The sequence below is a fragment of the Mustela lutreola genome, chromosome 3, assembly GCF_030435805.1.
Source record: "Mustela lutreola isolate mMusLut2 chromosome 3, mMusLut2.pri, whole genome shotgun sequence".
Classification (NCBI taxonomy): domain Eukaryota; kingdom Metazoa; phylum Chordata; class Mammalia; order Carnivora; family Mustelidae; genus Mustela; species Mustela lutreola.
In genome coordinates this window covers 153,365,312-153,437,400 of record NC_081292.1, presented here as the reverse complement: position 1 = coordinate 153,437,400, position 72,089 = coordinate 153,365,312, and the positions used below count along the sequence as shown (strand labels likewise).

General features: G+C 39.6%; 1 long non-coding RNA gene across 2 annotated transcripts; it reads right to left on the bottom strand.

Moving 5' to 3' along the window:
* Positions 1-25,273: 25,273 nt before the first annotated feature.
* LOC131828135 (uncharacterized) lies at positions 25,274-48,805 on the bottom strand. 2 transcript variants are annotated; one of them, XR_009352249.1, is made up of 4 exons: positions 48,736-48,805; positions 28,956-29,088; positions 28,110-28,262; positions 25,274-25,382 (listed from the first exon to the last, which is right to left on the bottom strand). It is a non-coding gene; the product is annotated as an uncharacterized LOC131828135 (long non-coding RNA). The 2 variants fall into 2 exon arrangements; XR_009352250.1 differs by having other exon boundaries at positions 28,992-29,088.
* Positions 48,806-72,089: the final 23,284 nt, after the last annotated feature.

Below are 72,089 nucleotides of genomic sequence, written 5' to 3'. Positions count from 1 at the left end.
GGGGGGGTGGGCGGGAGAGCGGGGGCTCCTGCCAGCAAGGCCACCAGTAGAAAAGACTGCTGTGGAGTGGAAGGGGAGGGCTTTGTCGGGGTGTTAGCCTGGAATTGTTGCTTTCACTTTCCACTATTTCAAAGTCTCTCCTTGACTCCAAAATTGGTTGTGTTCTCTCTCTGTTTCTAGAACAAAATAGCATAGTGGTAAAAACAGTGTATTCCTGAGAACTCGTGAAAAGGTATTAGCACATTTGACAAGCTTAATTAGGATGGTAGTGTGAGAGAACACACTGTTACTATTACGGCTTTAAAAAGAATTTTTAGAGCAGGTCAAGTTTTTTTAAAAACATTCTATTTTCCTGGGGCACCTGTCTGGCTCAGTTGTTAAAGCATGCAACACTGCATCTCAGGCTTGTGGGTTCAAGCCCTATGTTGGGTGTAGAGAGCACTTAAAAATAAATTTAAAAAAAATTCTATCTTCTTGTATTTGTTCTATTTTTTTTTAACATTCCCCATTTCTTTGTGGCAGTCTGAGGTCTTAGCCTATATAATATTCCATGGACCTGAGGAAACTTCTGGACCTGAGGAAACTTTTTTGTGATGTAAGTCCTCTGGCCATAAATTCTCTTGTTTTGTTTGCCCAAGAAAGAAATGTTTTTTAATTGTTTCAAAATGGTAATATGAGTAAATGAAGAATGAAGCAATTCAAATAAATGAATAGGAAATAATTAGGTGAAGAAAAAATATTCTTCAGCATTTGCTAAGAAATCAGACACAGAAGTTTTAGGCTGTACCGCTGACTTTATGCAATGGAGCACATTCCTATCGAGTGGCATGCCTCGATCTTTTCAAAGGGAAATGCTTGAAATTTACCAAGAGGTTTCACTATTTAGGAAAATTCTATGGTTAATGTATGTGTACAAGGAAAAAAAAAAACACCTTTTCGCTGTAAATAATCCTACCTAGTGAAGATTCCACTGCAGGCACTTCTCTTCCTGTCACATAGCGGAGTTACTGGTTCAGGGAAGCCAGCAGACCTGGGTTCAGACCAACCTCCACTTCTTTCTGCCTGTGTGATCTGGCTGAGTTGTTTTACCTGAACTTCGATGTCCTTAGCAGTAAAATGTGGACGATAAAACGTATCCGTGGAATGCTGTAGAACTGACGATAATGAGGCAGCCTAGGTAAAATACCTAGGAATGCCAGGATCCTGGTCAGGGTTTAATAATCGCTGGCTGCTCATTCGGGAAGGGGTCAGGGTGTGCGTTCTCCCGCGAGGCGTCTGACTCCACACAGGCTCGACACAGCTAAGAGCTGACTTGACCCCGATTTAGACACAGAAACCAAGAAATGTTGGCTCTAGGGGATTCCTTCTCCCAGGGAAACACACCTGTCCTGGTGACTCTATAAGGCTTTCAGGATCAATCAAAGAAGAGCCCCGGAGTGGGGGCAGGGAGGAAAAAAAGGACAGCAGTTACTGCAGGCTCCAGATAAAGCTCTAAATCCCAGCAATTCCCTTCCAAGACTGTTAGGACCCTTGCGCCCTCCAACCTGTGTCAACCCTGACCTATGTCCCATAAAGGACTCCATCTTCCGTCCCAGCCTCCAGCATGAGGCAACTGGTGTGTGCCTTGAATTCTCAACTGGTTGGGTAAGCTTATCACTCACATCTAGAACAGGGAGCACTACCCAGTCCATCAGATTTTAGATTTCTATTTTTCAGTGTTATCCTTCCTAACATTGAACAATGTGCGTTGGTAATCTAGCAAAAGAAATAGAAACATGTTTTAGGCAAGCAAACTGCTAGCCTTGCCTGACTCAGGCAATGGAGTGAGTTGGAGAGTAACCAAGGCCGGCTGTGAGTAGCACAGGGGTTTAGGGTAGGTCAGAAAAAGTGGGACACAGTGTGAGACAAGCAGTTGCCCTAGAGTTAGTCAGGCCAAGCAGATGTGGATGAAGCGGTCTGACGGCAGAACAGACAGAGGTCAGAGGTTAGCAGCTGGCCAAGCTAGGCAGGCCAAGCTCCAGGCGGACACCGTCCTGTTCGTGTTCTAGGTTTCTGTTAGAGAAAGTGACCTGGAAACTTCATTAGCTCAGATTCCTCCTGGAACTCTCTAGAGGGTTCTAGAGTCTTTGTATTCAAGGTCTAGTCCCGATGACACTGGAAAACTTCTTCATGCCCCCACGAGTCTCTAGTACCCCCTTGGTAGGGAGAACAATCTTTGAGCTTTACTAAATCCTCCTAAGAAGAACCATATCTTCATGGAAATAGACTCTTACCATCCTTAGAAACTTTATGAGTAATCATATCTTCTGGCCTCGCCTCTTCCTGGGGGAGGAACTTAACATCAGGATAGAATAGCAAAGTCTTTAAAAAAAAAAAATTGGAAGAAAGGACTCTAAAAAACTGGCTTACTGAAGCAAAGCAATTGGCAGGATAAATATGGGGAATGTTTGGAAAAGATACAGAAAGTAGAGTCCCCTTGAATATACGAGAGGGCCCTCTACAGCAGCCATCAACACACGTGTGTACCAGGATGAAGGAACACGATGGCATGTCCCATTTTAGGATCTGGCCCTGTGGCGCACATCCATGGGGGGAGGGCCCCTGGCCTGACTCTTGGGGAGGAAGTCTAGTGTTTATAAAAGTTCCAATAAGGACAGCTCTATTGTAGAACATGACTCACTTTTAGGCCTTGGAATTCGCTTAGAGATTTAAAAAAAAAAAAGCATTTAAAATTGAGGGCCTGTATGCCATTTCTATCCAATGCCTCTGTATTCTTCATAAGCATCCAAGGGAATCACCACCTCCCCCACAAAACACACAAACAAGATGCCAAACAGTCTAAGCTGCCTCCACTCCCCACCTCCCTTCTAGAAATTTAATAAGATTTTGAGCTTCAGGGTGATCCGACAATGCGTTACATGATCAGGAAAAATACGCCCATCACCGCCTTTGTCCCAGGCCTCTTGGAAAATGCCTATCATATCACACATGGCTTATCCTCACCAAGAAGGTCTAGAATTTCTAAAACTCTTGGGTTCCTTGTTAGAAAGCCCACATTCCTGTGAAATACAAGTGACTGCAGAGAAATGCCCTGAACTCAAATTTGCTTCCATTTCAAGGGAACTGGAACAAAGGGTCACTTTGAAATGGAAGAGCAAGATAAGGAAAACAAAGAGCCACCCAGATGTTCTCTGTCCCCTCTGAATGCTCGCAGAGGGCGGGTCAGGGTGCCTCACAATGACGGAAAGCACCTGTTGAGGCCAACCACCTGGGCTCTACTTCACAGGCACTCTGGCCCCAGGTGGGCCTTTATCATCGAAGCACGGGTCCTTCCCCTTAGCTAACAGAAAAGCATTATGAGCAGATGTGGTCAGAGCGGTCTCCAAAAACAGGATTAAAATCAAAGCCTCTGGACCATTCCAGTGGTGTCTGTCTCCCCACCACCTCTGTGCCCTGCTAATCCCCCCTTCCACTTCTTCCAAACCTTATCCTTTCCACACCCTGCTTTGCTCTAGAAACTGAAGCAGGCTTGCGGCGAGAGGGGGCCATGGCCCATATTTCAAGGGCTCTGAGCCGGAAGAACACACCAGCTGCTTTCCACCCACTTCTCCCCAGCAGAGCCCATCTCTTTCCATCTACATCTCAATCCTTATTGACTGAATGTATTATCAGGGATGTACTTCCTATGTTATCTGCAGCAGAATTCCCTAAGAACTACTCCTTTTAATTCATTTTTGTACAAAACACGTCTAGAGCTTTTATTATGCCAAATCAATACATTACAATGTTTCCCTCCACATATGGTTTTGGAGAACGCACACACAAATATGCGAGACCCACTCTCTAAATATGCCTCACTTCTGGGCTATAAGAACTCAGAACAGCCCCAGGGGCAATCACCAAGTCCTTGTGCACAAGCTTACCTGCAGAGTCTTTTTGTTTTAGAAATGAAACAGGGCAATTGAACCAGCCATTATCTCTGAAGTGAATTATGTGCCTTTTACCAAAGCTTGGCCCGATATCCCCGTTCTTACATTTCTTGGCTTTGTGTTGCCTTTTTTTTTCCTGTTTTCTTTTCTTCTTGAAAATTATAGACATGGTAATTCACTTGCGACGCACTGAGAATCTTAATCTGGCGTTGCTGGTAAATTGCTTCCTTTTAGCATGAGCTGGGATAGCTCGCACTTGCCACAGTGGATCAAACAGCCATTTTCATGCCTATCCACAATCACAAGCAGAAGCGCAGGATTTTAAATATAACAACCATGTTTCGTTCTCGGAATAACAAATGAAGAGCACAATGGCTTGTTTTTGAGCTGAAGGAGAGAGAATCCCCACAAACCACCAAAGAAAAGCGCCTGAGTGAGCGGGGATATTTGTACAGATCTGGGGAGAGGGAAGCACAGAAAAGAAATCACTTCCTGTTTATTATCTCCCTATCAAATTATGCCAGTCCCCCAGCTGAAGGCAAGAACCCTGCATTGTAACTGACCTCAGACACGAGGCGGTCAAATCTGGCCAGCACCACCATCCACCCGGGGGTCAGAAGAATGTGCCATAATTTCTTGTACAGATTTGCTCTCTTTTTCCCGTTTCGTAGTTTTCTAATAAAAATGCCTCTAGTTGGGATGCCCCGGTGGCTCCATAGGTTAAGCATCTGCCTTCAGCTCAGGTCATGATCTCAAGGTTCTGGGCTCGAATCCTGCAGAGGGCTCCCTGCTCAGTGGAGAGCCCACTTCTCCCTCTGCCTGCCACTCCCCGTGCTTTCTCTTGCTCTCTCAAATAAATAAAATCCTTTTTAAAAAAGGATTATAAAGGATTTTTTTTTAAATCTATTTTTTTTTTAAAAAAACTATTATAAAGGATTTTTTTTTTTAAAGGGCGCCTGGGTGGCTCAGTGGGTTGAGCCTCTGCCTTCGGCTCAGATCATGATCTCGGGGTCCTGGGACCCAGCCCCGCATCGGGCTCTCTGCTCGGTGGGGAGCCTGCTTCCTTCTCTCTCTCTGCCTCACTCTCTGCCTACTTGTGATCTCTGTCAAATAAATAAATAAAATCTTTAAAAAAAAAAGAAAAAAGAGTGCCTCTAGTTGAGCAACTTGGGTCACTTCATGTTCTCATGAAGGAGGCTTGGCTATTGTTGTGTTTCCTCCACGATTGGAAATTGGATTAGAGAAGCTGGCCCTGGAAGGGAGGACTCCCCTTGTACTGCACGCATGTGCCGCGTGGCCTCAAGCAGACTTCCTGAGACAAAGGAAGGACAAGACTCCTGGTAATCCGCGCCCCGGTGATTGAGTTGGAGAGGCTAACAGTTGTGCAAATACAAAAGAGAATGTTTTTTGCATCACAGGCCTAACGTGAGGGCTTCTCCACACTGCTGCAAAGAAGCCCACTGCCAGTAGGTACTGCGTTTTTCAAAAGGCACTGAGACGTTCAGACAGGAATGTGCCATGCAACTGTCAAAGGGAGGGTATCTCTCAAGACACCCTGAGCTTTTTCCAAGCAGCTGGTGTTTTCTATTGTGTGAAAGATAGACCTTCCGCCCTTTCTGCTTGTCATTTTTGATGTTTTGATTCCAGCTATCAGATCAGCAATTAGGCCACTGAAGACGACCCGCTCTTTGCAGTGGCCCCCTCCATTCTGGCTTGCCTGTTCTCAACATTACTCACACCAGGTTCCCAGGGATTAAACTGCTGGGGTCTCTGCTAAGCTAGACAATGACCTAACGCGCAATCATCGCCCTCCTCTCACATACAATGTTGATTGCTGCCCTGCTGTCTCACCCCAATCCGCCTCTGCCAGGACTTCTCGGAAAACCATTCGAAATCTTCACATTTCCAAGAGAAATGCCCCCTCTTGTGGTCACTGCTGAATACTGCAGTCCTCGCTTCCAGCAGGAGTGCTCTAAAATGCCCTAGAACTCCAGTCCGCTGGGAGTGTGGAAAGCTTTAAGCTTTTGCTGTGAGAGCTCAAGCCTCTCTAACCGCAACAGGCTTTCAGATATAGACTGAGTCATATGAATTGTTGACATTCAACTGTTTTTGACCTATGAAAACAACAATCTCATATAGTCCAAAGTGATATTTAAAGGTAAGGCAGGCAGGGAAACTTCTACCAGCCCCTGTGGTTCTCCCAGAGCCCTGTGAATACCAGCCAAGAATGGAAATTTTTCCAATTCTAGTACAGCCAGCTTTAACCACAATGAATAAATAGGGATACCTGGGTGTCTCAGTCGGTTAGGCGTCTGCCTTTGGCTCAGGTATGATCCCAGGGTTCTGGGATCCAGCCCTGCAACGTGGTCCCTACTCAGTGGGGAGTCTTCTGCTCCCTCTCCCCCACCCCGCCACACCTTTCTCTTTCTCACTCTGTCAGAAAGAAAAAGGGAGAGGGGGAGAGAGAGAGAGAGAGAGAGAAAGAAAATAAATAGTTTTCATTCCCCTAAATGCTAGGTACTATGCCAAGCCCCAAACATAATCTTCTTGTGTTTCTTGTCATTTGGAAGCTGGTTATAAAGAGCAGGCTTAGAAAGTTGGACTTTTCTAGATCTGTCATTTATTCATTCCAGAGCAGTTGCCAAATGAGGGACAAAGCTACCTCTCCCCTGCACAAGTAGCTGGTCCCTGAACAGGCAAAGAAAATAGAGTAATGCTAAGTAGGGCGTCAGAGTTCTCTCACAGGTGTAATTATTTTTCTAAGAGCTGCAGTTCTTTGTTTCCTCATATGAGAAAGTAAATAGTGTGTGATAACTTATGTTAAGCAATCTTTTCCAAAAAAGTTAACTCATCATGCTAACAAAATTTTTAAACAAAATTGTATGTCTAATTATTCAATATAAAAATCATTGATGTTAAATGGGAATAAGCATCTATATCTTTGTATGAGAGACTTTTTATATTGAATGAAGAACTCCTAGAAAATCAATAAGGAAAAAAAATCGGTAACACAGTACTGCAAAGAATGTAATCAGACAATTTATACATTTTTAAAAAATCGTTAAACAGGTGTAAAGAAGCTCAACTTTGCTCAAACTTAAAGCAATGAAAATTAAACCTATGTTGAGATTCATTGTCACCTCTCAGATTGGCAAAAATTAAAAACTTGATTAATACACTCTTGACGAAAATGTGAAGAAACAGACAATCTTAGAATATTTCAGGTGTAAATATAAATTGCGGCACTCCTTCTAGTAAGGGAAATTTTTTTCCATTTTATTACATTTTAATCATATGTAACATATAAAATGCCTGTTTACGGGTGTACGTATTGATTCTACAATACCACGGAAAACGTATTTTTAAAATTTCCCACCACACACTTCAAATTCAAACCTAAGACCAAAAATGATTAACAATATCATGTTAAATCAAAACACATTTATGTTTACAAATACATGTGGACCTTTTTTTAAGTTGTATTATGTTAGTTACCATACAGTACATCATTAGTTTTTGAAGTAGTGTTCCATGATTCATTATTTGTGTATAATACCCAGTGCTCCATGTAATCCGTGCCCTCCTTAAAACCCATCACTGGGCTCACGCATCTCCCACTCCCCTCCGTTCTAAAACCTTCGGTTTGTTTCCCAGAGTCCATAGTGTCTTATGGTTCATCTCCCCCTCCCATTTATCCCCCTTCACTTTCCCCTTCTCTTAATGTCCTCCATGCTATTCCTTATGTTCCACAAATAAGTGAAACCATATGATAATTGACTTTCTCTGTTTGACTTATTTCACTCAGCATAATCTCCTCCAGTCCCATTCATGTTGATGTAAAAGTTGGGTATTCATCCTTTCTGATGGCGGAGTGATATTCCATTGTATATATGGGCCCCATCTTCTTTATCCATTTGTCTGTTGAAGGGCATCTCAGCTCTTTCCACATTTTGGCTCTTGTGAACATTGCTGCCATGAACATTGGGGTGCACATGACTCTTCTTTTTACTACAACCGTATCATTGGTGTAAATACCCAGTAATGCAATTGCAGGCTCATAGGGTAGCTCTATTTTTAATTTTTTGAGGAACCTCTACACTGTTTTCCAAAGTGCCTGCACCAACTTGCATTCCCACCAACAGTGTAAGAGGGTTCCCCTTTCTCCACAACTTCTCCAACGTTTGTTGTTTCCTGCCTTGTCGATTTTTGCCATTCTAACTAGTGTAAGGGGATATCTCAATGTGGTTTTGATTAGAATTTCCTTGATGGCTAATGACGATGACCATTTTTTCATGTGTCTATTAGCCATTTTTATGTCTTCTTTAGAGAAGTGTCTGTTCATATCTTTTGCCCATTTTTTTACTTGATTGTCTGTTTTTTGGATGTTGAGTTTAGTACAGCCAGCATGGAATACTGTATGGAAACTCTTCAAAAAATTAAAAATACAACTTATCATATGATCTAGCAATTCCACTTCTGGGTATTTATTTGAAGAAAACAAAAATACTAGTTTGAGAATATATCTGCACCCCTATGTTCACTGCAGTGTTACAATAGCCAAGATAAGGAAACCATCTAAGACCTATTGGTGGTGAATGGATAAAGAAGGTATGACTATATGGGGTGCCTGACTGGCTCAGTTGGTGGAACGTTCAACTCTTGATCTTGGAGTTGTGAGTTTGAGCTGCATGTTGGGCCTAGAGATTACTTAAAAATAAAATCTTTAAAATAAAAATTGTCCCAGAAGATAAGTGCTGGACTCTTGGTTTCTGCTCAGGTTATGATCTCAGGATCGTGAGATCAAACTCCTTGATGGGCTCTATGTTCAGCATGGATTCTACTTGTCCCTTTCCCTCTGCTCCTTCCCCTGCACTCTCATCTTTCTCAAATAAATAAATAAATATTTTCTGAAAAATAAAAAGTAAAAAAAAGAAGCATCTGTGTATATACATGTGTATATATATATAATGTATATATGTGTATATATATAAACTAAAAAAATGCAGCTAAATAAGCCAAATACATCTATATAATGGAATAGAATATTATGCAGCTACTAAGAAAAAAGTAGGACTATCTCTACATAGTAATATAAAACAATCTCTGAGATAAATTATTAGTGGAAGAAAAGGTCCAGAAGTGCTTAATATGCCTTTACAGTTACAGAAAAAATATTTTTTTATTTTTATTTTATGAATATAAAGAAATTCTAGAGAATAGATTAGAAAAGTAATAGCATTGGGTAATGGAAAAGGCAGATTGTGAGAAGAATTTCATTGTATCCATATGGGTGGGCGTGGTATAAGTGAAAGTATCACATACACAAAAATTATGAGTAATAGAATCATTATGTCAACAGGTTAGGGAAAAAAATCCCTTCTTTATCTTCGACAAAGTTAATAAACTGTGCTGATGTGTGGGAAGAGTATAAGTAAACCTGTTTAAGGGCCACATAATCCTTCCTGCCTCATACATCAATCCTCCTGGTTCTCAGAACTTCAAAATCAGATTAATTACATCAATAACTTTCCTGTTTCTTCAGCTTATAGACAGTAGGTTGTAGCACTTCTTGACCTTCATAACTGTATGAGCTAATTCTTGTAATAAATCTCTTTTTATGATACCAGTTTATACATCCATCCATCCGTCCATCCGTCCATCCATCCATCCTTCCATCCACCCATCCTCTTGGTTCTAGAGAATCTTGACTAATACAACCCCCCAAAAGCCAATTTTTACCTCCACTGGGAATAAGTGAATTATATCCCCAAGAACGATCTACAAGTTTCCTTCTAGTTTAAAACTGATGGAGTGGTGCATGCTGAGGAGAAAATGCAAACACGTAGGCACTAGATGGGTTTGAGTCAAATCCTGGCAAACACTTGCTTATCACATGGCCTTGAATAAGTTATTTAACTTAGACTCATGTGTAAAACAGGTGTAATGATACCTCTCATGGGTTTGTCAGCCAAGGCTACTAACATCGACTAAGGCAAAGTGGGTAAAGCCTCTGGCACTGGGCCTGGCACACCATAAGCAATAAATAATCGGTACCTTTTCATTTGCTTAATTTAAAACAAATCTAAACCTTACCTCTGTATGTCTGAAAAAACAAAACACTGATCACAGTAAAATATGCAATCATCGTAAATGATGACTCAGTGACCTTTCACGTGTGCCTGGAATGTAGTCTACCTTATCATGTTAGCTCTTATCATGATTTCAAAATTCTACCCAACTGCGACACCAAGATCATTTGATGATCACCACCTGCTTCAAAGAAATTTTCTCCCAGTTTCACCAAATGTAAAATCTTCCCATTCTTTAAACTCCCATAGTATGTTTGTTAATTACACCATTGGGGTGTCAACCACATTCTTCTTTATAATATATATAAAGTAACTTAATGATGGGAACTCTTTTATTCTTCTATGCCACACATACACATACACACACACAAACTCAGCATAATAGATTTTCAGTAAATATTTGTTTGACAAAGGAACTAATGTCACAAACTTGGATCCCAAAGATTAAATGTAACGTTAGCACTTAAAAGCAAAAAGAAATAGATAGCCTCAAATTAATATCTATATTAGCATAATAACTAGAACATGAATTAAATTCTAGGTAGAATTGAGTTTGTTTTTGTCATTGGTTATTCCTAAAATCCTAAACATGAATTCCAAGTAAAAGCCCTTCTTTTTCTATTATAGAGATCAGTAAAAAGTCCTTCTAGAAATAGTCCATTTGTGAGGCGTATGAATTTTTTAAAAGAGGCTCTTCCAGGGAGGGTTAGGCTGCTTTCTAATATGTGTCAAACTTGAGTTCTATTAAAAGTGTACCGAGTATCTGTGTAACAGTCAGAACAGTTTTCTGGATCTCTTATTCCATCACTGTTATTGATGATCGTTCTTGGTGGCCTCCTGCTTTAACTGGGGGGATTTCTGTGATAAAAGAAACACATACGTCAAATGTAATAGCAGAAAGCTAAGAGGAGCCAGAAAGGGAGAGTGACTATGTGAAGCATTTGTTTTTAAGACCCTATGATGTTTTAAGCATATACCTAATGCTTTTTACACATGCTGAATAACTAGGCTAATTAAAAAGCCCATACAGCTCTTGTTAAAATCTGTTCAAATTTTTTGGAGCACCTGTTATAACAGAATGCCCACAGACTTGATAGTTTAGAGCCAAGACACCTGCTACCTTATGTCTCACAGTATGTTCAGTTTTATACTGTTAGCAAAAAAATAAACACTTTTTGACATTTAGCAATCTTATACAAGTGATATGAAATAATCAGGAAAGAGTGATAGTTTAACCCTTCCTGTGCTGCTATGGAAACCACACCCTTCTTCTCTAGGAAATGGATTTTGACTATTTTCATGGCAAGTTACTTATGGTTTCTTTAATCAGCACTAAGCAAGGTTTTCTAAAAAGTCCAGGTACCTTGACTAGAAAATAGGGAATTTTCTAGTTAAAAGTTCTCAGTGAGACCCTTAAAGAAATGTATCATGGTTTGACTTTATCAACTGTTTACGAAAATTTTAACAGCTTTGATATTATTCTTCCTGGTGGAATTTTTACAAGAGCATTTATTTAAAAATGCATTTACTTTTAAAGGAAAAACATTATAAGAATTTTCCACAGTTAAGGAATTTTCATAGTCCAGACATGTACATAGGAACATTTAAATATTTCTTAGATTCAATTTTACGATTGGTAAGCAAATTTCATAGGGATCATTTGAGAATGGTTTTCAAGATACAAAATTTCTAAATAGCTGCCACTTTATCTATAGTAGTTAAGCCCCTTGAGATCTGGAACCATGTCTTATTTGACTGTTAGCCTAAGGTTGGTTTAAAAAAAAAAACAAACTTTTTCAGATTGATGTTGTCACATGGTTTAAAACTTAATTTATGTTAATGACATTTCTATGAAGAAAATTTGCCTTTGATCTAGCAATTCCATTTCTAGAATTATGTCCTACAGTAAAGTCACACCTACATAGAAAAACTTAAGTAGAAGAATGTCTTTCCAGGAGGATTGTCCATATAGCAGATTTGAAACAACATAAAAAAGCATTTATAGAGAACCAGGTAAATAAATTATGATACATCAATACAATAGAATACTATGTAGCTGTTAAGTGAATAAGGCAGCTAGTATATATTGTATGAAACAATCTCTAAGATATTGTGTTAAGTAAAAAAGTGTAAAAGGAAATTAAGAACCCTCCACACGTGCCAACTGAAAATCTATAGCAATACAGAATATCTGGAAGGAAAGACAGTAAACTGACAACAGTGGTTATCCCTCAGGGAGGGAAGAACTCAAGGATTAGAAGGCAGGGGTGGGAGGAACACTTACTTTTCACTAAAAAATACTTTTGTAACTTTAGCTATTTGTATTACATATACATCTTACCTATTCAAAATATTTTAAGAGGCAAATTAAAATAATCCATTAAATTTGGGAGAAAAAAAAGAAAGTGTGATACACTATGGGCATACTTTCATATAGCACAATATCCTAAAGTACTTGTAAATTTCCAGACTGTTACTTAGTTAATCCAAATCAGTATTTAACAATATAAATCACAATTTAATGTCTAATTATCATGTCGAAAACAGCTTTTGAATGTTGTATGTGTATAGCTGTATTCAAATACAAGCTGTTTTGACTTTTAACCAACATACCAGAACTAGGAATGATTTTGTTGCATAATTAGAAAGCAACCTAGAATATATTTTTCTAAGATGTTTTTAAAGATAATGAGAAGCATTTTTAAATGTTTAAGAGAAAAGATATTTTAGTTCCTGGACTTCCATCAGAAGAGAAAAGTCGGATTCTATTTGTATTAAGCATCGTCGTTCAGCATGCACCTTGTCATTTTGGGCTGGAAACATCCCCAAACTGGGATTCCTGAGACCTATTTGCTCAAAGGGCAACCATGAGTCCCATGACTGTCCTGGGCTTGCAGTTCCAAAGCCTTATAAATCCCGGCACAGTGGTCAGGATCCACTCTGGGCACTTACAGTGAAAGAGATGACTTACCTTCCCACGTTCTTTTCCCATCATGGAGAGAAGTGTTAGTCTTTCAAAAAACAATGTTTCCACCCTCAAGAACCCCGAAGCAACCAGCTCTCTAAAACCACCAGATGAACACACTAAAATTACAGTATACTTACTGTTTATTTGCATTTTAAAAGAGAGTACGAAATTATTTGGAGCTGGCTCAAGCAGTAGTAAGTTCTGATGAAGGAATGGGAGGCTTTAGCAAGGGAGGTTGAGGAGGATGAACGAAGGCAGATAGCCTGAGAGCAGCCATCACACCCAGTCAGACACCTAGCCTTCTGGATCAGTGCCTGATTGCCTTTAAAGGTTCACATCAGCACCTCATGGAAGTCACTGTGTCACACTAGTCATCGGCACTGCTCCCCCAAATATTTCTGATTCACCCCTTTCCGGTCCCAGATGGAATTGTATTTGCCAGCTCCTGGAGTGGGTGGGGCTACGTAACCATCGTTAGCCGTTGTGATAGGAGAAGAGCTGCTATGTGACCCTCCAGGCCAGAGCGTTCACTTACTTACTCTAGGCCAATGTGAGACCCTGCAGAGAACTCTTTTTCCCTTGGCCATGGAGGTCAGCAACCTTTCCAAATAACAGAAGCTCTGTCACCTGGGTACTGGAGAAGGAAATAAACGAGATGAGAGAGAAATAAACCTTTGTTAATTTAAACCACTCACGGGGGTTATTTGTTCTCACAATACACTCCAGCCTCTCCTTACTGATAAACAATGGGAGATAACAGCCGCCTAAGTGATTCAGAGCAGTAGCCGTCATTGGGTTTGCAAGGTAGTGATCAGGTTGAGTTATCAAATGGCAAATTTGATTTTTTTTCTTCTGTTTTCTTTGATAAAACATTTTTTACTTGCTCATGAAGGCCCTTTTCTAAATGCAAATTTTGACTACACCCCTGGAAGGTGTTAGAATTATCCCATTAGGAAACCGAGGAAATGAAACTCAGTGTTCCTTTTTTTCTCTCTTTTGCCTTCCCTCCCATAGTTTGATAGGGAATTCTCCATGAAAGAAGAAAACAGTGGGTATCTGGACAATTAACCCAACAATATATCTTATTAAAGTGCTATGTCAAAAATTACCTATTCATGGGAAAAGCTGGTGTAACGTCATGGCATATTCTAAATTCTTTAGTTTGCTGCATTGACCCAGGGGAGGAGAAGATGTCACACGGTCCTGGAGTAAGTCGTTAATAAACAAAGGAAGGCTTGGAAAAAACAGAACTCAACTCTAAGAAGATCACCATCCCACATTTGTAGAGCACTTTAATGACCTGAAGAGTATTTTCTTCTATATGACCTTTCTCAGACTCTCTTTAGCTAGCACATGTCTTCCCTTTGTGTGTATATATCCATGCGACACTACCGCATTTCCCAGGACAAGGTCTCTTCCTTCCACATTATTGACATGGGAATTGAAGCTCAGAGAGTCTAAGGGATTAACTTGTCCAAGATTCTATAGGCAACAAGTGACAGGGTCAAGATTCAAAACTAGATTTTCTGACCAACTCCAAGGAAGTCTCTCACTGTCCTATTCTGCTTGGGGAAATAGGGACAATGCAAAGAAAAAGCCCAGACAAAATCTCAGCCTCTGGTCAGGGAAAGCTTCCTGGAAGAAGTGGTACCTGTGCACATCCCTTTCACTGCACTGCCAGGTGTCAGTTTTCCCACATATTAATGATTACCTTTATCTTTGCCATGGAGTTTAATGTTTGTTAAATGAATAAGCAAATGTATTGAATAAGTAAAGATGTTTTGTTTTGATATACAATGAGCTTTCATTCTTATGAAAATGCACATTGAATTCCTGGAACTCATAATTTCAAACCATGACCCCAGAATTACCCCCCACCCCAACAACTGTAGGACCCATGGCAACAGTACAAATGGGAGCCCACATACTATACATCAAATTATTTTAGAAGTAGAAAGCAAGCTAATAAGCAGTTAGCTAAAATAGTCTATTCTCCTACTTAACAAATACACCTCCATAATGACCAAAAATGTTTAAAGTATATGATAAACTATGACTTTTTATAACTTAGATCTGGCATAATATCAAAAACAACTGAATTTAATTTTTTTAAGATTTATTTATTTATTTTAGAAAGAAAGAGAGGGTACATGGGGTGGAGGGAGAGAGAAACTTAAGCAGACTCTTTGTTGAATGCAAACCCGACACAGGGCTTGATCTCATGACCCTGAGATCACCAACTGACCAAAACCAAGAGTCTGATGCTTAATGACTGCATCACCCAAGCACCCCAGAATTTAGTTTTTATCATGAATGCTGTTGATACGTCAGTGATGTTTGAGTGAGAAATAAAATAAAAACATACAATTCACAAATTATCATATATGTGTTTTAAAAATTTTTCTTGCTTTAATTTCAATATAATCACTAAATATTGTTATTTTAATCAAGATTTTCACATTATTTATGCTTTATTGACAGTAATGTCAAATTAGATCATCTGTCCCGAGTCACTGTTGTTTTTAAGGAGATTCCTCTTGGTTCCAGTTTGAAAAACCTTTACTCTGCTGAGATAATCACAACAGAAATTTTTGAATTACTAATGCAATAGATTTAGAAATGAACAAGATATACACCTTTGCTCGAACATTGTGATAGAGTCATATAAGGTAAACTATTATTATAAAAATATTACAAAATGTTTTTATTTTCACTGTATGCGTAGCTATCATGTACATCACAAATTTTCTCTTCTCTCAAATCAGTAAGTAGATCCATTCAGTAATGTAAAGAATCAGTATTCTTTACATGCTTCATGCATTTTTTTAAAGATTTTATTTATTTATTTGACAGACAGACATCACAAGTAGGCAGAGAGGCAGGCAGAAAGAGAGGGAAGAAAGCAGGCTCCCTGCCGAGCAGAGAGCCCAATGCAGCACTTGACCCAGGACCCTGGGATCATGACCTGAGCTGCAGGCAGAGGCTTTAACCCACTGAGCCACTCAGGTGCCCCATGCTTCATACACTTTAAGTTAATACTTACATACATGCAAATCTGAGTAATATAAATTATTTAATATTGCAGATTTTCTGCAGCCCTCGTGCAGCTCTTTCAAATATCATGCTAATTCAGGAGTACTTGCAGAACTATACTCTGCAACAAGAAGTGAAGCAAGGATATAGACACTTGGTACCATTGGGATATTTCATCGTCTGAGAAACTATTTCGTTTATGCTAATTAAAAGGAAGAATTTGACCAGTCAATCCAGTTATGTTTTTCTCTTATCTGAGAGTTTTCATTCCCTAAGTTACTTCCTGGGCTCTAACTGGTGCAGAATCTCCAATATGAATAGTGAGTCAATCCACACCCCTTCATGACATTTGAACAGTTGACGTGTTTTGAGGACATCAAGCAGATTTTAGAGAAACGCGTCTCTGAAATTGAATGGTGTCAGTCATAAGAATGAACCACCAAGTGATAGAAGGAGCCATGTGTTCTTTGATGACTTTATTTTATGTGTAAGACAAGGGACCTCTAAGTGTGGGACCTGGTCAGAGGCTCCTTTTGCCTGGGCTAAGAGATGTGTTGCTGAAGATCCTTCGCAGTCCAAAATGGTTTAAGCCACTTCTGTAAATTCTTTGGGAGCTATCTGTCAGACCTCCTTTTCACTTTACCTGTTCCTCATTAATTATTCATGCTTGAGGATACATAAGAAAAATAAAATAGTACTACTACAATTTAGCACATACACTCCCAAACATTGCTATAAGCGTTTTACATACATGATCATATTTAATCCTGACAACAAACAATGAGGTAAATAATCTCACTATTCTCCCTCTTATAAATGAGAAAATTGAGACACGCAATGGTTAAGTAATCAGCTTCCCATCACAAAGCTGGTAAGGGGGAGCTGGTACTTAGAATAAGGAAACCTACCTCCAGAACCTTCACTCACAGAAGTTAGTCATAATCCTTTTATTTCATGACTTCCTCTCTCCTCAGATCTTAATTTTTATTTGCTTTTGATCACTTAAAATAATGTTCACAAAAGTACGTGTAGAGGAGCATGTAGAGAGTGTTGAAAGTGCTTGGGATCAAATCCTACCTCCACGTAGCAACCGCATGGCCGTGGACGCCACACTTGCAAGGCAAAGGTGGTCACAGCACAGATCTCACAGATTTAGTATAAAGAATAAGTGAGGGGCACCTGGGTGGCTCAGTCGGTTAATCGTCTGCCTTTGGCTCAGATCATAATCCCAAGATCCTGAGATCCAGTCCCAAATTGTGAGGCTCCCTGCTCAGCGCAGGGCTCTGCTTCTCCCCCTCTCTCTGCCCCTCCCTCCTGCTCAAGCTTGGGCACTCTCGCATCTCTCTGTACCGTGCTCTCTCTCAAATAAATAAAATAAAAGCCTAGGGGGAAAAAAAGGAATAAATAAGTTTTCAGTGTAAAGAACTCATAATAGTAAGTGCCATGCAAATAATTGGTTTTGGTGGTCGTGGTGTTAGATATGGTTAATTTTCTGAGCTTTCCAATAGACATAAAAATAGTACCTTCTTCCGAAGTTTATTGAGTATTAGATGAGTTAAAATAAGAGGCACTTAAAACAACGTCCTATACAAAGTAAATGCTGTTTGCTAAAAAGATATCGTCACCATTATTTGTTATTATTATTCTTACGTGCAGTGTATTTTCTGAGCCTCCCAACCCCGGAGAAAAATCTTTTCATTTCTTTCACTCATGAGTGAAACGTCAGATCAATAGAAGTAGTTGGGTCACTGGAAATTTGTGCCCGGATATTTTCCCTCTCCGTGGTACTCGGCCCAACCCTCCCCACCCCCCAACAAGCCCCCTGAGGCATGAGGCACACCCCCAGCCGTGCCTGGGGCTATGGAGATATCTTGAGACTGCTTAGTGACCAGCAGAAAGAACACCTCAGCGGAGTGAGGGGAGCCAGAAAGGTTACACGAAAAAAGAAATAAAGAAGTGAAAAGAGCAAGACTTCGGAGAACGCGATCTCCAAGCGGCTGTTAAAGGATTAGCTTGAAGAAGGCCGATGAGTCCATCAGCATCTGCAATACGGCGGATTTGGGAACAGCAGCAAGAATGCAGAGAAGTTTGCAAGGTTGTTGCCGGACTGTGGGGAAATTTCTCTCTGGTGACCTCAATTTTCCCCACAAAATAGGAAGTAGAGTCATTTGCCCACAATGAGGGGGGAGAAGTCAGGTCTGGGTTTTGAAAAAGAGAATAGAGGAAGTTGGAGTCACTGGTTGTGGAGAAGGGAGAGGTGATGGGCAATGCTGAGGGCCTAGATGACTCTGCTGGGGCTCCGCAGACGTGATGTGGTTGTGCGGTTTCCTTCCGCCGCGCTCAGAAACGCTGCTCCGGCCCAGGGAAGACAGCCCTGGAGGTGGGGGGGAGGGGGTGCAGACCGAAGCCCTGGAAAGAAACACAGAAGTTTGAGGACACGGACAAGACGGGACGAACTGATGGATCAGAACTGGATTAAGCCCCGGGGAAGAAGACAAAGGAGCTGGAAGGGAGGACGTGGGGTTGATTTCGGGATAAATGAGATTAAAAAGCAGCAGGGGTGGCAGCAGACTCCCGTGCCAGGTTGCCGGCCCGAGAGGAGTAAACAGTACAGATTTGACTCCACCTCCGTCTGAGCAGTTCTGCACTGTGACAACATCGGGTGCCCCCAGAGGAGTGAGAGGGAGCGTTGAAGAGCAATGAAAGTGAAGGTCCCTGGAGAGGAGGAATTCAACTGAGAATGCGGGCTCTCAGTTGGCGTCCAAGTTTTCTAGGGCTGCTGCCGCAACAAAACACTACAGATGGGGTAGCTTAAACAACAGAAATTCACTTCTTTGTAGATCTGGAGGCTACCAATCTGAGATCACGGTGTCGTCAGGGTTGATTTCTTCTGAGGCCTCTTTCCTTAACATAAACGTGGCTGGCTTCCTCCGGAGCTTTCCTATGGTCTTTCTTCTAGGCTCTACGTCCTCTTCTCTTCTTGAAAGGATACCAGTCATATTGGACTAGGGCGCAGCTCAATGATTTCATTTTACCTGAAATACTACTTAAAAACAGTGGTATTGGGGTGCCTAGGTGACTCAGTGGGTTAAAGCCTCTGCCTTCAGCTCAGGTCATGGTCCCATGGTCCTGGGATCCAGCCCCACGTTGGGAATCTGCTCAGCAGGGAGCCTGCTTCCTCCTCTCTCTATCTGCCTACCTGTGATCTCTATCTGTCAAATAAATAAATAAAATCTTAAAAAAAAAAAAAAAGTGGTATTCTGAGATTCCAGGGGTTTGGACTTCAACCTAAGAATTTGGGGAGGAGGGCTTCTGGATGGCTCAGTCGTTGAGCGTCTTCCTTTGGCTCAGGTCGTGATCCCAGGGTCCTGGGATGAAGCCCCATATCAGGCTCTCAGCTTGACGGGAGACCTGCTTCTCCCTCTCCCACTCTCCCTGCTTTTGTTCCTGCTCTCACTGTACCTCTCTCTGTCAAATAAATAAATAAAATCTTTGGGGAAAAAAAATGGGAGGAGGACACAATTCAACCCAGGACTGGGACTGAGAATGATGGCAGAGAGTAACACAGAGACAAAGAGCATGAATGCCGTACTGATATCTTTAGCGACTGAGGGACTGACTAATTATTAGCTTTCCGCTCTTCCACGGAGGCCACATCTTCTTGCATGCTACTTAGGATTCCAAACCATGTTGTTCTTGCAGTATTTTTTTCATAGACGCATAGCCCATATTAGTTTTTGTTTCTACCAAAAGACAGAGTGTGTGGCTTGCAAAATCCTATCTTAGCCGTCAGCGTGATCCCTTATTGCCTAGGTAGCTCTGGCTGATGGCAGAGCCCAGGCCATGGCCCATATCTGACAGATCCTACCCTGTGTAAGATGGAAGGTGAACCCACTCTCATCCCATGGCTAGATTCTCTGATACACTGAATGACATACAGATAAATCTACAACACACACACCACTAGAACTGTTAGAACTTTCTTATCTTCTGCTCTTCTTTGTCAAAATAAAAATAGCTACCTTTTATTGAAAACAGCATCGTACCAGGCCCTGTGGATTGAGCTTTCTATTTATTATCCCATTTAACATTTACAGCAATCCCAGATGAGGAAATTGAGAAAGGAGACATTAAATAACATACCCAGAGGCACCCAACTGGTAAGGGGCAAGTCTGTCTGGCTCTTAAGTACTATACTCAACAACAATGCTTTATTTGTGGGGACCAAATGTTCCCAGATGCAATGACATACCACAATCTCATTTCCTATGAGATGTTTATGAATAGCGAGAATGAAGGAAAACAGAATGTCTCAAAATGTATGTATTTCCTATGCCATCCTTGCCCCCCGGGGGTCAATTTTTCCAGGGTCAATGGATAAATACAGGGCTTTTTACCTCCTTTCAGCTTAACTGACCTATTCTATTTCAGAAGGCAAAAATTGGTTAGGTCACAAATTGTCTTGCTCAATCTACTTTTATTTGGCTTGTGGTAATGGGTAAATTGTTCACAGGTTTTAGCAATAGATTATCTGTCAGTTTTAGTTTTTAACATCAGGTAATGTGAGATTTTTGTCCTTTGTCAATGTTTCATGGACATTGTAGTGTGAGATCTGGAGAAACTGAATCAGGGACTAGTATTTGAGTGCTGTTTTATCGTAGAATTTTTATTGCCTGTTGTGGGGGGAGGGGTTGCTGTGTAGCCTCTTTGTTTCTTAACTTCTACCATCTTGGAAAATCACTGGAATCATTGATAATTTGGTGTTTGAGATGCTGAGCTAATGCTGGGAGAGACATATATGTTAAATCATAATGAGAATTTGCCTTCTCATTAATTAAGTAGGTTTTCATCTTTGTAGATACCTTGGGATTTAGAGATTGGGAATAGAAAGATCTAAGCAGAATACAGAGAGTAACTTCTCCATACCAAAATTTGCCTTTGCAACACTCACTCTGTTGGACTTGGGTTCAGACTAATAATCAAACCCATGAGACACAAAGGACTTCATCCATGTCCAAATTTACTTTGTTTTAAGAAAGAGTCAAAACAAGTTAGAACACAGTATACGAATAACAAGTAAACAAATACAAGAAACATTTCATACAATAGAGGGCTCATAATTCCCAGCCACAGCCCCCAATGTCCCAGTGCATGACAACAAATGATGTTGAATGGACACAGCTCCTTTCAATTCAAGGAAGCCATCAGCTCTGGGGTTCCTTTAGCTTTTATACCCACTCCTGTAGTCCCCTCAGGGCTTCAGGATTCACGTCCATTCTCTCAACCATGAAGTGCACATACTTGGTTTGGGCATGTTATGGGATTCTCGTTTATTTTGGATCTGGCATAGGGAAACTCCTATCCCCTGAGTTGTATTGCAGGAAAGATAAGACCAAGGTCAAATGCTCAGGCACCCTGAGGCTAATGAGCCAGAACCCTATATGAACCTTTCCTTGAGCCTGCAAAGCCAGTTCCAAAAACAAACTTCCATTACTTAAAAGTTCACTTACTTTATAGGAAACAGTTTTCATTTTTCAAGAGACAGATGCACCTTTTAAAAAATAGGGGAAGAAAAGAATTTCAATTCCTGAAATTCCTTTTTCTTTAAAAAAAAAAAAAGAGTATATATATATATATATATATATATATATATATATATGCTCACTAATCCAAAACAAGTTTCACTCTGGTGTTCTAACAAGCAAACATCCAGAAACGTAGTAATTGAAATAAAGTTTGGGGGAATCTAATTGATCAAAAAACCCTCTCAAGAAGCTCCTCAAAAAATTAAAAAGACATTTATCACATGATCTAGCAATTCCACTTCTGGGTATTTATCCAAAGAAAACAAAACAATTCAAAAGGATATATGCACCCCTCTTGTCCATTGCAGCATTATTTACAATAGCCCAGATATGGAAGCAACCAAAGTGTCCATTGATAGATAAGTGGATAAAGATGTGGTATGTATGTGTGTGTATTATATGTGTGTGTGTATACACATATATGTATATGTTGTGTACATATATATGTATAACGAAATATTATTCAGCCATTAAAAAATGAAGTCTTGCAATTTGTGGCAACAAGGATGGACTTAGAGGATATTATGCCGGATGAAATAAGTCAGACAGAGAGACAAATGCCATATGATATCACTTATATGTGAAATGTAAAAAACAAAATAAATTAACAAACAAAACAAAACAGACTCCTAGATACAAGAAACAAACTATTGGTTACAAGAGGGAGGCCAGATATTGGGGAATGGGACAAAATAGGTGAAGGGGATTAGGAGGTACAAACTTCCAGTTAAAAAATAAATAAGTCATGGGGATGTAACGTACAGCATAGGAAATACAGTTAATAATATTGTAATAATTTTTGGATATGACAGATGGTAACTAGATGTATATGGGATTGTGGGGATCATGTCATCCTGTATAAAAATATCAAATCACTCAGATGTACACCTGAAACTAACAGGATATTGTATGTCAATTATACTTCAATTAAAGATTTGATTGATTGATTGATTGATTTGAGGTCGGGAAGGGGCAGAGGGGGAGGGAGACAGAGTCTCCAGCAGACTCTACATTGAGTACACAGCCTACTGCAGGGCTTGATCCCAGGACCCTGACATCTGCATGACTTGAGCAGAAACCAAGAATTGGAATCTCAACTGACTGGGGCCCCACCCAGGCACCCCAATTACAGTTCAATTAAAAAAAAAAAACTCTATCAAAAATCAGACACATAGCCTTATTGACAACTCCTTTCTGCTGTTGTGCTGATCTTATACAAAGGAAAATATTGCCCATGATGTTCATGATAGTTACTTTTATTTCCATATGCATGAACTGTATGTAGCCATGTGAGAAGAACTTATATTTTTTAATCTATAAAGCATAAAATAACTTTCTTTTACATCCTTTTGTCCTCAACCATCTGTTACCGTTATGTATCCTAAAAAACATAATATTTAAAAATTTTACATAATATAAGTAAAATAAATAAATAAATATACGTAGTGTATGTATATGTGCGTATTTACTAAATTTTTCAAAAATTCCTGGGGAAAACTTTATTATGCCTTTAAAATCCTTATTATTTTCACACATTTCATGGCTAAATAAAACTGTTTTAATTTAAGCTAAGAAAACTAATTGGTATCAGATACTAAAAGTTCTTGTAAATTGTTGGAAGTGTTAGTTCTGGGAATAACATTTTTATATTTTTCGTATTGATTTGCCTTTGAGACAAACTGCAACAAGAAAGCAGGTGATAAGCCTTTGTTAATGCCTCTGGGAGAAAATGCTGTAGCTACAGACTACTGTTGATAAACAGATTTTGAATTAATTAGTTCTACATAATTATGTGAGCCATCAAGTCTCTAAAATCAAATACAATTTGTCTTGTATTGCTTTATATATAAAGAAGAAAAAAATTTTGTTTCATACCTTACCTCTTTTAGAGTATAGCTTTAATTTTTTAAAAGCAATGATCAAAATTTTTAAATGGCATATGTTCAAGGCATACTAAATATGTATCAGATTCACAAAATGGGATAAGAAGAGATTCATTTTGTATAAATTGTTACAGTAGTGACAGAATTGAGGATCAGCGCATGCTACTATCCCTGCCTCATACCTAGTGGAAATTATATTTTGTTAACAGAAAATGCTGAAGCGAACATCCCAAGAGAAGTAGCCTGGCAATAAAAAAACTAAGCTTTCAGTAACATATTTTTAAGAAATTTTTCCACACAGCTCAATAGCAACAAAAAAAATGTTTTTAAAAAAAAGCAGAGGAAAATGCTTTAAAAAGTAATAAGCAGGAAAAAAACCCTCAAATATTTCTGACAGATATAAAAGAAGCCTCAATAAATGGAGAGGAAATGACATAAGAATATTTAAGGAGATTTAATATTGTACAGATGCTAATTATTAGTCAATACATAAGCATAAAACAATGTCATCGAAGTTTAATTAGATTTTTGGAAATTAAGCCAATTTTTATTTAATTGTTTATTTATAAATATTTTATACATTCATTTGACAGAGATACAGAGCGCAGGCCAGAGGAGCAAGAGAGGGAGAAGCAGGCTCCCTCCCATTTGAGCCGGGAGCTGACTCAGAGCTCAATTTCAGGACTTGGGATCATGACCTGAGCCGAAGATAGACGCTTAGCCCACTGAGCCACCCAGGTTTGGCCAGTTTTTAAAGAAATGATCTAGAGGAAAAACACGAGGATAAGAGATATATTTAAAGGAAGATTTGTCTTAGGTAATTCACTCTACTAGAAACGGACATATATTATAAACCATAACAATTTTTTAAATGTGATATGGACTAATGTAAGAATAGGTAGAGAAGGGGCACCTGGGTGGCTCAGTCAGTTGATCATCTGCCTTCAGCTTGGGTCATGACCCTAGGGTCCTGAGACCAAACCCCACATTAAACTCCCTGCTCAGTGTGGAGCCTGCTTCTCCCTCTCCCCCTGCCCCTCTCCCTGTTTGTACTCTCTCCTGCTCTCTCTCTCCCTCTCAAGCAAATAAGCAAAATCTTTTTTTTTTTTTAAGATTTTATTTATTTATTTGATAGAGAGAGATTACAAGTAGGCAGAGAGAGAGAGGAGGAAGCAGGCTCCCTGCTGAGCAGCAAGCCCGATGCGGGACTCGATCCCAGGACCCTGAGATCATGACCTGAGCCGAAGGCAGCGGCTTAACCCACTGACCCACCCAGGCACCCAACAAAATCTTTTTTAAAAAAAGGAGAAATCAGAGAAACAGAAGAGATGGCCCAAAGACAGACCAGTATAAGTTAAATTTTACCCTAAGGACATAATCCAAGCTTTGATCCCAGGTTTGACAAATAAATAACTGCATGGAGAAATGTTCATGAAAAAATATAAAGTGAGAAACACATGATTCAAGGTTATGTACATACATTTATACATGTTTTATATGTGTGTGTAAATAAGATAATAGATTCATTTATATTATGTATATTCATTTTTTAAAAGATTTAAAGGAAATAAATCAAAGTATTAAAATTAGTTATCTGTGTATACTAGATTTATATGTGACTTTTTATTTTCTTTTTTACATTTGTTTATACTTCCTAATTTTCCTGTAATTGTTGGCATCTAAGAGACTTTATATCTACCTCTATCTCAGTAAAAGAATTGGATACATAAAATATTTTAAAAGCTGGTTTATTTTATTTCAATAGGTAAATTATGGGTTATTCAACTCTGTTGATACTGACTTCAGCCACTTAAAATGCAAAGTCTGATTTCTCTGTTGTTTCCGATTCCAGAAAATCAAGTGTCATATTTTCCTTTGGTCACTGCATGAACCACCTAACAACCCAATAAAGACATATAAATAATAAATATGTCAATGTAAGGAGATATTAATTTGCTGTTCCAAATCTGTTACACAATTATAGTAAGTCCAGTTTTACACTTCTCAGGAGAAAAAAGCCCATTTTTTTATACCAGGATAATAATTCTCAGTAGAACAAGGCCTACTTACAATTTGTCTTTGAATCACTTTTATATATATTTGTCTGTAAATAAGAGAGATCACTAACTCAAAATTAATTGAACAATGAGGAGATTTATGACCCCATGGAAGTGTGGACCTTGGGCGGGCTCGAAGTGGTCTGATTAGTGGCTCAGTTATGTCAAAAGTGTTCATGCCCATTCCACTTCCCCACTCAGCCATTGTCACCACCTCAGTTTCCAGGCTGGTTCATGGCTGTTCATGGGAACCAGAGGGCTGCAGTGGCTTTAGTCATAAAAACGTCAAGAGGAGTAACATGGGCCACCTCTTCCTATGCCTCTTTATTAGACACCTTTCACAGAAGCCCTTGTCAGACCTTGTCAGACCACTCAAACCTTGTTGGCCAGAATGGAATCATGTGGCCAGTATGAACCCAATGCAAGAGGAAGGAGATTAACATAGTTATCATAGACAGTATGGCCGGGGTAAGCTTCCCCCTGACATCCTTGGAAGACAGATATGTAAATACAATCTAGGTTCTTCTGTGGAAAAGGAAGATTGGCGGGGGCCCGGGGGGATGAGGGTGGGGTGTGTAGCATGAATGTTGGTTAGGCAATCCTTCATTGCTGAAAATGGCATGAGAAGAGGGAGGATTCCTTTTTAACTAAAGATAGTTACTAAAGACACTGTGATAGATGCTGAAGTTATAACAGTGGACAGGACCTTCCCTCTCTCCTCTAGGAACTTGCAGTTTTAACAGAGAAGACACAGAAGTGAAGAGACAACTACATCATGGAGCCCAGGAAGCTACTTGGGTGGGACACTTAATCAGCCTTGAGTACCAAAGAAGGCAACATCCAAGCTAGGTCCTGAAATTTGAGAAGGAGGCAGTCCGTGGCAATCAAGAGGTTGGCATATCTGGGGAGCCAAGAAGTGTAAAGGCTAAAGATGTAAACAGAATAGAGATCATGTAGGGCCTTGAAGGCCATGCTAAGAAGCTTACATTTGATCCTGAAGAAATTAGGAATCCAGTAAAGAGTTATAATCAAGAAATAATATAATCCAGTTTCCTTTTTAGAGCAATTAGTCCATCTGCAGAGTAGAGAATGGATTGGGAAGGGTCAAGCCTAGATTTAGAGATCATTTAGATGTTTTTGCAGTTATCCAGCCCAGAAATCTGGAAATTAGAGGGTGATTTGAGTTTATGGTCTAGGCAACTAAATGAATGCTGGTACTATTGACAGAAATAGGGAACCCAAGGGGGTAAAACAAGTGTGGGGAGAGATTATGAGTTTATTTTCAGTCATTATGAGTTTGAACTGCTTATGGGATATCTAAGTAGAAATGTACAGTAGATAGTCCTATTTGGTTAGACGTCCTTTGACTGTAAACAACATTATTGAATTGCTATTAAATATCCCCAATGAAAAAATCTCATCAAATACTGCTAGTAATTGCCAAATTATCCAGGCATTTTCTTTTATTTCTAGCTCTGACATGATTTGAGTGATATGATGAGAAAAGTCATAGCAAATGTTTTGCATGCTGACAATTTAAACTAATAGATATTTTTAGATGTTGTGTAAGAAAAGAGCTCTGGGCTAAAAATGATGCTGACATTTAAAGGCTCTCTGTAAACTTCAGAAATGTGTAGCCTTAGACACCAGGGCTAGTAGCTTAGAAATAATGCTTAGCATCTAAACTTAATGCTTTTTCAACTTTGCTTTCTGTCTTAGGTTCAGATGTTCCTACCCCTACGCACTTTTAAAATGTTCACTCTTCCACACTGGGCCCAGACAGCCTCACTTATTTTGGGCTTAGAGTATTCCTGTCAGGCCTGTCTTTTATAACAAGGCCTCTTGTCCCTCTTCCCAAGTGTCTCTGGAGGGCAGGAAGTCTAGGTCTTATTCCCCAGAAACAAATGGTCTTCTGTCTAAAAAACATGGATATAAATCCTTTTTAAGATTCATCCAAATTCTATTTTCAGTAATATATTTGTTTTGTATAATCTTGCATAATGCATGTTATATAGGTTCCTGGTAGAAATTTGGAAAATACGGAAATGTATTAAAAAAAAAGTAAAACTGAATCATAATGATATCACCCAGAGATAACAATGGTTAACATTTTGCTCTTTATCATCTTTTTTGTGTCTGTGTAAGATATAGATGTCTTGTTTTCTTAAAAATCAGGATTATATACTGCAAAATATTTTGGAAGCCTGATTTTTATTTACCATTTATCATGATCATCTTGCCATATCTTTAAGAATACTTCAAGAGCATGATTTTTTTAATGGCTGACTTTTATTGCATCATATTATATAATGAAAAATTGTATTTTACCAAGCAATCCTGTTTCTGTGGACAGGTAATTTCCTTTTTTTTTTTTTTCTATAATATAAATAAATGTTGGGTGAATATCCATGACTATAAGTCTTTGTGACTTTGATTACAAAATCCTCAAAAGTTGAATTACTGGGTCAAAGGAGGTGACCCTTTTAAAAGTTTTGGTGCGTATTGCCAAATGCTTATTATCATGAAGTCTATACAAATCTATACTCTCACCACTAATTTACATACCATCTAGTTCAGAGTAAATGACTTGTGGTTTACTTCTCTAATAAATACCATTAGAACACGACTTCTTTAATGTTTTCATACTTCCTAATCCACTTTCTTGTACTCTGAGGTTGACAAATGAGGTTCTTCATTTCATTCTGAAGGTACAACCACCTGGGAAGAAGAAAGAGCCATAAATTTGGGGCTGAAGAGACAGGCTCTAGTCTAAGCTCTTTTACCAACTAAACTCAGTGTCGAGTCTGGCAATCTAACTTCCTCCAGCCTTGGTTTTCTCTGTCCTAATGACAAGACTGTACTAAAGACTAAAGTTTTAGTCTTCTCCATAGTTCCTTTCACTAAGGAGAATAATAACAACATATTTTTTATAGGTAAAACAAGACTTTTGCAAACAGTCTAATGGTGTCAGTAAATATTGTTATAGAATCTGTTCTAAGAACATGACATGATAGTCTTCTTTAAGTAAATTTTTCTTTCTTTGACAAACTAGTACCCTTCCTCTGCAAACAGATTCTGAAGCTTAGACAGGGCCAAACTTAGAAGTAATGGTCTGGTCAGCCACCTTGGGGATATGGATAGACCCCAAAATCTCCACCCCAACCTCATTTATTCCACCTAATATTAGCCTTACTCCTTACATCTGCCACTAATGTAAATAATCCTAGGAGGGAATTCATAATCACAGCCTTGAGGAGGCTGGGCCTCTACTGGCAGTAAGAGTCCTAAGGCCATTTAAACTAGCCTGGAATGAGGGAAAATGATATAAAACCATAACAAAATCCCTTAAAAATTATCACACAACAATGTCTATAAACATTAAAGAGGATTTGATAGTACAACCAAAAGTACCTTAACTTTACTTCTTCCCCTTTGTGTCACCATTACCTAGGGGCAACCAGAAGTGTTTTCCGGCCATTTCTCTTCTTTCCAGATTTTCCAAGCTTTTAGTTCATCCATATCTAAATCCTAAGAGGCATTGTATCTGTTGAACAAAATAGCTCAGCTATGCTTGGTTGACAGATTTTTAGCAAGATATTATTTATCTAGAAAAGGAGAAGCAAAGTATTAACAACCCCCCCCCCAAAAAAAACCCCAAATGATTCAGAAGTACCAAATTATAGATAATAGGGTACTATGGCTATCTTCGGCCTCAAAAAACCTCTGATTTGCCCACAACTTATTCATAATAAGCAAACAGATATGCAATCACCAAGTGTCTTATAATGGCTAAGAGCGAACATAGGATTACAGCAAGAGTTTGGGGTAAAGGGCAGCAAAGTTCATCATGCTGAGGCTGCCCAGAATGGATCTTAAAGGGAACCTGACCCCAGTTGTTAAATATGTCTCAGATGTGCATTGCTCAATCTTAAACCTTGATAGCCATCGAACCCTGAAATACTAGTGCAAAATTAAATGTGATTTTTTTTTTTTTACCTTCTCAGAGAAGATGAATTTCAATATTTTTACCTAAACAGACTCAATGAAGGTTATAGGCAGTGGTTCTCACTTAAATATAAAATACACACATTATACATATATTCATGCATATATTTAATTAATACAAACTTTATCTAATACTTCATGAGGCTGACCAGCCCCTTTTAGAGAGGTAAAAGATAGAGCAGAAGGCAGGAAGTATTTTTTAGGATAAAGAATAATAAACAGGAAGAGGAAAATGTAAAACTCTCAGATTGGCTGGGGGCAGTCAACCTCGTTTGGAATGAGAAGGTCCAGGATTGGCTTGGCATTGGGGAACTAGCTGACTGGATATTCTGTTTCTGGCCAAGCAACTCATTTACAGGGACTTGAAAGTTATCTATCTTTTATTTTCCTCACAAAGCACCCTGGGCAAAAGCTGCTCCATCTCGGGCCTAGAAAAGTATTTCCAAAACCCCTAACCAATTAAATCAGCATTTTTGAAAGTATGACGGAAATATCGGTATTTTTGTTGGGCTCCCCAGCTGAATCCAGTATGTACCCAAGGCTAAGACCTCCAATACAAGATTTGTCTCAGGGAATTATTATATACATTTGGGATTACTGTGCTTATTTGAGTAATAGAGAGCCAGAAATTATGGGTACAATCAATGAAATAAATTTCCCACAGCCTGCCCACACCGGAGACCCAACTATTTTAGACTTTTCTTTGTGGGATACCAGCTGCGGTGTTTGTCATATCCCAACCTGAATCCTCACTTCCCTACTTGGGGGGTCTGATGTTACCCCCAGGAATTCTAACACACCTCATAATGTCTCTTGTTTTTTGTTTGTTTGTTTGTTTGTTTGTTTTTCTCAGCCTACTCTAAAACCACTTAGCGCAGAAGTCCTGAAAGGGCCTAGAATTACCTCTCCCCCTAAGATGCTAAATCAGTTAAGATGTATGGCTGTAAATTAATGTGAATCCTCTGGGCTCTGTTATTTCTGTGAAGGGTTTTGAAAAGCCTAGCACATGGCAGCTTCAAGGGCTGGTTGGCCAAGAGAGGAGGGTAAGGGAGGATCTCTGGACCCTCCTGAACATCACATCCTGTCCTCCCTCTATTCTTTGACAAGGACAATTCACATTTTCTCTCTGTCTTATATATCTTATCTAGGGTACCATAAGAACGCAGCTTCAAAGTGCTAGAATGATTCCGTTGGCAAAAAGATAAGCATCTGCTCAACCTCTTCACTTGGCCTAGCGCTATGCTTTCTCCTTGAGTGTCACAGGAACCCCCCCCCCCAAAATTATATATTTGAATTATCCTGTTAGGATTTTTCTCATGGCCAATTTATAAATATTATATATTTATAGTTATGAATATTATATATATTCACCACGATTTCTGAACAACTGGCCTTTCCTACTAAAGACCAGAATTTTTCAGTATTGTAGTTGTTGTTTTAACTTAGAATGACAGCATTTTCACCTACACATTTATGAAGTAGGTAAATGTCGTTTGTGTCTTGCAATTGTGATGAGCATGTTGAAGACAGTGAATGTCAAGCCAAATTTCAGACACAAGACTAGAAAAAGTAACCATATATAGCCACCCCTTTCCTACTGAGTTATGACAAAGCAGGTAGTTAAAAATCATGTGTAGTCTTGTCTCTTAACTCAGACAATAGGAATCTCACTAGCTAAAATCTGTTTCGCTTAAAAAACAACTTCAGCTTCCTTGGAGAGTCACTGAACCCAGATTTGTAGTTCAAACACAGCAGCTCTTAATTGTAGCGTTTTCATGTTTCCCGGCTTTGTCGGAAGGCTGAGGCTGCTGCCATCAGGTCTCCTCATTTCATTTTTTCATCTTACACATTGTGCGTACTCTGAATCATCTGGCAACACAAAACCCAGTTATTCCAGTTCCTTGTGACTTCGCTATTATGCCTACGTGTTCAATTCTGTGATCTCTGGGACTGCATTGTGCTTCCATGATTACGACTCAACAAAATTACAGCTCCGTTCAGACCTCCACAACACGGAAAGCGGTTCGTGGAGGTTCGCTGGGTTTGTTTACAAGTAAGGATGCCATATGCTCCTCTAAGGAAAAAAAAAAAAAAAGTATGCTAATTACCAAGGAAGAAATGAGATAAGAAAACATGGAATTGCTGCAGACCTACTAAGTAAACAAGCAAGGTGCTTTCTGTGCAATGGGAATAAACGTGGTGAATCCGTCCCCTTGTATTTTCTTGGACTCTATCCGGAAAAGATTAAAGAGCAAGAAAAAGCCACCTTCCAGCAGTGGCTAAGCATGCAGATTAACATAATTCATATTTTAACTCCAAAATGCCTCACATCTGTGTTTTGGTAAATGTAAAATAAGATACAGACTCAAAAGGTCTGTCCCAGAACCGCCTGAACTGAGCAGTTAAAACTCACCAAATAAAAGTACGCTTCTCTGCTTTGCTTTGTGCTGCTTGAACTTGCTGCTCTTCTCTGAGGTTTTATTTTCACACTAGAACTTGTTGCTGCGGAAAAATGCTAAGTTCAGTCAATCATTTGGCTTCAAAATAACTGCTGGTGTTTGAATGCAATTCTACACGGTTTTTTTCTTTTCCTCCAACTGGTTTGTGATTACAGATAAAGCTTTGTTTAAGGGGGGAAAAAAAGAAACCACACAGCTTTTTTTCCCAACAATACATTAGCAGGAAATTCTGGCACAGAGAGCTATGCCTCAGAGCAGAGTTTTCCTACCAAGGCACCTTCCTCCATGCACTATCCAAGTAAAAGCTACCCAAGTCTCTCTTCAAACGCAGAGGCCCACACAGAGCTTCCTCCAGACGAAAACCCAGGCAACGTGATAACCATGCATAACCATTTATGACTAATTTGTAACAAAGAACCATTTACACCTTGGTATCCCCACCAGTTAGGATTTGTACTGACAGTTGGTAACAAGGGACAGCCCTCAGCAACTTTGTTAAGTAGGCAAATAGGCAAGTAGGCTTTGTCCATTTTGCGGGCAGAACTAAAATAAGAAAAACATAGACAAGCCTTTAATAAATGACCTTTAATGGGGCAAAAACTTCTGAGGGCTAACTCCACTTCTGGTCATTTTAGCCTAGTATTACTGGAATTCCAAAGGGACAAACAGTTAACTTTTAGCCATTGGGCTTCCTAGAAGACACAAAACTCCCTATCTCCTTAGCTCTCAATATGTTACCCAACAAGGAGTCAGGAAGGTGTCCAACCTTGTAACCACATAGATCCAAGTTCAAGTTGCATAGCACCCTTGCTGGATAAGTCTCAGCCTCACTGTCCTCATCTTCAAAATGGAGATGATAATTTTGCAGCAGCATCACAAATATTTGGGGGATATTTTCTCACCACTTATTTGCCTCTGCCCAGCAGGAGGATATAACACCCATCATACTCTCTCCAATAAGAGATCGAGTGTTATAAGGAACAAATACTTTCTTTGTGTTGGCAAACTCAACAATGCCATATGGGGTCTCCTGCAAGGAAACTTTCAGTAGGCTCAGTGACAAAATTAGAAATAAACCACAGAAGTAGGTAACTATGGCACAGCGAGACTTGGCTTTATATGGGGAAGAGTGGAGCCATAACTCTTTTCTTGAGGTCATCCTTCAATGCCATCATAAATTGGGGCAAAGAACCTAAGCTGTAGGCTACTTTGACTGGGGTCTTCTCTCTGCCAAGACTGCTGAGACCACCAAACTTCAGGCACACTTCTGTTTGCTGGTTGTATAATAATACAATGTAAAAGTTACCTTAGGCAAGTCCAAGTCAACATTCTTGACAGTTCCCAAACCTGGCTGAATTTTGTGGTCAAGGGTCACTCTTCATGAAACCCTCTGTCCCATTAACCAATTATAACTTTATAATCATTCCTTATACAGATGAAAAATGTGGTAGAAACCCAGAAGTTGAAAGAGACTTGATACTCAATGGACTGTAAGTTCTTTAAGGTCAGGGACCATGAGCTATTTACCATTGTATTCCCTGTGCACACCGCAGTGCCTGGCACATACTAGATGTTCAATAATATTTTTTAGTGAACTAATAATTGAATGAACAAACTATCATGACTTTCTCTCTTCTAAACTCAGGTAGGGTGTATACCAGTAGCATTGAAACTAGGTTAAAGAGAAGACATTGGACATCCTTGGTTTCACATTTGTTTTTATCAGTTTGGATACTTTATGCCTCCATGATGTCAAGTTTTTTGTTACATGAAATGCATATGTACCTATGGCCCAAGAATTCCACTCCTAAGTATTTACCCAAGATAAATGAAAATATATGTCCATAAAAGAAGTTGTAACAAGAATTTCATAGCAGTTTTTGTGCAAGAATGTTCATAGTAACTTTATTTAAAATAGCTAGAAACTCAAAACAAGACAAATGTTCATCAACAGGTGTGAATGGATGAACATATGGTTGTATGTTCATACAAAGAAATACTACTCAGCAATCAAAAGGAACACACCTGCTATATGCAATATGATATCTTGAATTTCATCTAGATGAGATAATACAGTGTATATTCTCACTTCCTTTGCTCAACATGATGATTTCAAGATCTCTCCAGAGATTGCTCAAGTTAGTTGCAACAGTTCACATCACAATAGCTGATTGTGTGCATCTCTTCCCAACCCCATGTTTAGTAATGTCACATTGCTAGCTTGAAATTGCCTGTGGTGAGAGTATACAATGGAAATTGACAAATGCTACACAAACCCGGGATTTCTTTTTGAGCACCAACAAAATTAATATTTTATTTCAATATTTATTTATTAACACTTTTATTTCAATTTTTCAAATTAAAATAGATGCAGAAGTCCTCAAATCGTTCTACTAGCTCATCCTTGGATGTTTGCACATTCAAGTCATCACTAAAAATACAATGCCTCATTTAGGATCCAGTGAATACTCCTTAGGTACCTTTTACCTACTGGACTGGTAATCCGCACAAACTCTCAGCTCAGCCAAGCTGCCCATCTAGGACGAGTGGCTGGTTTGATACCACCAGGCTCTTAAAGACGCAAATGCTTCAGACACTGGCTCCTACTTGTGTGAGTCAATCCCTTTAGAAGCAGCTTTTGTCTTACGTCCTTGGGACCAGCACTGGACACTTCTTGGTGATGAAAGAGAAGAGAACAGTCCCACCCTCCTCTCCTACTACTTAGCCTTATCTGCTTTCACTTTGATAGTTTCTTACCTTGGTCCTCAAATCCTTGATTCCATAACCTCAACCTGGACCCAATGGGATCTCTATAGAGAGCTCTGACTTGGCTCACACCAGGCATTCATCTGTAGAAAGACCTTTTTTGTCCCCATCAAATAATTCATACAATAGATGATATAATAAGCCAGAGTACAACTTCCTGTACTTACACTCTGAATAATAATAAAAACTTCCATTTGTATGATTCCTAAGGCATTGTCATTATTAATGATTGGTAGTTAAATACACTTTGCAGCTTATAGAATGCTTTCGTGTATCATCTCTTTTAGCCCTCATAGCAACTCAGAGAAACAAGGATTAATATTATAATTCTCCCTTAACAGATGAGAAAGCTGAGACTGAAAAGAGGTTAGGTCTCATAATCCTTCAACTAGAAGGAGAAAGACCTACAGGGCGAGGTGCTCAAACCAAATCCTTCTGTTTATCATGTAGCTGACCTTGAAGAATGCAAAGTGGCTTCAACTTTGTAAAGAGCATTTGGTGACTTAATTCTTACGAATATGTGTCATGACTTCAACCTTGTGACCCTGAAGTATCTTCAAACCTTCAGGACATAGGAATAATTAAATCGATCTAATGAAAGGTAATATTCATTTCTATGACAGTTCCTAAACTTTATTGTTTTTTAGGATTCCGTTTATTTATTTATTTAAGAGAAAGAGCACGAGCCAGGGGGCAGGGGGATAGGGGAGATGGATAGAGGGAGTGGGAGAGACAGACTCCCCCCTAAGCAGGGAGCCCCATGCAGGACTTGATCCCAAGACCCTGAGATCATGACCTGAACTAAAAGGCAGACACTTAACCAAGTGAGCCACCCAGGCACTCCAACGATTCCTAAAATTGATTAAAATGGAATTGAAAGGGGCATTCCTTGTTAATTCAATAATTTTTATTATAAGATAATGTACCTTGATCATTATAAATTCCATCTTATAGAACACCCCTCCCTTCAGTTTTTTTTATGTGTGTAATTCCAGAAAGAGTATATTTGTATAAACAAACATATATGTAAAAAGGCTGTGCTGTATCATTGGCCTGGCCTGCCTAAATACACATGCTGGGCTTTTCCTTCCTTACTTCCAGTGTTCCCTGAATCCCAAAGACCTTAAACTACAATTCTAGGAGGGAGGAAACCACATGGGACAAGAAGATGGAGCTGGACAAAGTATCAAGTTACAGCTGGGGGTCACATCTGTTGAATAATGCAGAAGCCATGTGCAGGCAACTTTCTGTGCAAGACACTCACCAGAGCGATAATACAGAAACAGCCGAACAGTCTCTCAGCACAGGCTATTGGTGGTGTTCTCTGGATGGTGACAGATGGTCTGCACTGGCTGAGCTCCCATGGGAGTCCCTGCTGCTTGCGACTGGCAGTATTCAGCTGTCGGAAGATGGTGACTCTGCTATTCTCCATATGATTCCCACAAGTCCAGCAGCCCCACCCTGGGTCCCACCAATCTGTTTCAAAGACTCTTCCACCCTATTCTAATCCCATTTCAACCATCCCAGGTGACTTTCAGCGACTCGTATCTATCGCCTACTTTTCTATTGGGTTATTCATATTTTTCTTATTGATTTGTAAGTGTTCTTTGTATATTGAAGGATCAGTTCTTTATTTGCCACATTTGCTGGTTATGTTTTTCCAATATTTACCTCTTAAGTTTATTAATAGTATGCATTTTTTCTATCCAAAAGTCTTAAATTTTTACTAGTCAAGTGTATAAATGTTTTCCTTTACAATTTCTAGATTTTGTGTCATACTGAGAAAAGCCCTCTCGGTTCCAAGATTCTTTTAAATGCCCATGTTTTTGTCAGTGTTCTTACAATTTTATTTTTTACATTGAATATTTTATTTGTCTGTAGTTTATTTCAGCTATGGAGTAAGGGATGCAACTTCATATTTTTCAGATGGCTAGTCAGAGCCCCAACATTTTTGCTGAAAATAGGTATTTGCTCCTCTAACTTGAAATGCCAACATACTAAATTCTCAATACATCTGGGTTCACTTTTGCACTCCCATTTCTATTCCATCAGTCTGTCTAGTTTCAAAGTTCTTAAACTGTTATAGCCTTATAATATATATTTTTTGGTGAGTTGTTCCCTGCTCCTGACTCTACCTCCCATTATTACTCCTTTGCTTTACAATTTTCTTGGTTCCTTCCATATCCCTACTCCAAGAAAAACTTCAATATCATTTTGCATGATGTCTGACCTCAGGAATGCAGCGGGAAATGGAAAATGAGGGGCTAGTACCTGATAGTGAGGTCATACAGACTATAGACCCTGACCATGGACTCTAATTAGTTTTCTTTATTTTTATAGTTTCTGTAGAACAGCAGGGCTGTCACTCAAAACTGAACCTGGCCAGTTATTTACTGGCCTGTCCAAGCATGTGATATAATTACTCCTCCAATGGCTAGCAAGCAAGACCGTTTATTGAGATCAGCTCTTAGCTAAACTATATATAGGCAGTGGGGATATCTGGGTATATTGTCACTACAATGCTGGTGGGTGGCACAACTGGATGAAGGAAGGAACAGGTAATGATAATTACATTTGCCATTCAAAAACATAGGGCTAACTACATCTTAATTACATCCAATGCAAGAAACCAAGATCATTGCCTTGCTTTCTACAGCAAAGTGCAAGTAGATGGGCTAGCCTATGGATTCAGAATGGCATAAGCCAAGCTGGAGTGGAAGATATGGAGAATTTGACTTTCACACTACTATCTAGGTCTGGTATACATTTCACAGGACTTGCAACCCTGCTAGAAAGTTGTCTCCTTGCTTGCTATGGATAGCATTTATAGCAACTGGAATAATACTGTCTTACTAACCAGAACTTTTGTTAGAAAAAAATAAAAATGAAAAAAAGGTTTTTTTTGTGAAGTGTGGTTGAAAAAACTTCCCACCATGAAATCTGCATTGAAGGTCTTTCTGCAAACATAATCTAAAATAGGGGGAGAATTTCGAGTTGGAGCAACTGGCACATCTATGTAAAGGAAGCAGTTATGCCCTTCCCCAGGCTTTAGGTTTTGTCTACTAAATTGAAACCTCCACACAGTTGCTAATGTTGTATAAGCTGCCAGAACTAGGATGGGTTCCCCCACTGACCTAAGTTTTACTTAGGCTTTCTCATCAGTAAGACAGCTTTAAGCCAAATGCTTCTATTCTCCTCTTTTTCCCTAATACATACAGCATTCAAATAATATCACACATCTTCCAAGCCTCTACTGAAGATGGGGTACTTTGAGTCTAAGCTCCCTTATGGACTGCTACTCTCGGTCTTCAAAATGGCTACCAGGAAATAATTTGATACCAGACTATAGCCAAGCCCCAAGGTGGTAAGTGGACAATTGTTTCAAATTGGGGAAAGATTCTTTCTAAGAGACATGTTGATATCAATCTCAAATTTCTTCACTTATTTATTCAAAACACTGAAAGACAAGTGCCACTCTACTCTCTAATAGGAACATTAGAGAGTAAACAAGCATAATTTCTTGATAATGAGGGACTTTTCATGATCCTTGTACAAACATGACATGATCCCTTCCCTTGCTGCCATATGTATAATTTATCTTTTAGGAAGAGACTCACAGATCCATTCCCAGTACCTCACAGTTGTGGTCACAGTTTATTAACCCCGAAGTATGTCAAGAGTTTTTAAAATGTACATGCCCTTTGACCTGGTAATTCTACTTCTAGCAGTTTATCCAAAGTACAAAATTAGTAAGTGAAAGTTAAAAAAAAAAAAAAATATATATATATATATATAAAATTATCTCTAATGATAAAAATTAAAAATAACTAAAATGTCCAATAAATGTTTACCCTTATGATAAATTATTATATAAATGTTAAAGAGCATATATCCAAGAGTAACATTACAGAGATTTATGCCAACACCAATGTGGGGTATTTTTTAAAATATTCAGAGTATTTATAAATGTATAGAATATTCATAAAAATATTTATAAAAGGCACATGGGTTCTCTAAGATGAAGAGTATGGGCAGGACTCAAGCTGGGGTGAGCGCACATGTCATTTCCTACTCAGCCGGGAACTCCTGCTCTCTCTTAATAGTCACGCCCGGTGAATGGTAAGGAAACAGAGAAGCAGATCCCCTGCAACCCTTACAAAAAATTAGTAGAAGTTGCACATCTGATTTCTATTCATGTGTTATTGGTAAGAAGTTTGTCACATAGCCACACCCAGCCTCAAGGGAACCTGGGAAATGTGGATTTTAGTTGAATGGCCATGTATCCAGGGAGAAGAGCAGAATAAATTTTGAGGTCAGCCAATAGCATACCATATCACATTATACACCCTTAAATTTTTTTTTTGTTTATTAACACAGAAAGGAAATTCACCCACAAGCTCATAATGGCCATTTCTGATAGCAGGGTTTATGGTGATATTTCTCTTTACACCTTCCCAACTATCTCAACTTCCTGCAACGGGCTATTTCCTTCATAAGATAAGAAGCATTATTAATCTAAAAGAAAAAAGACTAGAAATAAATATCCTAAAATATTATCTTAGTTGTATTTGGAAGATGAAGCCACACGGAATTTTTTTTTCTTTATATTTACTGAATTTTCTATAATTTATTTTACCTTTAAGAAAGTAATTCACCAAATGTCTTAGCTCCTGCAGGGCAGGTAGAAATGTTGTTTCGGCCTATATTTGGGTTTCACACATGGTCACAATTCCAGTGTGCTTCTGTCACAACCCTCTGTTGTCTTTGCTTCCGAATAGAAAGGAAGCCTGTTTGTATATGACTCTCAGTAAGATGATGAACAATATGAAATTTTTCAACCTGCCCCCACCAAAGAGGTCATTTTAAGCAGCTTGTCTGTTCAATTCTAGAACAGAAGCTATCTTGAACTGCTAACTAGTTAGTTCTTTACACGGCAAATTACGACTCTCCCTGTTTTCAGAACAAGTTCTCACCTCTCCTCATCAACAACCCTTTGGGAACACTGTTGTCCCTTTTATTCTCACACTTAGCCTTTATGCCATTTAAGCCAGTTTCATCCCACTCAAGTCAGTCCACCCCCGCCCACCCACCCGGCTTTCCACTGTTGGAAGCTTAAGACTTTATCTTCCCCAGTATATTTACATTTCAATAGGACATTTCTGAAGACCAGAAAAATCAGTTCTGAATAGTTAAACCACAGAGACTGACAGGATAAACTGAAATATTTTGGAAGAGATCGGATTTGCCCAGGAATACATGCATCTTATCATAAGGTAACACCTCATTCACAGGGATTAACTCTGTTCAGGAGTGTGTACAACAGAGAGAAACCAATGAGAGCAAACTTAAAAAACAAACAAAACCAAAAAAACACTGTAGGTCAGTTGCCTTTCTATACACTAATAACAAGCTATCAGAGAAATTAAGAAAACAATCCCATGTACAATTGCATCAAAAAATAATACTAAGGAATATATTTAACCAAGGAGGTAAAAAAAAAAAAAAAAAAAACACTTGTACTCTGGAAATTATAAGACATTGCTGAAAGAAATTGAAGATGACATAAATAAATGGAAAAATATATCATGCTCAAGGATCAAAAGACCTCATTTTGTTAAAATGTCCATACTACCCAAAGAATCTACAGATTTAATGTAATCCCTACGAAAATACAATGACACTTTTCCATAGAGCTAGAACAAATAGTCCTAAAGTACATAGGGAGCCACAAAAGACCCCAAATAGCCAAAGCAATCTTAAAAAGGAACAAAAAAGCTGGAGGTGTCACTCTCCTTGATTTCAAACTATACTACAAAGCTAAAGTAGTCAAAACAGTATGGTACTGTCACAAAAACAGACACATAGGTCAATGGAATAGAACAGAGAGCCCACTTTGTGGTCAACTAATCTATGACATAGGAGGCAAGAATATACAATAGGGAAAGTCAGTCTTTTCAATATGTGGTGTAAGGAAAACTGGATAGTTACATGCAAAAGAATGAAACTCCTTGAAGAAAACATAGGCAGTAACCTCTTTGACATTGGTCTTAGAAATATTTCTTTGGCTTGCTCTCCATAGCCAAGGGTAGCAAAAGCTGAAATAAACAAATGGGATTATATCAAACTAAAAAGCTTTTGCACAGCAAAAGAAACCACCAATTAAAGGAAACAGCAACCTACTGGGATACCTGGGTGGCTCAGTGGCTCAGTGGGTTAAAGCCTCTACCTTTGGTTCAGGTCAGCCCTGCATCAGGCTCTCTGCTCAGCAGGGAGCCTGCTTCCTCCCTTCTCTCTCTCTGCCTGCCTCTCTGTCTACTTGTGATCTGTCTGTCAAATAAATAAATAAAATCTTAAAAAAAAAATGAATGAATGAATGAAAGAAAAAAGAAACAGCAACCTACCAACTGGGAGAAGATACTTGCAAATCATATATCCGATATGGGGTGAATAGCCAAAATACATGAAGAATTTACACCAGTTAATATCAAAAAAGCAAACATCCTGATTTTTTAAATGATCACTTTTCAAAAAAGAAACACAGCTGACCAATAAGCACATGAAAAGATGCTCAAGTTCAGGGAAAAGCACAATAAGATATCACCTCACAGCTGTCAGATTGACTATCAACAGAAGGAAAAAAATAATAAGTACTGTTGATAAGAAGTTTTGGCAAGGACATGGAGAAACTGGAACCCTTAGGCACTATTGGTAGTAAAGGAAATTGGTATAGCCATTGTGGAAAATGGTATGGTAGTTCCACAAAAAAATAAAAAATACAAGTACCACATAATCCAGCAGTTCTACTGCTGGGTACTTATCCAAAGAAAGAAAGAAAGAAAGAAAGAAAAAAAACCCACTAATTTGAGAAAGTAAATGTACTCCTATGTTCAATGCAGCATTATTCACAACAGCCATGATATAGAAGCACCCTAAATGTCCATTGACAGATGAATGGATGAAGTTTCCATATATACAATGGAATATTGCTCAGCCATTAAAAAATGAAATCTTGCCATTTTGTAACAACATGGATGGAACTAGAGGGTATTATGCTAAGTGAAGTGAGTCAGAGAGAAAAAGACCCATACTGTATGATTTCACTTCTATGTGGGCTCTAAGAAACAAAACAAATGAACAAACAAAATGAAACAGAAGCAGGCTCATAGATACAGGAAACAAACTATCAATTACCACAGAGGGGAGAGGTTGGGGGGGGGGGCAAAATAGGTGAAGGGGATTAAGTACAAACTTCCAGTCATAAAATAAATAAGTCAGTCATGAATTGGCATATGCAGCATAATGTGTGGCATAGGGAATATAGTTAGTAGTATTGTAATAGCTTTGTATGGCCACAGATAATAACTAGACTTACAGGTTTTTTGGGGGGGGAGGTTGTTTATCTTTTTGAGAGGGAAGGAGAAAGAGTGTGAGTAGGGAGAGGAGCAATGGGAGATAGAGAGAGAATCTCAAGCAGACTCCAGACTCCCCCAACCTGGGGCTCGATCTCACAACCCTCAGATCATAACCTGAGCCGAAATCAGGAGTCAACGGTTGAACTGGCTGAGCCACCTAGGTGCCCTAATGGGGATTATTTTATAATATATAATCCCATCAAATCACTGTGATGTATACCTAAAAATAACTATTTATTGTTTGTTCTTTATACTTCAGTAAAAAAATAAAGAGAAGACACAATGAATATAAACATATTCTGGGTCAGGAAGGCCTGGGTGGCCCAATTGGTTAAATGGCTGCCTTCAGCTTGGGTCATGATCCTAGTGTTCTGGAATTGAGTTCCGCATCGAGCTGCCAGCTCAGCGGGGAACCTGTTTCCCCCTCTACTTGCCTCTCCCCCTGCTTGTGTTCTACATCTCTCTCTGACAAATAAATAAATAAAATCTTTAAAAAGAAAACATTCTGGGTCATTAGGTAACCAAGCACCATGTGAGTTCCATGCCAAGTTTGTGTTTTCCATCTTGGGGGTGTCATGGCACACCCTTTTAATCATCCAAGACTAAATGGGTAGGGGTGGGAGCCAAGTGAATGTGCACTGGGGTTGAGAGCCGGTGGAATAGAAGTATAGAAGTCTGTTTGTGGAAGTGTAAGCCTTGAGTTGCCCCAGCCTCAGAGAAGGGAAAGGAGGCATGTACCCTAAAAGACTGATTTGGGACCCATCAAAGGAATGCAGAGACATGTCTGGGCATATGACACGTCTGGGCTTTTTTTCATTGAGTCACTCACCGTCCACACAAAGCCCACCCAGGTAGACACCTGGGATCTTGGCCCTCTGGTCTTCTCTCTTTTCCCCTATAGCTTCTGGTCTTTTTCTATCCTATGTCTTCTGTCTGGATCTATGCCCCACACCAGAGGGACAGGGTTGGATCTTTCAGATCCTGTATTACTTTGAGATTTTAAGATAGCTCAGATTCTTTAGACTGTTTCAATGACCTCTTCCTGCTAACCTTGACAGCTCTTAGAACATAGCTTTCATGTGTTGTCATATTAGTAAATTATCTTCTCTTTGTTGATTCTGCAGCAAGGAATGAGAGAGCTAAAGAAAGAAGGGGTCGAGGAAAGACAATATCCTTGTCCTGTTGCCAGTGACAATTCCAACAGAAGAAAAGTGGTGAAAAATTTAAGTCAGCAATGCCCCCAAACTACTCTGGCCCCAAGATAAGTAATCTTCCCAATATGAAAAGAACCTGGGTCATAATTGTCCATTCCAGATTCATGTTGTAAGTTGTGATTTAGTGTCAGCAAAATAACATCCTTCCATTAAATGAATGTAACTATTTAAATTTAAAAAAAGAAGTAGATACCAGTTCTCTGGAAAAGTAACAAAATTATAAAATTCTTCTCTCATGTTTCCTCCTTCTTGCCTATCTTTTCATCTATCTTTCTCTCTCTGGACTACTCGTACCTCAACATCAGACAAAAAGCAAATATCATTGTAAAAAACAACAACAACAACAGAACAGGTAACAGAAACACCATTTATCAGTATTTATAAGTACAAAAATTCTACTGTCACTTTTTCAGGAGAAAAGTGATATGGTTGATAATGTGGAATATTACCCTGTTGTTCCCACCAAATGATTAAGTTGAAATGGGAATATTTATTTTCTTAAGTGCATTTATCAGAATCACTCTGAATAAGAGACACTGACATTCTGGATGATGAGTTTCACTGGCCTTGGACATGATTTGATGGAGAGGGAAGAAACAAACATGATGATTCGGTGGAAAGGGAAGAAGCAAAGAAAGAGAATGACAGAAAGGAACATTTCTATTTCACTTTGCATCTTACATGAAAGTTCCAAAATGTCTTCTTTCTTTCTCATCTCCCTGCTTCCAAAATCTACTGAGTACTTTACTCTCTATAATTTATTTTCTCATTCAAATGTCCTCCTGACACTACAGTTCTTCAAAACACAATTTCGTAATTGTCTTTGACAGAGGTCAAAGACATCTAAGGCCTGGAGAAATATAGATGAACTGTTAGGATGAATAGTTGCTCCTTTTGCAAAAGCTGTTGATGTTTTTAACAACTAGCAATTCTAGACTTGTTATTGGATGCTTTGCTGATTATTGTTTATAGCAGTGTATAATGAAAGAATATAAATATGTAGATGGGCCCTAAAAAGTGAATTGCAGGAGGAAAATGTCAAATTTTAAAAATAAATCTGAAGAGGGAACGTAAATGGGATAATTCACTTTGACATCCAAAATTAATTCCACATTGTAAAGTAAAATAAAATTCACACTTGTCTCCATGTAATAAACGCTGCCCAGATTTTCATGGCCCTAATAATAAGATTAAGACTCTTCTATCGTTGTTTATCCTTTGTAATCAGTTGTTTATCCCGTGTTAAACAAATATTGTGGGAAGAATAGATGGGAACAGGCTCCAAAACTATTCCTTGGATTCTCATCAACAGAAACACACAGAGACAGCAGAGCTCAGAACTTGGACAGATAAAATCCAACAGGAAAACCAAAAGAAAACTGACTAGAATTTTAAATCTTTAACAATGAATAGAGTCATGGGTAGAAATGCAAACCTGATGCTGCAGAAAATAACTTTGGATTTTTTATTCCAAAAAATAAATATATCAACTTGCCTTTCCAAGGAGATCCTTAATGATACATGTGCCAGGGTAATGTATGCATGTATATATATAATGTGTGTATTTTATATATAGTCTTTTTTGAAAAAAGCAAGAGAAAAAAAAAAGCATGAAGAACATATAACATATGGCATTCCCTATCGCCTCAGCTGGTGTTTGCCATTTCCTGCTTGTAACTTTCTTAATTTTACATCTTCTCCTCAATTTCAGTATACTAGACATTTTAATCAGATTTGAAGTTGGTCTTCCCGGGTTTTTTTCTTTTGCTGCCCGTGCTCATATTAATCTCTTCAGTTCTATGACTAGGCCTATTTGATTTGAAGAAAAGCTAGTAATTACAATGCCTAGGGTGTCCTCATAAGTAATCAATAATGTGCTTACCCTGATGTGGCTGTCTGGGTAAGCTCTGATCAAGAGCAAGAGTCAGTAAAATAAATATGTATTCTAATATTTTCATCATATTTGATGAACTTCATGTATGTGATGTTAGTGAAGGTGCAAATCAGTGAGTGGTGGGGAGATAGACTACGAGACCCCCCCCAAAAAAGGAACTTCCTTCAAGCAGCTCAAACGTTACCCCTCAGAGTTGGATCCCTGTTTCACTCACCCACCCAGGCCAAAGCCAGCCTACCTAATAAAACAGTTCTCTTTAAGAAAGACCAGAAAACAAAACTGGTCATTTGCCCTGAGGCAACCGGGTTGAAGATCTGCCTGCCCTCGGGCAGCTAATGAAGTTTCTGGGCCACTGGGATCCTCTCCAGGGCTGCATTCACCTTCCACACCAATTCCAAAGTCCAAAGTGAAAGCAAATCAAGCCAAACAGAAGGTGAAAGCCATTTCACGGATTTTAAAACAAATGCCTAATTGTTCTCAACTGGAAATCGAACTTAACTGGGACAAGCTAGCAATGCAGGGTGATCCCCTCATTCCCAGCCTCTCACCAAAGCCTGAAGAGCATGGTAGTCCTCAAGAGTTCTTGGGATTTGCTTCAGCAATTAACTCTGCCTTCACGCACTCCCCAGGGGTATTGTTTGCAAAAGCAACCAGTACATCACCCAAAACACATTCTTTCACACTCTAAGATCAGGCAATATCAGTTAAGGAATTAATATGACCGACCAGGGCTCGATGTTAACATATCAGATGTTAAGGTTCTCCAAAGGGATCCCGAGCTCATCTCCTAAAAGTATACATACATATACAGGGATTCCATGACGTATTCTCAGCTTCACTCATCAAGGTGATTCTTAGAGAGCTGGGACTTCATATTATCTGAAATGTCTCAACACATGTAATTGCAAACTCACCCTGCCCTGCATACCTCCCCACAGGTTGTCTAACGGAGAGGATTACTCGTTACTTCTTCACAGGTCCCCATGCACCAAACAGCTTAGACATACTTCCTCAGCTAAAGAAATCAAAACTCTTTTTTAATCAGAAATACCCAGTTTAGAATTTTCACAAAATTTATTCATAAAAAGATCCTTCATTATCTTATGTCAATGTAAAATTAATGTCTCTACAAAACAAAATCACCAGACAAATTCAAAATTAAAACATTTCAGAGTCTCACATGGATTGGAGTTCCAAAATTGGTAGCTATAATTATGACTAGGTGTCAGAATGAAATTTTAAGGCAAGAGAATCTTCAAATCTGTAAGACTCATGACTGAATAATGCTAGATATAAAAATTTACATTATATTATATAGGCACAAGGATAAAAATTACACAGCTAAAGAAGGCCAAAACTTAGCCAGCCCTCACATAAATTTTGACATTTCTATTCCTTGCCCTCATGCCTGATCCTCACCCAGAATTCATAGGAAACCCAGAGCTAAGGCAATTAGGTACAACCATCTGTAAATCACCCAGAAAATGACTGAAAGTATAGTATCAAAAGACTGACAAGAAGGAAATTCTTATGATGAGAATTTACAGCATTCAAGAAAAAAAGCAGTGAAGCCAGATGTCAAAATATGTATTTAGTGACTCATAAAATTTCATTGCCCCAAAGTGAAAAAACGGATACCACAGTTAGGCAACATTTTCAGCAGATGCCCCTAAAATACTCTTCACTGCAAAATCGTTTTTTAAATCTTCTCAAAGTACTTCCTATTCATTTATCTTTCTCTCATTTTAATGGGCATTTTTCTCACCACCATCCTACAGGATTAGGAATGGACCCAGAAGAAGAAATCAAAATAAACTGGAGGTCAAGTTCCCGTATTCTACTTATCCACATCTAACTCAAATTTGCTTGCATATGTCGCCAGGTGGAACAGATTGGCCATGAGATAAGAGAAGAAAATGGATCCATTTTGATCATATCCCTCTCCTCCATCTCTGTAAAGGGCACTCTGTGAGATATGCCTCTTACATTTAATGTTTTAAACATTGCTAAAACCTCTAAGAGACAGTAGTACTGAGTACACCACACTGGAGAAGCTGAAGAAAACTCCCGGCATGAGACAAATCTCCCCAACTCCCTCAACCCTAGAAGATGGATACTCAGTTAGAATGGCAGACGCAAGATCCACATCTGTCCACAGATGTGTTTTTTAGTTGAGCTTCACTCTCCAATCAGCCATTCCCCACCACTGCCTATTAGATTTCACAGGACTACTTCACTCAGTCACCTCACCTATTCGTCCCCATAAAAATTCCAATTTGGGCTTATGCAAATGAATGAAGATTTATCCTCATACACTCACATAAACTCAGCCTTGGCAGGGGATTTGAGCTGGATGGATCACTCATCAGATAACTGTATTCTCTACTACATTTCTCCCTAGCTTTTTGCAAGGCAGAAACACTTTTTGCAAGGCAGAAACATCTTTTGAGATGTAGATGCCTGAGCCCCCTCCTTGATCTACTGAATTAAAATATTCAAGGGTGGCCAGCAGAAACCAGGGTTGATGGCAGTTCCTGACCATCAATGCAGGCCAATCTGATGAGCAGCTAGCATTACAAATCACTTCTTTATCATATCCTGTAATAAAGAACTCACTGACTTCCAACAGCTTTCTGGATAAGAACACAGGAAAGTTCTTTCCTCAGGCAAATCTTAGTGTTCAGATTAGAGACAGAGAATTTACCAGCCTCTCAGCCCTCAGATGGTTTGATAGAACATCAGAAAGCCTTGTCAAAATGTGCAGGGTTTTTGTTAGAGAAGCTGGTCTTTACTTCTTCCACTCCCGCCATATGTTTCATTCCCTTGCTGGCTCCCTTCTGGAAGAATATTTCCGTCTCTGTGTCCATGTGAAAGCTAAAGCTACCTATTCAGGTGTTGCAACTGTCACCAACGGTATCCTGGTGATGGGATGAAATAGATTTTGCTTCAGAAACTATGAAAAGAAAGTCAGTGTGCAGAAATGACACGTTATGAAATGATGAGGTACAACATCTGGCCCAGCAGTGAGTCATACAGGTGCCATTAACGAGATAAACAGGAAGCTTCTTTATTAAATCGCAAAGTTAAGTTTCCAGGCTATTTTGGACTTTCTCTACACGGGCCTATTCATCAATGCCGTCCAAACAACACTGCAATGGATTTGACCAGATGTTTGGATGAATTAGCTGAAATGGCTAATTATTACAATATAACAAAGATTCCTCCACATAATTGCTAACAGAAATTTGATAACGAAAGGTCCAAAAATACATCATTGTAATACCAAGCAAGAATATACCGCGCAACACTTCCAACCTTTCAAAGCACTTGCTCACAAAGAATCTTTCTGAAACTTAAAAAAAAAAAAAAAACTCCTTTTGTCAGGTGATAATAAACCCATGTGATAGATGAAGAAACGGAGACTTCAGTCAAATGACTTACCCAAATTTACTCAGTGAGGGTCAGAAACTGCACAGTTCACAGATTCCCCACATCTAAGGCCACGCTCGAGTTCTGAGTACTGTCAGGTTTCACATTAGAAAAGGAAGCGTTAAAAAAAAAAATTATTAACTGACATAAACCTAACCATGATTCTGGAGAATGTGACCGAACAGGAAGAAAGGCAGTAAAAAAAGGAATTGCAAGAAACATCTCTCCCTGACTGCCGAGGAGACATGTTGGTTTTCAAACTGAGCCCTGAGGAACTGCATGTCACATAAACATCTGCAACTAATTCCCAGGCCCCTCCAAAGCCAGCTGTCAGAGGCAGAGATGTAGGGCAGAGAACAGAAGAATGACACCACCTTATGGCTGTGCAACACTTCATACAGTTAAACAGAAGAGAGGGACATTTCCCTGCCAGGTAAATACTGGCTGAGGAATACTGAGGCACAGGAATGTTTGGGAAAGAAGATGCAAAGTGCATCTGGAAGAGCTTTCTGAACATCCGCCATGACGATGCTTCCTGATGGTCGACCATGACAGAGGGAGCAACTGAGTTCTGAGACAGTTGGAGAACACAATACATAATGCATTATTTGACTCTGTCATATCCAGTTCAGCAAGCAAAGTTAAGTCATGGTACAATGAAGAAGAGTGTCTCTTAAATATCAAGATCTTAATGCCCTAAATGATTAGACCCCTGGATCATTAATCTGAGACAAGAGGAAACTGACAGTGAAAACAGCAGCATATCTCTATTAAAATGTATGAGGAATGAAATTAGATGCGGAATGAGTCCCTCTTCCTACATAATTCCTTGCCATTTAGGATATTTTGTTAGAACTCTGCTATGAGATTGTTAGCAGATTGAAAATTTCTTAAGGGTATGGTGTCATTTCTTTTTACTCTTCCAAATTTTATTAATTTTCAGTGTTGATTTTTAGGATAGGGGAACTAACTCACAATGTTATGTATTCCTATACTAATATTTCTTGAAGGGATATATGTTTTAGGAAAAATCAATTTATATATATATGTCTATAGACATATATATATATATATATATATATATATATATAATGCTAGCTCCTACTTGAGGAAAAGCCAGTGTAATAAAATTCAGAATAATGAAATGGATAATTATGATTATTTGCCTTCATTAATTAAATACATGTTTATTAAGTAGCTATTCTATGTCAGACACTATGTAAAACATATGAGTGTGAAGACGAGTAATACCAGACCCTGACTTTGAGAAACTTACTATAAGAGGAGAACCAATTCAATGCCCGGAGAAAAAAAGTATTCTGGGTATGGCAGAGACATGAATTTCAATAATCAAAATTCAGTTAGTAAGTAACCTTATATTCTCCACTAAGGAACCGAGACATTTCATTGTAGGCAAGAAAAGCCTTTGAAAGGTTTTAAACAGTGAGTAATTGTCAAAATAATGTTTTGTAAATCGTACTATTCCAGTAACAGAGAACAGGTTAGCTTGAAAGGATCGAGACCGAACAGGGAAATCAAATAGAAGACTATTGCAGAGCTCACATAAAATATGATCAGGACTTGAGCCAAAATCACAGGGGGGGAAGATGGAAGATAATTGAGGGTAGAGTGGAGGGCGGGAAATGTGTGCCGTTAAGGTACTCTAGTAAACATTCTTTTACAACAACCATACTTTAGAGGAGATAAGACTATTAGCTATGGGAATTTCCTTACCCAAGAAGGAGACTTCTACAAGGTGGAAGGAGATGTTAGGAAAAAGAAAAGAAGAAAAATGGGCAAAGGACTTGAATAGACATTTCTCCAAAGAAAATATACAAATGACCAACATGCACGTGAAAAGATGTATAATATCACGAATCATCAGAGAAATGCAAACCGAGATCACAATGAGGTATCACCTCACACCCCATTAGGATGGCCACTATCAAAAACAAAAAAAGCAGAAAATAACAAATGTTGGCAAGAATACAGAGAAATTGGAACCCTTGCACGCTGCTCGTGGGATTATAAAATGGTACAAACTGTTATGGAAAACAGTATGGAGGTTTTGTGAAAAATTAAAAATAGAACTGCCATATAATCCGACAATCTCACTTCTGGGTATATATCCAAAAAAATTGAAAGCAGGGTCTCAAAGACATTTGTACTCTCATGTTCATAGCGGCACTATTCACAATAGCTAAAAAATGAAAGCAACCCAAATGTACAACAATGCATGAATGGATAAACAAAATGTGATCCATACATATAATGGAGTATTATTCAATTTAAAATGGACGTGTTATTCAATTTTAAAATTTAAAGTTGTCACATGCTACAACATGGATGAACCATGAGAACATCACAGTAAGTAAAATAAGTCAGTCATGGAAAGATGTATACTGTGTACTTGTACTTATATAAGGTACCTAGTGTAGTCAAATTTATAAAGACAAGAAATAGAAGGGTGGTTCTAAGGGATCTGGGTGGCGGAGGGGAGAGAAGGAAAGTTGTTGTTTATGGGTAGAGAGATTCAGATTTGTGGAAAAAGTTCTAGAGATCCGTTAAACACTTCTGAACTATACACTTAAAAATGATGAAGATGGCTAAAAAAAAAAAAAAAAAAAAAAAAGAGGAAGAGGAAGGGGAGGAAGAGGAGGTGGAGGGATATGAAGAAGAGAACAACAGATCAGAGCAAATACACTTACTTTCCCCTCATCTTCTCAGGGTCAGACGTTGGATGGTCTGTGTGAAAAATACACTCAAATTGGCTGAGGAGAGCAGGATCCCGGAGCAGGAGTGTTTCTCCTGTGTGGCATAAAAGCCTCTCAGAGAAGCCCCACAGTCCCATGCAGCCTTGACCAACGTGACACCTGAGCAAGACAGAAGTGACTAGGCGAGGTGCCCCACCGGATGGGCCTAGGAGAGCACCTTGTTCCCCGGGGCAAGCATGTGGCTGGGGTGGTCCGGGTGCTGTCATGCCTGCATGAAGTTCACAAAGACCATGGGTGAGGATTCTAGAGGAGAGCCACTGCTAAACCAGGGATCATGACCAGACGCCAGAAGTTTGGTCTCACTGTGAGTAAGGCTGAGGGCCAAGTAAGCAAACAGCAGTGTGCCACCACTCTTACTGGGCTCAAGGGCACTTCAGCAGCCCATCAGCAAGAATGCTGAGTGCAGCCCGAGGGAAAAACCTCCCTCTCCCTCCCATTGCCGAAAGTATAATTAGCATCCCCCCTCACCTGAATGAGTTCTTGAGAAGATGAAAAGAGACAAGAGATGGAAAGAAGCTTGAGAAGGGGAAAGGAAGAGCAAATCTAGGCTTTGCAGTACCTGGGGCTTATACAATTTATTATTTTTTTTAAAGATTTTATGTATTTGACAGAGAGAGATAACACAAGCAGGGGGAGCCACAGGCAGAAAGAGAGGGAGAAGTAACCTCTCCCTGAGCAGAGAGCCCAACGTGGGGCTCGATCCTAGGGCCCTGGGATCATGACTTGAGCTGAAGGCAGATGTTTAACCAACTGAGCTACCCAGGTGCTCTGGAGGCTTATATGATTTAATGACTTATCTTAAGGAAAAAGAAATACAAAATTACAAATTGAGAATTGCCAGGGTCACTCCCAAAGACTTGATGTGGTCCCAGAAAAGTGAGGGGTCCGGAAGCATAAGCTTCCCTTAAATTCACTTAAAAGAAGAAACCCTGAAAAACTGCTTAATTGCCAAAAAGAGACTGTTTTGAACCCAAAAAGATGAAGGTATTTTATCTATGCTTTAGCACAGCCAATGTGTTCTGCCGTCAGTAGGAATGAGGTCTCCAGAGTACAACAAAAATCAGTTGTAGGAAATAAAGTGAAAATATGAGTCCTAGTGTATAAATTTCTACCACCTGCTACATTTTCTAAGTTCAGAGATTTAAAAGTCACTTTGTAAATTGCTCAAAAAGGAATATGCTACTGGAATTTGGATTTGAATTTCATTGCTTTCTGAGTTTAACCCAATACATGCCCATAACAACGAGGGATGCAAATCATTTGAAAGTAATAAATGTGAGAATGATAAGATCACCAGATATCTACTTCCCATGAATATCATTCACTTTTCCTGGAATTGTAATGTAGATATACTGAGCTATACTGAGATACACTCTATGACAGCAGGTTCTCAGAGGGTACATGAGGTCCTTCCTTTTCCAACTACAAAGCTGTTTAAGGCTGGATTTTTTTTTTTTTAAATATACACTTCAACCAAAACAACATTTCACAACAGATTGAATGCAGGAACAGACATGCGAATCCAGCTGTCTTTTATTAAGCCAAAAAAAGATGGAGATTTGCAAAACTGTAAAACAAAGCCACTCTCCTCACTAATCTTTTCTGTTTTTAAAAATAATTATATTTACATATGAATGTATAATATGTAATACAAATTATTTTACTTATGTTAATAGCAATAAACCTGTCACATTACTTTAAAATAAACTAATAGGGGCTCCTGGATAGCTCAGTTGGTTGGGCATTCACTTTGGTCATGGTCTCAGGGTCCTAGGATCGAACCCTGAATCAGGCTCCCTGCTCAGCGGGAAGCCTGCTTCTCCCTCTCATGCTGTCCCTGCTTGTGTTCCCTCTCTCGCTATGGCTCTCTGTCAAATAAATAAAACCTTTAAAAAAATAAATTATAATAAATAATAAATATATTTAAATTTCACTAATTACTGATTTAGAAGATATTGAAATAACCCACATTAATCAGTTCTGTGGGATCCTCAACAATTGTTAAGAGTGTAAAGGGATCCTGAGAACCACTAGTCTGTGAGAACCAAGGTGTCTGTTTTTTTTTTGTTGTTGTTGTTGTTGTTTTAAAGACTTTATTTATTTGACAGAGAGCAAAAGAGAGAAAGAGCATAAGAAGCAGGAAAAGGATAAGCAGGCTCCCCACTGAGCCGGGAGCTCAAGGTGGGGCTCCATCCCAGGACCCTGGGATCATGACCTAAGCTGAAGGCAGACCCTTAACAGACTGAGCCACCCGGGCACCCGAACTGTATGTTATGCAGCAAGCTTTATTCCAAAGGAATAATAATGAGATATTGTTCTTCTTTTATGGAACAGAGGACCCAGTGGAGATTAAGGAACACAGAAATAGCAGACACCATGTTAACAGTGGCTTCAGACCTCAACTTCAATGTCACCCTCTTAGGAAAGTCTTCCCTGACCACCCTCTCCAGAGAAGCCTCTCCCAGTTTCTCACTCTCTCTCTCTCTCTGTATATCCTTACTCAATTTCCTTCAGAGCCCTTTTTCAAAATCTCTAATTATCTTATTTCCTTGTTTGGTTTTCTATGTGTTTATTTTCTGCAGTTCCCTCTTTTTTCTTGCTTATTTACTGATCTCTCCCTTCGATTATCAGCCCCGCGCAGACCCTGGATGTCTCGTTCAATCTTCTGACCCCCACCTACTTAAAGATCTGACACATAGTAGGAGCTTAAGTAATATTTGTTGACTGAACAAACTGACTGACTCTAATAAGTACTAGCTTCCAGAGCGAGAAATGAGAAAACAGAAATCTAAAGAACATTTTTTTTTAAGATTTTTTATTTATTTATTTGACAGAGAGAAATCACAAGTAGGCAGAGAGGCAGGCAGAGAGAGAGAGAGGAGGAAGCAGGCTCCCTGCTGAGCAGAGAGCCCGATGCAGGACTCTATCCCAGGACCCTGAGATCATGACCTGAGCCGAAGGCAGCGGCTTAACCACTGAGCCACCCAGGCGCCCTAGAGAACATTTTTTAACGTGATATTTGCCCGTCTTTTCTGAAATAGTAAATGCTTCTTAAATATTAAAGGAGCCGCTTTTCTCCCTCTGTTTTTCTTGTGAAGTGCTGTGGTCTTGCCTACAACCAAGTCTGCTTGGACCTCCAACTAGGGATATTTTCTGATAGTGGAAGATGGCTCCCAACTGCAACCCCCCAGGGAACCTGCTAGTGCCTCTGAGACTGACAGAGCTTTTGTTGTACATTTATTTCTGACCAGATTTACTGCTGCTTTTTGTCTAGTTTGTTCTAAGAACAGTAGCTCAGACTTGACCAGCATATCAAAAATCTCCCACCTAAATGTATTTGCGCACGCGCGCGCGCGCACACACACACACACACACACACACACGAAGGCGGGGGAAGGGAGAGAACTAAACTCAAGCTATAATAAACATATATTTAAAGAACAGATTGGTGTTAAAGGACTTCCAGTGTCTTCACCCAGCCTAAGGACATTTGTTATGTATTAGAAAGAACAAACAGCACCATGTACGCAACCAGCAATCCCTTAGGCAGAGAATCTGATTTTTGTCCATGATCAGTTTGCAAACAGTGCTGGTCATGTCTTCATCTTACATCTGGATCAGGGTTTATATCCGTCTGGATAGTGTGGCTGCTGCAAAAGCGTAGCCTAGTTATAGCACTTGCTACTTGTCCTATATCTGTCCCCACCAACAGTATGACCTGGCTTAAGTCACTAAACTCTGTGTTGTGGCATTTCCTACTTATGTAACATAGAAAATAATACCTGTCCCAGGCACTCACCCTGTAAGGCTGTTGTTGCAAAGATGGGTGCGATTAGTGATGGCAAAGCTCTTTGTTGGAAAGGTGCTATTTCAATCACACGTACTACACGTACTATTATTAGGGCTCCCTGCAATTCCTCAGCTAATGGACTACACAACAGATGGGGCCTAGAAGACGTTTGAGATTATTGATATTTCCCTTGGTTTTTTTTTTTTCCTTTTCCCACCTCTCTTATTTATTATTTATTAAAATTCTAGCTCTGATCTACATAACCAGGAAAAAAAAAAAAAAAGGCAGAAGGCTTCTGTGTTTGGACTGAATTTGTGAAGATCACCCTAACCAGACAGTCTCAAATGTGTCAATCTTAGGTATTTGTAAATGCACCCGGGTCTTCCCAGCAGAACAGACACAGCTGGTTAAAGCGATTACAGAGGTGCTGGGGTTTAATGAAGTCGAGTGGGTGTTTGTGAGTTACTTATCTTTCTTTGAAAACATTCCGTTTTGGTGTTTGATGTCTGTGAAATAAAACAGAAAGCAAAACATTTTAAGCCCTAAAAATGCTTCTCTGGGAGGCCTAACATGAGCCCTTTCGACTAAACTAATAGAGTAGCATGAACTATTAACCAGAGACATACTGATCATTTACAGTTCTGCAAAGGAAGGAATCAGGAAGGCTCACTTGCTTGTGGGGAAACTGGTCACTGGAAGATAGGAGAAGAGAAGCAGAGGGATAGATCTGGCGGGTGGAGGTGTAACAGCAGGGATACAAAAGATTTAAGAAGCAGCCTGATTCGTAGACCTAACAGATACATCTTGTGTCCCGCAACCTACACCACCACCTTGCCTTCCACTTAAAGCCACCTCTGGCCAAACCAATCCCAGGTGAGTATGATTGAGCCTTTATTTTCATAAAAGTGATTCCAACAGTTAACTCACTGCTATGAGGCAACTTTAAACGGAAAATGAGACACTTCATTTGGCCACAATTTGGTTTAACCCATTCCCATAAAGGAGGCTGCTGCTGGTGGTGAAGCAAGTCTTCAGCGAACAGGCTGCTGCTGGGCAGAATGGAAAGAAAGGACAAGTTGCACCTATCTATTGCTGCTTGGTGTTGTTCCCCAATAAATGGATGCTAATTGAGAGGGAGTGTGCCTTCATACTGCATGACACCTTCGGTAGATGGTAGGTAGTCTCAAGAGGGCTACTTTAAATTAAAGCTAATGCTAAACTCTGCTTAATTCGCATCACTGTAACCAATTTCACTTTCCCCTGTTAGGAGAAGAATGTGCTATGTTACAGTTTTCCTGCCGCAAAACACTTAACTCTATGATGGAGGTGAAGAAGGGATTCGAGCACTGAATGACTTGCTGGCAAGGCAGACCAGAAGGGATGGCATGTCACTAATCCAGATGAGTGGCGTCCTCACCAGATGGGTGGGATACAGAATGGAACAATGGGACGAAATCCTCAGAATGACACCATTCATCTGGAAATGATTATAAATCAGATGGGGTTGGGGACTCATAAGCAATTCCTGATGAAAAAATAAGTCATTCACTCTGGAACAGTCTGTGGCAAAAAGCGATAAGGATGCTGAGAGCTGAAACTCCTGAGTTCCATATAATTCATCTATACCTGATGGGAGTATAATAGGAATAGCAGAGGTGGGAATAGCCCCTTCTTGTGCCATATATCACTGCCAATCAGCACACCAATGGCTCCACCTTTGACCTTCATCTCATCTCTGACACTGGCTTTGGCTTTGCTCCCATTGCCATACCAGCTGTGCAGGTTTTGTGCATTCAAGTTCCTCCCTTGAATGGACAGAATTAGAGGTATCACCCTGGCTGCCCATTCCCCAATCTGTTCGGTGACTTTGCCTGCAGCAGAGATGGAAGTTTAAGATTGTTTGTTTCCAGACTGGCCCCCAGACACTAAGTTCTGGTCATTGCCTAAATCCAGCCGAGCCCGAGGGGCTTCCCCAGATTAATCGAGCAACAAGTTGCCCAGAGAAAGAAACTCAAGCTTATGGCTCTACTTAAACTGGTTTACTAAGTGAACTGCCCTGCTCACAGTCTCAGGGGAGAATTTTTGAGGATGGCCACTCCTCGGCTGCTTATCTCTGCCAAAGAAGCCTGTTGTTATCCCAGAATAAAGAGATGATTATTCAGTTCTCTGATGCAAGTCAAAACACTCACATCTCCTGCTCAAAGGAGCCAGCATAAAATGGGTACTGAGCTGGGAGAACAGGTGTGTTTGCGCTTGGAGGAAGCAGCTAGGGATATGAAAATGACTTAGCAGCTGGTGAAAAAGAAGATTGAAATTGTGCCAGGCAAAGGGTGTTTTTTCCCTAATTATGCAGAAGCCTTAATTCCATTGATCATGTTGTTCTCTTCTTTCTCCATCTAAATAATATAAAATCTATGCAACAACTCTTTTGGGAAGTTAAAAACATTGCCAGGGATGCCTATTAAGGGAATGAGGGTCAAGAAACACTCTTTAGTAGATAACCTTGCTATTTTCTCCGAGTTTGTGAACCATAGTAAGCTTAATTAGAAAAAAATAAAAGATGTAATAAAATGAGATGTAGTCATTAGAGCTTAAAAAAAAATGACACGGAAAGAGTAACCTCGGGAAACAACACCCAGGAAACCTCAAAGGCTCTTGTTTTTCATTTGCACTGTTAGTTAATTGTTGGCATTCATTCCTTCACTTATTTGACAGAAATGTATCAAGTATGTATTTTGTGCCAGGCACTGAGCTACACTTTTAGAACACAAGGATGAAAAAGATGCTTTCTGCCTTTTGCAATAGCTCACAATCTAAGGGTAAAACAGCACTTTGCCCCTTATTCAGCTAACGTGGTGACTGGGGCAGCTATGTATACAGAACTTTGTTCTAATTGTGCAGGTTAGTCCGATCTTTCATTTCAGGTGCAAATGCCATTTTTAAAAGCTGAATCTTAGTTGAATTCTCCTGATGATTTCTGAGAAACTCAGACAATGATCTGAATTAAGGGCAAGACCTTGTGTGACCCGGAAGGCCCACATCTCCCCTCGCCTGCTCTGAGTGCGTAAGTGATCCCATGTGAGAACGTAATACAGGCTCCCCACTTCCAAAGCCAAATAAATTAAAAGACCAAAAAACAACAAACTAAGAATCGTCCCTCCCCCACAACGTTCACACAAAAAAGAAGGACGGCTTGAAATGGTGTTAGTGGCATCCCTGTCCCTTGTCTCGGTTCTCTCCCACTCAAGAAAACAGCATGTGCCAAGCCACCAAGGAACAGAGGCTACCTCCCGACTCTACAGCTTGCGGTTGTGAACCAGCATTACACATCTCTGCACACTGTCAGAAACTGTATCAGCAGACCTCGGAGCTGGAAACAGCAGTTGCAGTATGAGGTTCCATGTCTCTCTGTTTGACTTATAAAGTGTCAATCATTGTGTGGTCTCAGATACATTGACTTGCTCACTGTTTGGTAACATTGCAATGACAATGTGTTTTAAATATATGCTGGAAGGACAATTTAAACACTTGACAGCAGTGAGAGTCAAGACAGACCATATTTTCCTTTCTGAATCTAGTATGCAAGAGAATCTGCACATCCTGCCAGTGTTTTATTGTCATTTACATAGTCTTCAAATGTAAAAGTGTTACTTGAGCAGGCATTTCGCCGGTTGGTTTCACCTTGGGAGCCTGAGAGAGGGAGGAAAAGTTACTGTATGAGGAGAACCGAGAGAACAGGAGCCAAAGGCACCCATCTGTAGGTTTCCCCTTTATTTTGCTTGCTCTCTGTGAGTGCCATCTCTTTTCTAAACTCCCACTTCTACCCCCAGGCTACCATCTTGGAGCTCACACCCTCAAATGGTCCACGCCATCTTGTAAAAAATGGTCATCCAATTTCCTTAGGGGAAAGGAGCCAAGGAGAATGTAAAGAAAGAAAAGATATAAAACACATGGTGGCAGGAGAATTCATTCAAATATTAAAACATGCTTTATTCTAAAATTACTTTTCCCTCTTCAGCCCCTTTTGAGAAAAAGAGCCAAGCTCTTTGGACTCCTTTGCCCCAGAAATCCAAATGTTTCCTTCCTGGCTTCGCGTTTCAAAAATCGTGAATTCTTTAAAGGCATCATGAGGATGAGGAGAAAAAATTGGCCGGACAGAAAAGCTTTCCTGACCTCCAGGAAGAAAGTGAGGAGCCTAAAACCTGAACCTTTTTCCCTAGATAGAACTTCAGCAGAAATGTCCATGCCGGATGTTACAGAAGCAACAGAGTAGACTGCTGCAAGGGGCCCTCACTGGCTTAAACTGAGAGCATATCAGTGGTGACCATAATGGACCCTACAGGCTTTGTCCCATTTCCTGGGCAGAAAAAAAGATTTTAAGGTTTTGTTTATTTATGTATTTATTTACCTGAGAAGGAGAGAGAGAGTGTGCATACAAGCAAGGGAGGGCTGGAGGGGGAGGGAGAGAGAGAATCTCAAGCAGACGCCCCACTGATCATAGACCCTGATGTGGGGCTCAATCCCAAGACCCTGAGATCATGACCTGAGCTGAACTGAAATCAAAAGCAGGCTGCTTAACTGACTGAGCTACCAGGTGCCTTTTCTGGGAAAAATAGAAACCTCTGGGAGGAAGAAAAAGGAGCACAATAATGACAAAGATTTTGTTTCCTATCTGCTCAGTAACTTACAGAGAATAAAGTAACATGCCATTTGTTGGTCACACAAGTTTGTGACTCCAAATTCAACAGTTTCAAATACAAATGAAATAAACTAACCACATTTGCTAGCAGTTAATTCTACTTAGGCATCTTTTTCCTCCAGGGAATGTGGGGCTGCTGTTCTTTCTTTCTTGACTGTAGTATGTAGGGCAATGCTGATTTCTCCAAGTGTTGTGAATTTGGGGTCAGAAGACCTGGAGTCTATTATTTAGGTCTCAATTCTGTTCCACAAACTTTAATTGAATACTGTTTATCAAGAACTGTGAAGGTTGTGAGATTTTACTCTATTGATTAAATAACAAGTTAGCCTGTCACAGTTTCATGATTGCTGATGACATGAGACTCTCAGATCAGGGATAAAGGACTTTATTACTCACGACACAGCAAGCAGAATGAGTAGCATATTTTTATCATTCTTCCTTGTCTTCAAGTCCCGCAGAGGCTACACTGATGGGCCTTAATTGGTGCCTGCACATGGAGTGGGCTCCATTTCAGTAAAGGAAACTTGAACTTAGGGAACTTGAGTCTTTCATACTGAACAACAAGCATGCCTGCTTTTTGCTCTGGGGGAAACACTATCTCCGCCTTCAAAGGCTAAACAAACCTCCTTGGAAAGACATTCCAGAGCAAAGAGCAGTCCATGTCTCTGGTTCCAAGACATGCAGAAATATGACAGACACATGGAAAATTGTCTCCCAGCAGTGGTAAGCCTGCTCTAGCACTTATAAAAACTAAAGAAACATGACCTCAACCCTCAAAGACTCCAGTAAAAGAGATCCATTAGCTGGTATGGGACTATAAGCAAAGAACTTCACTTTTCAGTGCTTCTCTTTCTGTGATTATAAAATTGCAGTGATATCTGCCCACTCACTGCTTATTTTGAGAAATAAAGGAAAAAGAACAGTCTGACAAATGCTTTGAGTTTAATGATGGACATTCTAAAATAGAAAAACATCAGATAAAAAACATACTGGTTTCTAATCACACTTTATTCTCTGATGCCTTTGTAAGAAGCATGAAAAACATATAGATATTTCATTCAGACACGGTAGAGATACTGATTTTTTTTTTTTAAATGCTGGACATGCATATAGCCAGTATCATCAAACTACAAAGCTGACCAAATATGCTTAAATGCTCTGTTCCATTTGAAATCACTGTGCAGATTTCTGGAAGAAATCAAATATGTTTGCTGTCTCTTTATCACTTTATCACATCAGTTATAGCTGAAAAGGACTACTGATCTGTGATCCCAGAGTCCTCCTTCCCTGCACCCGTTGTCATCCACACACACAGTTGGCAGGACTGTTGGCCTCTCTGTCTTCTAGTTGGGGGGTAACTCATCTCTTCTTCATTCTCCCAGTCTTAACTTCCTCACTGCTGCTTACCTAGTTTCCACAGAATGTCAAAACTAGATGTGCTTAGAGACACAAGAATCATCAGACTGCACAGACTATCTTTAGAAGTTTACCCAAATTCAGACATAGAATCTCTAGCATTCTATGGTCAACTCTAATACCACATGCATTAAAAGATGTCCTATATTTCCCTGAAGTCAGGATTTACCTGTGTGCTCTATAACCCCTGAATGAAAGTGCCTAGGGCCACACCCCAGATCTAACTAATCAGAACATCTGAAGATGAGCTAGAAATATGCATTTTGGGGACACCTGGGTGGCTCAGTGGGTTAAGGCCTCTGCCTTCGGCTCGGGTCATGATCTCAGGGTTCTGGGATCGAGCCCTGCATCAGGCTCTCTGTTCAGCAGGGAGTCTGCTTCCCTTCCTCTCTCTCTGCCTACTTGTGATCTGTCTGTCAAATAAATAAATAAAACCCTTTAAAAAAAAAAAAAGAAATATGCATTTTGAAGAATACCACAGGTGATTCTGACAGCCACTATGTTTGAGAACTGCTCCTTTAAAATCATCACCAATAACTTCAATAGTTATGTTTAGTTTAAATTACAGAAATACAAGATAGGAACATAAGCCATTCACTGAAAGGTTAAATAAAATAAAAGCAAGAGGCAAAAATATATTTTTTAAAGACTTTATTTATTTATCTGACAGATAAAGATCACAAGTAGGCAGAAAGACAGGCAGAGAGAGGAGGAAGCAGGCTCCCTGCTGAGCAGAGAGCCAGATGTGGGGCTCGATCCCAGGTCCCTGGGATCATGACCCAAGTGAAAGCAGAGACTTTAACTCACTGAGCCACTCAGGCGCCCCAAGGCAAAAATATTTTTAATTAAATAAAATGATGTCTAAAGACCAAATGTATCTTAATAATATACGTACATAAATAGCCTGATTACCTTTATTAAGAGGCAGAGTCTACAAAGATTAAATATCTGACAATAGGAAAATGGTTAACTAAAATATAATACATCCACTCTATGGAATATTTTGCTGTTGTTATAAATGACCATTATGAAAACTATTAAGTAATATGAAAGTATTTATGAGAAAATAAGCAAAAATGTAGAGCACAAATTGCATGCACATTATACTACAGCTAAATATATGTATGTATTAGGCGAAAACTAAGAAAAGGTCTGAGTTATAAAAATTTTAAGTGAATTGCCTCCTCCATTTTTTAAAAAAAAATATATATAATGTTGTCATTTTCCTAGAATTTAAGCTGAACAAATAGATCGTGCTAGAACCTGAGAATCCAAATTGCAATTTAAATCTTCTGACAAACGTATCAAGGAGATTAACAGCACTATTTTGCAGGTATTATGGAACAAGACAATCAGTGACAGTGACTAATTCCTCTTACCTTGATTTCTGATGGAGCCAGATTTCACTCTAACATTTTAAAGTCTTCTCATTTCCCATCATCTTCTCACTAATATCCAACTACATATCAAGACCTCTTCTCAAACTAGAAATCAAAATTCTCTCCCTCTTCCCTTCCATCCCTTAATGACCTCAGTTACTCTCCAGAGAGTGCCTGCATTTCTGCTCCCTATAAATCCACAGGTCATCTGTCCAAACTTAGAATTCACAATAAATCTTGCTCTGCAGTGCGAAAGCCACTGATTGACCTATCAAAATTGAACATACTTGGATTTTTTGTTGTAGTTGTTCTTCTTAGAGTTTCAACTTAGGAAGAGAGAATTTTTTCCTCTACTTTTAAGTTGAAAACATCCAATATTGAAAACCTCAGGATGAAATACTCTTCTTAAACCATCCCCTTATTTTATAAGCAGTAAAACAGTACAAGTAAATTAAGTCCTATATCAGGATGCCATGAAAGTTTGTTTTCAAGTTGCAATACGCAAGAGCTCAGGCAAGACGTTGAATGGCAGCCAACATCCAGCCAGAGCTCTGCTCACCAGATCTGTTCTTTTGCTGAGGTAACACCTGGAAGGGAATGCACATTCTCTGATGGGAGAAGAAGTCTGCTGTATGTTTGTCTATTTTTAAAGCTCTTTGATTGCGTGATTTTCACTCCATCAAAAATGCCTGCCCAGGAAGAGTTTTAATATAACAGACAACCTGTGAATACAGGATTATTCCCTTTCTTAGCATCTTCCCACCCCCCCCCCCCCCGACCTCCCCACTCTTCTAACTGTACTGGGAAACAAAAGTGCTGGATCAGACCCTGCCGAAACTAGTCTTAGTGCTCAACTTTTTCAGGGCACACAGACTCTTGAACAGAGTAAGACCCGGATTCCCCTGACTTAAGGGAAATATCCTCAATTCTAGTATCTGTCCCACCCAAGCACAATTCCAGGGAAACTCAGTAATAATGATGCTGGTGTCCCTGATAATGGCATAGATCCTCAGGGTATAGCGTATAAGATGTAAGCTAGCACTATATACCTACAATAAGTCTATTTATGAACCTTTAATTTCATAAGCTACAGTGTATATATATTTTTATATATGGACAGTCATCAACATAAAGAATTACAAATATTATTATCATCATCATTGCATCTCTCATCTAAACTCTGAATAAAGAGGAAATCATCAAACATTAAATTGTAGGTGGGGATATTCCAAAGCAATGCACTGAGTGGGCTTTGTACTAGTTACAAAACTGTATTTTCCGCTTAGCTGATCCTCACCCAGATGAATGAATATTTACACCCATGCCTGGTACTGAAACCACAACTTGTGACAATCATGTGCCCATACAGCTGTCCCAAACCACCACAAGACTGCTTTTATAGCCAAACCCATTTTACAGGTATTATTAGTTCTTTACTCATTGGTATTTTTCATAGACGTGCTTATTTTTAGCACTTCCTCCAGTTCAAATCCAACAGAAAGTATAGCTTTCATTTAGTTATTCAAGATTTGTGTCCATTTTGTGGAGTCTATCAAAAAATTTTCTCATGTGCTCCACCTTAGTGACTCAAACAAGTAGTCTCGAATATATTAAATTATAGTGAAGAGACAGCCCCGGAATTAACCTTTGAAAGGAGTCAGTCCCAGCAACTTCCAGAAATATGCAGGGTCTCAGAAATTCATAACACTGATTTTAAGTGTTAAATCTGAACTAATTTCTGAATTAGACTGTTTGGGGCTACCACTCTATTCCAATTCCTCCTGGGTCTAACTCAAATCAAGGCTCAAACCCCATGTAGCTCCTTGAATTCTCTTGCAAGTCTCCTGCCTTGGAAAATCTGACCCTCCACCTAAATTTGCAAAGATTGCCAGTCCAGAATCAGTGGCTACAGGATTTAGAGAGAGTCTGGGAGGGGAAACCAACATTTGACTCTTCTGCTCCTCAAGGAGAAAAGGAGAATATCATAGGATGGTTATAGCCAAAGATTTACCAGAAAAAAGAGTTGATTCTTAAAGAAACAATTGTCAGCAATACGGCGTGTGTAGGAAACATGGTGATGGACATAAAGAAATATGATCTCACAGTGCGGAACACAGCATGTGTGCCACAGAGAGACCATAGGCTCCAGAGACAGACATACCTGACTTCAAATCCCAATCTGCCCTTTATTACCCATGTCCAAGTTCCTGAGTCTCTCTGAGCCTCCTTTACCTAGGGAAAAGTATCTAATTCAATACAAGGTATTTGTGAAAACAAAATGAGAGAGTCCAGCCCAGCACAGAATGGGTACCCAATAGAAGTTAGTGTTTTGCTGCTTGCCTTCCTAGGAATTTGCAAACTAGGTGTTAATGAAAAGAATTTCCGCATTTCTAAGATTAGCCTTTTGTGGGGCGCTCCTCTTCAAGGCAGTCTAATTAACACCCATTCTCCACTTCACCCCTGCATTCATCAGCTTAATCACTAGCATGAGGTCATGGAGCACTTCCAGGCCTCCGAATTCTTAATCCCAATGTAAACTTTGGATATCCGCTTGTGACCGTAAATTTAAATGAAATGAAAACATAATACTTTATTTGTAGTTTAAAAAAAAAAAAAAAGAAGAAGAAGAAGAAGTCGATCTTCAAACTTGAAGAAGAAGAAGAAGTCGATCTTCAAACTTGTACCCTTCCCCACCTCACCTTCTCGGTTCTAACGTGTTAAAAAGATATTTCTAATCAATTATTTACTCTGGTTTTCATATTAATTTATACAGCATACATTTATGCTGTGGTACAGCTGCTTTTTTATAGAGTATAAATACTTATTGGTTTTTCCCCTGCAGGTCTTTATTTTAAAAGTCTTTAAAGAAATAAAATATTAGAGACTTTGCAGTGCTGCTTGCACATAACAATAAACTGAGGACGTTTTTAAAATTCTGACGCATGGGACAGACCTCAAACCAATTAAATCAGAATCTTTGGAGATGGTGTCCAGGCACAGGAGGGTATCTGAGGCCCCCAAATAACTTTATTGAGCAGCCTGTGGAAAGGGGGATGGAGGGACATGATTCCTTCTCTCCCCTTTTGCTTATTACACTTCAGAGCCCTGCTCCCTACTGATTAATCTTTGAGTCCCAACTGGAGCCAAAACACTGGCTGGGAACTTGGAAGAGCCACATCATCTCTTCCCAGGAAGGAGCCCTTTGAGTCTGCAATGACTTTCCAGGCACAGCCTGGCAGCATTTCCTATGACACAGCTGTTCCTTTCAAGCCTCCTTATGACTTGGCCTGACCCGTGTCCCGGCCAACCGGGGCTCCTCTCCTAACCTGGTGCTAAGAATGCCCCCATCTTTTGGTCATAATTGACTTGGTTCTGTCTGCCATTCCTCCGGGTCCTGGTTTCCTCAGCAGAGCAAGAATCACCAGACGTGTTGTCAAAATGCAGATTCTGGTTGAGAAATGTAGAGGCAGGGCTCCGCGATTCTGCATTTTAAAAAATCTAATGCTGCTGATGCTGATCAATCAACCACACTAAGGTAGCAAAGGCATAGATGGTCTTTTTCATCTCTAAATTCTAGGGCAGAGCACAATTCTATTGTTTCAAGACCAATTTTCTTTGTCCCTTCCAGAGCCCTTGGCAAATATCAATGACCATTCATATCATTCTTTGTCTTTGAACCCGTATTTCACCTTAGAATCCTTCTTAGCACAGGGACCTACTCAGTATCCAATACTGTCATCTCTGGTAGGGATATAATGGGAGTTCAGAGGAGGAAAGAATCTGCTTCAACTAGGGGCATTCCCAAAGGGAGTTGGTTTTGTTCAGACCAGACAGACAATTCAATAGGACCTCTTTCTTTGAGACACCAAGCTCCAGTGATAATAAACCAGTGTATTTAAGTGTTCATACACTTAGGATAACATTAAATAGTCATTTTATCTATAACTACATAATCATAATTTGTGCTTTATTGATACTTCTCCTGAAATCTTTGTTGTCTTCCTGATTTGCTATTAATAAAAGGAAAACAACAATTTCAAATGGTACTCAGAAGTGGCATTGATAGAAAACCCCTGGGTGACATTTATGATGGGCTCAGCTCTTGCTGATGACAGGAAATTGGGTTTGAAATTTGAAGTCATTTTTGTCCCACACTCTGCCACGATCCAAAGAACATGGTCTCTTCTTGACTCTGTTTCTTGTTTGTTTGTCAATGGTATTTTGCTGGATATTGTTGTGGCTTAACTCAACACTTCCAAAATGTTTGGATTTTAGTAATATTTTCTAAAACATTTTGGGGACCAACATAAGGTTGTTAATCTTTAATTTGCTCGACAAAGATATAAAAACAAATAACTGCTATCCACTAACTCTGTTATTTTATTTTTAAAAACCACATATTGATACCAAAAAATAATGTAGGAAGGAACAAACCTCAGAGTGAAAAGCACTTCCTTAAAATGAATAAATTTAGCTTTACAGGAAAAAGCACTACCTTATCCTTCTCATTTCACATGGTCTAATCAAAATTTTATTGATCAGTGTCCTTTGGGTACTACATGCTTAAGCAACTGGAGCTTTTGAAATCAGGTAATGTTTTTCTCATCAGTAGCAAGGACCAGGGACTTTGTTCAAGGAATGAATTGGCTCTTTTGGAGCCAGGCTTCATTACCTGCCTAACTTAATCTTGTGCATATCGTGCTTTTAGTGCTCTGCGTAGTGGACATCCAGCTGCTCCTGGAAAACCAGTTTCTGTATCTGTTTGTCCCATCTCAGCTCCCTTCTCCTACTTGCTTGTCCATACTGATAGGTTCTAGCATGTTCAAGTTATGACAATCTGGCATGAAATGCCAGGTTATGGGGGAGAAAAAAGGGCTTTTTCCTTTTTTCAGTTTTTCCAGAAGTAGAATCTCTGAATTCCATCAAGTTGCCACAGACTGTTTTACACTGTGTGGGTTGCATTCGTGAGCCCATTTATAGGCAGCCTACACAGTGTAAATACCTAGAAGAGGAACAACATTCTGAGTCTCTGTCAGGATTTAATTCTGCCATCATTTTTAAGAACTTGTGTTAGCTTTGAAGAGAAGGCAAAACTACATTTTCTCCTTTTTTTATAAAAGATTGATTTATTTATTTTAGATAAAGAGAGCATGTGGGGGGTGGGGAAGGCAAGGGGAGAATCTCAAGCAAACCCCACAAAGAACTGAAGCCAGAATCAGGGCTCTGTCGCACAACCCTAAGACTACAACCCACCCAAACCAAAAATCAACACTCAATCAACTGCACCACCCAGGCACCCCTCCCAACTTTTTAAAATGACTTCACAATAGTAAAGGTGAAATCAAAGCAAGGACTTTAGGAATTAGATATATTAAATTTATTATAATATATCTAATATTAAATTAGATATATTAAATTTTGAAATCTTTATTAGTTAGCCAATTGTGAAATTGGTAGGATCCTTCCTTCTGAATCATGACAATGGGATGAATCATAGCGAAGAAAATTCAAGGCCACAGACTCCAGAACCCAAGCAAAGAAGGAGCAGGAATCGGCCCAGACTGTAATCAAGAGCAAAGCAGAAATGGCACAGAAACTTGAGCTGTTTTGAGTCTGGTGATTATGCCAAAATTAAGAATACAGTAGATGAGAATTAGGTCATTATTTGAGGATCAGGAATACAAAAGACCAGACACAGATGGATACTATGTGAAGCCACTTCGTTCTGGCTGTCTGGGAAAGAAGGCCTAAGAGATCCTACATAGAGTTTCCAGAAATGTTCTCCTCTATGAGCTGTAGCCTACAAAATAACTCCCGTTTGCTCAGACTATCCATTTGCCTGTCTGTAGGGAACCACCCGAAAGAATGAGGAAAGTCTCTGAGACTGATTCTACACACCAAACTGGTCCAACTGTATTGACTAAAGGAATACTTTGAGAAAACGAGTCTGTAGATCAAGCCATCTTGTTTTATTTTTAGATATACCCTGCATTGAAACTTTGTGTTTAAATTATCTCAAGAGTAAAATTACTGATGTATACAACAATATAAGTAGATTTGTTCCTGTTGCCTTTGATTCTCATCTGAAGCCCCAGAGCAGAGAACAGTGTTAAGAATCATATTACCTTGGGGCACTTGGGTGGCTCAGTCAGTTGGGCATCTGTCTTTGGCTCAGGTCATTGTCCCAGGGTCCTGGAATGGAGCCCAGTATCGGTGCCTTGCTCAGCGAGGAGCCTGCTTCTTGCTCTCCCTCTGCCTGCCGCTTCCCCTGCTTATGGGCTCCCTCTCTCTCTTTCTTTCTTCTCTCTCTCTCATAAATAAATAATTTTTAAGAGTCACATTACCTATAAATTTGTTCCAGGATCACCCAAAAAGTTAATCTAGAAACTAAACCTGAAAAATAAAAGGAGGCAAGGTGATGAGGAGTGGAGGAGTTGTTCAGAGAGCAGTCAACGTGTAGTCATTTTCTCTACGCATCTCATGATAGAATTCTGAAGAGTATTTACAAACACACAACCCTTCAAGCCAGATGAGGGGAGAGTTTCCAGAGAATCTCTCAAGGAGTCTGGCTTGTAGCCACCAAGGTTGGTGGGTATAGAGACTCTTCCATGGAAAAATATCCAGGCAAGAGGCCAACCTGGACCTGGTGTTCAAAATGGAACAATGAGACAGGGTCATCGTAGAAATGGTCCACACTTCTAAGAGCTGAGCAATGACACAGGTTTTCTGGTGGCCCCAGTGGGAGGTAACAAGGTCTAAGTCAAGTTCTCAAAATAAAGAATCTCTGTAGGATGTACTGTTGAAGCAGGGACTGAGGAGCAATAGTAAGAAACCAGACAGAGATTGTATTGTTCACAACAGGGACATGATGAATGTCTCAAAACTACTGGGCATCTGCCCTGCAAGAGACCCCCAAAGTCAGGTTATCACTCTAACCAACCAGTAGTGCCTCTTCTGACTCATACCTCTCCTCCCTTGGAACAACCCCTGGAAGACCCAGGGAACTGGGAAATGAAAGAGTATGACAGGAAAAGAATGAAGAGCTCTACCATGCACTCTTTTGCCTCTTTCCTTATTACATGTCCTGAACTAAAACTGGGAGAAAAGTTATTTTTTGTTTATATAGAACAAGACATTTTCAAACCTGAAAGAAGACCACACAATAAAAACAACAAGGGGGGTGGGGCACCTGGGTGACTCAGTCAGTCAAGCATCTGTCTTTGGCTCAAGTCATGATATCAGGGCCCTGGGATCCAACCCCATTTGGGGAAATCTCTGCTCAGCAGGGATTCTGCTTGTCCCTCTCCTTTTGCCCCCTCCCCTTCACCCCTGCTCATGCTCACTCTCTTTCTCCCTTTTCCTCTGCCTCTTCCCCTGCTCATGTGTGCACAGTCTCTCTCTCTCTCTCTCTCTCAAATAAATAAATCTTTTAAAAACATAATAAAAATTTTTTAAAAAATAAAAACAGCAAGGATACTGGAGACACTTTAGAATTTAGTTAGACTTTTTTAGGTTCAGGGAAAAACTCAAATAGATGAAAGGCAGTGGTCAGGGAAAAAAATTAAATTCAGTTCATATAATGTTATGGGCTACACTATGTTCCACAAAATTCATATGTGAATATGAATATTAAAGCTCTAAACCCCTGTATCTCAGAATTTAACTATGGAGACAGGACCTTTAAAGAGGTGAGTAAGTTAAAATAAAGGCCATTAGGTAAGCCCTAATCCAACCTGATTGGTGTCTTTATAAAAAGAGGACATTTGGACATACAAGGAGACACCAGAGACATGCCTACATAAAGAAACCACCATGGGAAGAGGCAGCAAGAGGGCAGCCATCTGCAAGCCAAGGAGAGAAATCTAGAACAGTTTCCTCCTTTATAGTCCTCTTTTTCTATCCTACTCTTTCATTTCCCAATCCCCTATCTCAGTGTGTTGCCTCTGAGTCCTCCAGATATGTGAGGAATGAGGTGTGGACAGATGATGTACTACTGGTTTGCTGGAGTGATAACCAGACTTTCAGGGCCCTTTGCATGGCTGATGACCAGTTGCCTCTATCTTCCAGGTTTTCTTCAGAATAATGAGAAAATAACTTTGTCATTAAGCCATCTAGCCTCTGATATTTTCTTTTGGCAGTCCTAGCAAACCAATATATCTAAAAAACCAACCGGTAGAGGGGAAAAAATTCTTCTGCTTATTTTTTATTTGTTCTTAATGTAAGCTTTATGCCCAATGTGGGGCTTGAACTCATGGTCCTAAGACAAAGAATTGCATGCTTTCCCAACTGTGCCAGCCAGGCACCCCAAAAATTCTTCTGCATATTAATTTAAATGCTATATGTCTTATAGCTACACAAAACTTCTGAACCATACCTCTTTTAAAATTAACCTAATTTAAAATTAACCTAAGGGAGGAGCAAGTTGGCAGAGGAGTAGGGGACCTAAATATCATCAGGTTCCAGGAGTTCATCTAGATAGTTGCCATTCTGAATAGCTACAAACTCAACAGGAGATTGAAGAGAAGAAGAGCAGCATTCTAGGAACAAAAAATCAACCACCTTCTGGAAGGTAGGACATGAGAAGAAGTAATCAAGGTGATATACAGAAAGATAGACAGAGGGGGAAGGAGCTGGCTCCTGGCAAATGGTAGAGCAGTGGAGCACAAAATAGGAATTTTAGAAGTCTGCTCCAGTGAGGGACATCACCCCAGAGGCGAAGTGGGTGATGGAGCCTCACAGGGACAGTGTGGTCTCAGTACTCCCAGGGTCACAGAAAGACCCCGGCTGTCTGAGTGTAGCAGGGATCCCAGGTATCAGAGTGGAGAAGCCGGCTACAGAAACAGAGCCAAGGAGTGGGCTCTCAGCTCAGGGTTACCTTAAACCATGATCCGAGGCAGAGTTGGACCACTGCTCTTCAGGCAGGGACCCTGTGCGTGGCAGAACCAGGGACACCCCCTCCTTCCTAATTCTGGAGGAGCAGCACGGGAACACACTGCAGGAACCTGCTGGGTTTGGAGACTTCAAACAGGGCAGTGCACCAGATATCAAAATGCTGGGTCACAGGCTGGGTTAGCTCACAGTGCAGCTGCAAGCCAGGGAGATGGAAGTCATTGATGGCTTTTTTCCAAGGGTACACTGAGGAGTGTGGCCCTGAGTTATCGGCTCCTATGGGGCCAGAGATTGGGAGGCTGCCATTTTCATTCCTATCCTCCAAAGCTGTACAGAAAGCATTCAGAGAACAAAAGCTCCTGCTCCAAGCAGATTACTTAGCCTGGCCCCTGGCAAGGGTGGTGCAGTTCCTCCTTGGG